This window comes from Perca fluviatilis, chromosome 18 (assembly GCF_010015445.1).
Source record: "Perca fluviatilis chromosome 18, GENO_Pfluv_1.0, whole genome shotgun sequence".
Lineage (NCBI taxonomy): Eukaryota > Metazoa > Chordata > Actinopteri > Perciformes > Percidae > Perca > Perca fluviatilis.
In genome coordinates, this window is record NC_053129.1 from 3,463,244 (window position 1) to 3,535,332 (window position 72,089).

Sequence of the window (72,089 nt, forward strand, 5' to 3'; positions counted from 1 at the left end):
CCTCTGACCCAACTCACCACCAGATGGTGATCGGTTGACAGCTCCGCCCCTCTCTTCACCCGAGTGTCCAAAACATACGGCCTCAGATCAGATGAAACGATTATAAAATCGATCATTGACCTTTGGCCTAGGGTGCTCTGGTACCAAGTACACTTATGAGCATCCCTATGTTTGAACATGGTGTTCATTATAGACAATCCATGACTAGCACAGAAGTCCAACAACAAACAACCACTCTGGTTTAGATCAGGGAGGCCGTTCCTCCAAATCACGCCTCTTCATGTATCTCCATCATTGCCCACGTGCGCGTTGAAGTCCCCCAGCAGAACTATGGAGTCCCCGACTAGAGCCCCATGCAGGACTCCACTCAAGGTCTCCAAGAAGGCCGAATACTCCGAACTCTTGTTTGGTGCATATGCACAAACAACAGTCAGAGTTTTCCCCCCCACAACCCGCAGGCGTAGGGAGGCGACCCTCTCGTCCACCGGGGTAAACTCCAACGTAGCGGCGCTCAGCCGGGGGCTTGTGAGTATCCCCACACCCGCCCGGCGCCTCACACCCTGGGCAACTCCGGAGAAGAAAAGAGTCCAACCCCTATCCAGGAGTATGGTTCCAGAACCGAGATTGTGCGTAGAGGTAAGCCCCACCAGATCTAACTGGTAGCGCTCCACCTCCCGCACCAGTTCCGGCTCCTTCCCCCACAGAGAGGTGACATTCCACATCCCCAGAGCCAGCGTCTGCCGCCCGGGTCTGTTCCGTCGAGGCCCCTGACCTTCACTGCCCCCCGTGTGGCAGCGCACCCGACCCCAGCGGTTCCTCCCACAGGTGGTGGGCCCATGGGCTGGAGAAATAGGTGCCACGTAGCTTTTTAGGGCTGTGCCCGGCCGGGCTCCGTGGCAAACAGGCCACCAGACGCTCGCTGACGAGCCCTCCATCTGGGCCTGGCTCCAGACGTGGGCCCCGGGCTTCCTCCGGGCAGGGTCTCTCTATCTCTACCTCATTGTGTCATAGGGTTTTTGAACCATTCTTCGTCTGGCCCCTCACCTGAGACCACTTTGCCTTGGAAGACCCTACCAGGAGCACAAAGCTCCAGATAACACAGCCCTCATGTTCATAGGGACACACAAACCTCTCCACCACGATAAGGTGATGGTTCCCGGAGAAGGCTTCATGAGGTAGTCACCTGAAATGGTTTTCACTTCACAGGTGTGCCTTGTCAGGGTTAATTAGTGGAATTGTTTCCCTTATTAATGGGGTTGGGACCATCAGTTGTGTTATGCAGAAGTCAGGTTGATACACAGCCGACAGCCCTATTGGACAACTGTTAGAATTCATATTATGGCAAGAACCAATCAGCTAAGTAAAGAGAAATGAGTGGCCATCATTACTTTAACAAATGAAGGTCAATCAAAATTGCGAAAACTTTGAATGTGTCCCCAAGTGCAGTCGCAAAAACCATCAAGCGCTACAACGAAACTGGCTCACATGAGGACCGCCCCAGGAAAGGAAGACCAAGAGTCACCTCTGCTGCTGAGGATAAGTTCATCCGAGTCACCAGCCTCAGAAATCGCAAGTTAACAACAGCTCAGATTAGAGACCAGATGAATGCCACACAGAGTTCTAGCAGCAGACACATCTCTAGAACAAGTGTTAAGAGGAGACTGCGTGAATCAGCCCTTCATGGTCAAGTAGCTGGAAAGGAGGAAACCACTGCTAAGGAGAGGCAACAAGCAGAAGAGATTTGTTTGGTCCAAGAAACACAAGGAATGGACATTAGACCAGTGGAAATCTGTGCTTTGGACTGATGAGTCCAAATTTGAGATCTTTGGTTCCAACCGCCGTGTCTTTGTGCGACGCAGAAAAGGTGAACGGATGGATTCTACATGCTTGGTTCCCACCATGAAGCATGGAGAAGGAGGTGTGATGGTGTGGGGGTGCTTTGCTGGTGACACTGTTGGGGATTTATTCAAAATTGAAGGCATACTGAACCAGCATGGCTACCACAGCATCCTGCAGCGACATGCCATCCCATCCGGTTTGCGTTTAGTTTAGGCCTACCCTGCTTGCTATCTTGTCTCGTGTTGTCTGCTGTTAACGTTTTAGAGACTCTCCCTGCAAGGCTCAGGCTCTACAAAACCAAAATTATGGAACTGATTAACTGGTCTCTCAGCGCAATTGACACTGTATTCTCGAGGAGGAGCACTGGTACGGGTGAGCCAGCATGTCCTCACGGAACATTTGCTGCGGGGTATACGATGGACGCCTGGGAGAAATGGCATGTCGTGTGTCTCTCTGCTCTCTCCGTGGAGGACGTTGAGGATATCTACCTATTCGGAACCATGATAACTGGACTGCTGCTGATTGGAGGATGCTTCGCACTGGTTTATCGAGAAATTAAAAAGACTCTGGTAGCTGTCCAAAGCCCAAGGAAGCTGCCTGGCCTGACTGAAGCTGTTGACAAAGCGATCAATTTGCAAACGGGGATTATCAGTGCGCAAACTGGGACTATTAATCGCGTGATGGAATACAACATGGTAATGATTCGCGGCTTGGATACCATCATGCAGAAGGTCACTGAATTGGAAAGAAAAATTGACCAGTTGAACGGATGAACAATAGAATGACTGTTAAATTAGAGCAGCCATTCGTGTAGACCAAACAAATTTAATCTTTCGGCCCCCTTATCTTGAACGGACTTGCCAAGGCCGTTTCTTGAAACAAACAGTCACCCTGTTGGGGCTCTGCAAGCGAGACGCTCTTGTTCCTCCCCCGTCTTCCCCAGTGCCTGCTGATTGTCATATCGGTTCTGGACTGTTCAGGGGTGTCACCACGGCAACATGCTGTGTTATCGCTATGACATTCTGCGGACTGAGACACTAGTGGGCTGCCGGGCTGTGCGTTTCTCAGCAGGCCAAACCCCCCCCATCCTTTTTTTTATTGCCAAGTAAACATACTTGGCAATAAAGCTTTTCTGATTCTGATTCTGAGTTGGACCATCATGGTGCTGGTGATGGTGCTGCGCCAGATGTCCTGGCCTCCACAGTCACCGGACCTGAACCCAATCAAGATGGTTTGGGGTGAGCTGGACCGCAGAGTGAAGGCAAAAGGACTAACAAGTGCTAAGCATCTCTGGGAACTCCTTCAAGACTGTTGGAAAATCATTTCAGGTGACTACCTCTTGAAGCTCATCAAGAGAATGCCAAGAGTGTGCAAAGCAGTAATCCGAGCAAAGGGTGGCTACTTTGAAGAAACTAGAATATAAGACATGTTTTCAGTTATTTCACACTTCTTTGTTAAGTACATAATTCCACATGTTTTGTCATTCATAGTTTTGATGCCTTCAGTGAGAATCTACAATGTAAATAGTCATGAAAATAAAGGAAACGTATTGAATGAGAAGGTGTGTCCAAACTTTTGGCCTGTACTGTATATATTATATGTTCATTATAATTTATTCAAATCTGTATCTACAAAGTGGTTAGGGCTGTGTGATTTCACCACCTGTATTCATTATATACAAATGAGTTCCAGAGCAGTAGGGTTGGGTATCATTTGGTTTTTTTCCGATACCGGTGCTAAATCGATACTTTTAAAATGGTGCCAGTGCTTAAACAGTGCCTGAACCGAAATATATATAATAGATTTATAATGTATATAATATACAATATACAAAAAGGAGCACAAAACATTAAAGAACGGCTTGTTTATTGCTAAGGCCATATGGTCAAAATTAAATGATTGATTAATAATGTAATAACAATAACTTACAATGACTTATTTCACCAGTAAATTGCTGGTAAACGACATAAACAAGCACCAGATGGGAAAAGGGTATTTTACAATAACTCTGAATGCACCACAAGGCTGGCGAGTTTCAAGTGAACACACCGTCTGAGTTGACAGTCAGACTGTTACGTCCCACTGTTGGAATCCTCTACAGGGAAATACAGTCACACGGCTTAACGTAAGCTGTCAGCATTTTAACCATTGGGTTTAATCCAGCTACTATCTAACGGTAACGTAGCGTGCCATGCAGCGATGCTTCTGAAAAAAATAAATGTCAGGCACCGAAACGAGGCACCGGAATTTTCGTTCTTATTCGGTCTTGTTACTACCGTTTACGTCGGAACCGGTGCCGGTCCCCTATTGGCATTCGGTACCCAACCCTACAGAGCAGTCATGTACTGTATGCAGGTTTGTCCAATGCCTCTGAAGGTGAGTTTCCTGCAGGGTGAAGAGAGGAGCGAGATCATGACCCAAGCTTGATGAAACAGTTAACTGGTGTGACCAGTCTTTCCTCCAAATAAATGTGGCGAAGACCAAAGAAATGTGAATTGATTCTCATTGTAGGCCCTGCACCGAGCCCCTGGCAGCAGTGCAGTAGGTATTTGGGCACTATTAGACCACTGGCTTACATTTGATGTAAATACAGATGCTATGTGATACGGAAAATAAATGTTGTTCTTTTGCGAAGTATTAATGATGACATGACTCTGAAATGTTTTATCTTATTGAGTCTGTCCTTTCTTTTTCTATGAGTTGCTGGTTTGGCAGTCTAAAGCCATATTCCCATGAACCAGTATAACCATCCCTCCAAAGGTAGCACTAACACACAAAGATTGGCCTTTCTTTAGTCTGCTATTGGTTTTTTAAAGAAAATATAACTCTGGATGTCATGTGTCTTTTTTTTTTCATTACTCATAATTGCCATGAAGGAGATATGGATCTTGTGCTGTGTTGTGTATCATCAAGGTTTCCCCAGAAAATTTTGGGCCAGTCCCAGACTGATGGCAGCATTAATGTATAGCCCAGTAGTTTCTGTGATAACAGAATCGTTGAAGTAATCATGAAATTGAGAACTTAAAAAAGCTTTAAGACAGATTCCATAGGGCCCTAGATTAGGTCAGTACTAAAAGCTAACTGGAGATTTGAAAAAAGTTTCCAACTGACTGTAACTGTAGCTTAAAAAACGTCTTATAAGTACATTAAAAAATAATTCACAGTGGTTTAGGCCTGATGGGCCACCAGGTTTGCAATACACCGGGGGAAACCCTGATCATGTATTGCATTGTGTTGGACTGCTGTCTGCAAAGCCAATTGCCCCTTAGGGATATCCAAGTTTTGAATCTTGAATATTAACTAACAACAAGTGTTGAACAGTAGTGGAGAACAGGGTACAAAATTGTGCTTAAAGGGGTGATAGAATGATTATATAGGGTATTTCACACTGTTACTTATGGTCTCCTAATGGGGTATGTAACATTGGTTGGGCTGAAAATGGCCTGGTTGATATTTTATTGGCCCTTATGCATCCCTATGTTTTGGCCCCATTTGTAACAAGAGCTTTTCTTCCAAATATGGTATGCTCATGAATATTTAGATGAGCTGCGCGCTGATTGGTTGAGCGAATCGCCATACACACACATTAGAGACGCGCGCTGATTGGTTGAGCGAATCGCCATACACACACATTAGAGACGCGCGCTGATTGGTTGAGCGAATCGCCATACACACACATTAGAGAAGCACGCTGATTGGTTGAGCGAATCGCCATACACACATTAGAGACACGACAGAATCTCATATTACAGACACTGCAATGTTGATGGCTAATTGCAAATTTGGTAAGACGTGTCAGACTTTAGGAGCTCCACACAGTCTGACGAGAAAGCGGCAGCCTGCTGGGCTCCATACCCAGGGCAAAGTCAACCTTTGTGGATACTGCACTACCGGGGCTCCGCGGCCGTCTGCCAGCATAACTATAATATATTTACAGTTTGAATTTCGTCACGCCATAACATCTACCCCAATGTCTTATAAAGCTAACCGTTGTGTCCGATTTGATTTTAAGGCATTTTTATGAACGCGAGGCGTCTTTGTAGGACGAGCAGCTAGCTAGCTATATGTCCCATTCAATACAATGGTAAACGATTGCAGCTAGCTAGCTACACTTTCGGCATAACTATAGTATATTTACAGTTTGAATTTCATCACGGCACTTATATCAGAGCTACCCCAAGACCTTACAAAGCTAACCGTTGTGTCCGATTTTAATTTAAGGTATTTTTATGAATTGAGGGGTCTTGTTGATCTAACATATTCTTTATAAAACCTCCCAGTTAGAGAGGAAATGATCTAACATATTCTTTATAAAACCTCCTAGTTAGAGAGGAAATGATCTAAACATATTCTTTATAAAAACCTCCCAGTTAGAGAGGAAATGATCTAAACATATTCTTTATAAAATGTCCCAGTTAGAGAGGAAATTACCTAAACATATTCTTTGTAAATCTTTACCATCATTCTCTGAAATAACCAATCAGGTCTGTCTTGTTGCACCGTCCAAATCCTCTTTAAAAGTCTTTAAGACATTTTCAGCGTGTAGCTCGCTAGCTACAAGTTAGTTGTTGTTTCACGAAACACAGAGTTTTGCAAGGCGAGAGACATCCGGCGGAACATCTGGCGCCGGCGGATTATCCAATCGTCGTTCCATACAACTGTATATATAACAAAAAGCTGGAACAACTGAATAAGAATACATACAGTACCTTCAACTATTATATATTAAATCTCTGGTGTTTTATACAGTGATTATTACATTTCAATCTGCATAGTATTTGTAATACTCTGATAAAATACCTCAGAATTGCACTTTAGTACAAGTCCCTGTCCACCACTGTTCATAACGTGTCCTGGATGAAACTTAGTCAAAGCCTGGACATGTCCCCATTTGCTTATAGTCTTTGCACAGCACTCATTTAGGCACAAAGCTGTGTACACATAACTTATTTTAAACTTGATTAAATAGATTGCTTTTCTAAGATCTGCGTGTCCCCTTTGAGCATCTCATCTAAAAAAGTTTTTTTTTTCAGTTGTTTGCTGGAAAATGGATGTAGGGAGAAACGTTGTCAGAGTCTGCCACTACCACCCAGGTTGGGTGAGTAGATTTCCACTAGAATAAAATGGGCAATCATCTGGTGTGTACCCATGATATTTTTCACAGAGATAGTGTTTTGATTGCCCGAGGGGAGGAAATGGTATTATTTACTCCAAAATTGCAGTGCTTGATCCGCATTGGGTGAACTAACAAGCTGAGACTAAATATGTCTCCTCTCTTCTGCGTCTCGTATCCTCGACACAAGCTCCCCTGTCTGCAGTGCTGAGGAGTATATACAGCTGAAGGAGTGGAAGTCCACCAGTTATAAAAGGGCTTAGTTGGAATACTCGAACACAGCAGGGCCAGAACAACATGTCTCCTCCAATCAGTTCTCCTTATCAGGATAAGCTGGATGTCAGTGCCTCCAATTAGAAAAAAAGAAGAAAAAGCCTGTCTACTTTGAAACTCTCCTCCACCTTTTGAGCATGATGTTCACATGCAAAAAAACTAGTGGACTTTCTGTTCTGCTGTTTTTCTCTTTTCTGTGGTCATCACTGGTACCAAGAAGCGGCTGCGCTCGTGTCTAGTGTGGGCAAAGTGTAAAAAATGAAGCAGTCGGATGGCAGGTGCGAGATGAATCACAGATGCTGTGAAGGCCTTGAGAGAAGATAAAATTATCGCATCACACATTTCCTGGAATAAATACTTGGGCATATGCAGAAGTCTGAAAAACCGAACAGAAAAGGCCTTGAGGGGCGCCTGAGTAGCTCACCTGGTAGAGCAGGCGCCCATATGTAGAGGTTTAGTCCTCGATGCAGCGCCCGCAGCCCTTTGCTGCATGTCATTCCCCCTCTCTCTCCCCTTTCATGTCATCAGCTGTCCTATAAAAATAAAGGACTTAAATGACCCAAAAAATTATCTTGAAAAACAATTAAAAAAAAGGCCTTTAGGCAAGTTCTTGCCATCGCAGCAACCAAAGCAAATACATTCCAAAAATGGATTTGACATGCTGTATTGTATTTGGATTTTAACAGAAGTTCACTTAAAATGTCATCCACATTGAGCTGGGAAACATCACTATAATCAAGCAGCAAAACACCCTATAAGAAGCAGTGGAGACAGAGGTTGAGCCTTCTCTATCAGCTCAATCACTGTGCTAATCAATGGCAATAAGCTTGGGGCATCATGGGAACATCCCTCCTCCTTAACACTCTACCCTTACATATCAAATGGCAATTAATTTGAAAATATGTGTTAGAAATTGTCTAATTACTGCATATGCCCAATACTCTCAGTCGCCATTTGGTTTAAACAGGGGGCGAGTGAGCTGTTAATGATGCTCAGTGCACTGTCACAGTCTGCCGCGACCCAGACACTGTTCCTAATTACAAGCCTGCACGCTGTACATGCCGCCATCATTATTGCTGCAAGAGGGAGGACTCATTGGCTCCCACTGCAGCCACCATCAGCACTCATTCACTCATTCATTTATCTATATATTTTTTTTTTATCGTTTATCCAGCTGGTCTGGAACCATACCCCCTTTCCCCTCCCCATACGCATGAGTGCCCTGGTCTATGAGTAGTAATGTTTACATGTTACGTTCTTTTATTGTTTGTTTTTTGTCTTATCTTTTTTCTTAATGTTGTTAAAGTGCCTTGTGATGTGATTTCTGCTGCAATCTAATTTCCCCACGGGGACAATAAACAACAAACAAACAAACTCTTCTGTCCACTAACCTACTACTACTACAAGTACTGCACTGTTTTTTTAATTACACTTTTTTGCCGATAGTCCATATGATTTGCATAATATGTCATATTGACACGAACAGGGCCAGATTATTGCTGAGGGAAAACATTATCATTGGGTACCACACTGTAATAAGTCACCCTTAATAAAAGGTTAGAAATGGCAATTAATCTCACGGATCACAAATCAGACTTAGGATTCAGAATTTCTATTCCATTTTATTTATAGTGTAAAAAACCTAACAGAAGTTATCTCAGCACACTTTATAAATAGAGTAGGTCTATCCACTGGTTAAGATTCTGCCGAATCCGAAACCGAATACCGAATCCTCCTCCCATCCACAGTCCATTAACACAGTAGGCCCACTGTTTGTTCGGTGTAGGGCTAGCAAAGCTGGTAATGGTCGTCTGGTTAACACCAGTTTTTAGCTGTGACTGTCCTTCCTTTGCCGTACCTGAAGTTGCTGCATTTTGGCTGCTGTCTGGAGATTCCTTCATGCACAACTCGTATTCTTTCGGAGGTTTGCGTTGCAAATTGAACATGTAGCTGGACTTGAATGGCCTTCTTTTGACTGAAAGTACTGACAAACAACACTTTTTCTGCTCACCAGTTCCATGTCCACGTTCTCACAACCTACTGCATTGAACGCTCCACTTACGTAAACACCTTCCCGTAATCAACGGCGCCGTCATTACGCGCGTAGTGTAAGCATAGGGTTTGGTTCGGTGGAAAAAAATTATAAGGTTCGGCAGAAACCCAACCCCATCAAAAACCCCAATATTCGGCCGAATCCGAAGCCGGATCCTGGATTCGGTGCATCCCTGCTCTAGAATCTGCCCAACATCTTCACAAAACATCCATCTTTAAAGAAGTCAATATCACTGACAACGGGAACTGGTAAGATATTATTCATGAGGATTTGCTTCCCTGTGATATCATTTTCACTGATCATTTAAGAGTTAAAAGAGACGCTCATTCTTGATTACCTTCTACAATTCAGCCAAAAGACCACCCTAAAACACAAGCTACAGGGGGCTTTCCTCAGAGCTGTCACTCACTGATGTTTTCATTAAAATGAAAATGGATTTTGAGCATGACATTGCATGCAGGTGGCATCATAGGGCCGTTTCAAGTGAACGCAAGGTCATGTTTGGGTTCCTTTCATGTGCTGATACCGGAGGAGTGGTGAGAACCCTCTGTCTCCATCTCTGCTGCTCTCCTTTCAGCTGTCTTTGTAGCTGCATAATGAAAAGTCTCTTCACACTGTGAAATTTGAATCGTTACAAACAAAGTCGCCCCGTCTCCTTTCTTGGTACACTTTCTGCCAGCTAAAGGCAAAACAAAGGATGGATTACCCTTTTTTACATCAATTTAAACAGCAATGTTCTCATAGCGATTCTTTTCATACAAACAGGAAGATGCTCTGATTTCATCTCGCCTCTTCTCGGCTCCTGCTTATGCATTTTTTCCTGTTCAAAAGCAGCTCAGGGTAGTACGTTTTTTTTTTATTGAATGTCAGAAGTGGTTAAAATCCTAATAACAGCATATGTCATTTTGTGGGCGCAGGTAACCAACTAAGAGAATGCTTACGTATTTAGAATGAGTGTACTCAATGATATCAGCAATGACAATCCCTTCCCTATGAGTCAGTCTGTGTTTGTTACACGCTCTGTGCATGTATCCATGTGGGACCACACAGTTAAATACATCTGAAGACATGGAAAATCACAAGGAGAGCGTGATTTAGCTTAACCTGCAAGTAATACATTCACAGTGTGAAGTGGCTAGATAAATTAAGTGAGTCTGAGGTTTAAAGTCTTGGCTCAGGTCTGCGGTATGCACAAGCACCAGTGGGAGATCTCTGCTGCCGCTTATCAGTGAAGGAATCACAATTCTTTTCCAGTGATATGGTGTTTATAATAGTCATACACTATGACTCGCTGTGGGTATGGCATGTTTTGCGTAGAGATAAGCGCTTGTTGGTCATACCTATCTGCGCTCATGATCATGTTATCAAGTCACTACACCCGCTGACACGACGTGCTCGCTTCCATTCTGGGCCTCGGCAACAGAAGGTCCACTGAGACGCTGTCATTTTAATAGGCAAATCCAAACGGCTCCATGCTTGGAGAAAACACAGGCAGTGAGGCAACTTCACGTCAGAGGATGTGGCATTCAGGAAATTGCCAAACACTGATTTATGTGCTCTATGCTCCTCGACACAAGCCCTAGAATAATTAGATGAAATCTTTTTCTCTCGGCTCTTTGAAAACACAAGCGGCCTGAGAGTGTGCTGCACTGTGCAAACGCAATTGCAGGAGGGAATAATTGGACCCAGCAAGCTGTGAATTGGGCTTGGGCAAACTATGTGCAAATGTGTTCAATTTTGAGTCTGAGACTGGTGATTGATAGATATATACAGTGTGCCTTGGGCCATTGGATATATTCTATTCAGTGTATCAGGCTCCAGTAGCTATGGTTCACAACTATGTATTTAGATGCCACAGTGGGAGATGGGGGGTGCTGGTATAGAGTCTGTAATCTGGCAGACAAAGGGAAATGATGTTGGGTTTCAACAGAAATCACCAAATGCTGGTTATCCCACTGACCAGAGCCTTTGTTTAAATATCAGTTTCTTCCATATATATTAAAGGAATACTTCAACATTTTGGAAATTGTTTTAATTTGCCAGATAAAAAGATCAATATCAATCTCTTGCCATGTGTTACGGAGGAGGAGCCTAGAAGTGGTTTGTCTAAGTTAGAATAAAGACTGGAAGATGTCAAATAGACATTTTGCGATTTTAAAGACTTACATGCAAGTGGCCTTTTTCTATATTATCAGCCCAGTATTTCGTAATCCTTCGCATCATTCTTTTCTTTTGTTCTTTTTTAAGAAAACCAACTTGGGAACAAAGGAACAAGTCCCGCACTCTGCTCTTGCTTTAGCATCAACGTTTATTTACAAAAAAATTATGTTTCGGTCCCTTTAGATCTTCATCAAGAGTATTTCAAACAATAAACATAACCGGGCTTAAATACATTTCACCCCTCCCATTGTGCAGCATTGGACACTCATACAGGCAATCAACATCCCAATTCAATTGCAATACTACATACAATAATGTCATATACATCAGGAATATACAGTAAATCAAAGAAAATGTTTTAACTTGTTGCAACTTAACTAAATATAAAAAATACTTGGAAATCATGTTTCCATGTGTGCAAATACATACAGTACATCCATGCCATTTTGCTCGCTAAAATACATATCCATTTCATTTCGACATACATTCATTTCAATTACAATACATATTCAGATTTAAATCCATTAGCCTACGTAAAAATCTTCAGATAAATATCCATTTCAATGACATATCTCAAATTTGTGTAAATTACTGTAATGTATGGCTACACCATTTACACTCAATACTATTAACACAAAATGTTAATAAAGTCTAATAAAGTTCCAATACTAAATACTAATCCTGTTTAGTCAGCCAGCTAACTTAAGCTAACGTTAGCTTTGTAGAGATCGTGGGATTTACCAAACTGAATAATTACTGCACATATAAACACAAAACTGCTTTGCTATCTTATATGTGTTGTAACTAATATCTGCTGGAAAATATGTTTCTATTGACAGAGCTTCTGTACGTCCGTGAACTTCACATGTAACGTTAGCAGCTATTTTTAACATAACGTGTTTAGTATTTTCAATGGGCAGACAAATTTAGCATGACACAACATGTGAAGGCAGGTTACTCCACTGATGGATGAGTTGAGGTCAGATCAGACCTTACATGTGTAAAGCAACATTGCTGAATAATCTGTTCAGTCAGTTTGAGCGAAGGTCAGTAACATAATCTTTGCATTGCAAAGCTGGCTTCTTTTTGTACAGCGCTCTGCAACTCCTGTTGTTGCAGACTAGACAAAATAATATTTTTTAATAATACAGTAAAACAAGCACTGTACTCAACTTATGAAAACAAGTAAGAATATCTTAGATATACTGCATGCAGTCGGCCATGTTCTCCAGATGACTTTAGAGTTGCACACAAGCTTCTGTTTTGTGATTGAATCGGATGAAATGAAAAATGTGATTAAAGCTGGGCAGAATTCAGGTAAAGTAAGTTTTCATTTCATTGTTTATACTATAGCGAGACATGCAGGAAATGAAAAAGGAGAATAAAAAAAATGCTGACTCGAACATTGGAGGGAAAATATCAAGGAAAACTCTAACTCAGTAATGTTCTGCCTGTGGAGTATAAAATATACATTGACTTGGGTTGAAGGAGTTCCATGTTTAATCAGTGTAATCATATGAGGCTGGCTGTGGCACCAAACTGAGATGTGGATAACAAACAGTTGAAACATAGATAGTTGTGTCCAATGAGCCGAGAGGGAGCCACTCTGAAGAACAAATGAAGCCTCTTTCAGCTCGTCAGGAGGGAAGGATGCGTTGGTGTTGGGGAATTTCAGATTCATTTATTGTGTGTGTGATTTTGTCTGTGTGTGTGTGTGTGTGTGTGTGTGTGTCCCACATGGGCAGTATAACAGTGGTGGACGGGGAGTTGCTACACCAACAGAGCCCAAGCATGTCTTCGCAGTGGACAACGGGTGTCGTGTCAAAAAGTGATCTTCCGCCAAAAACTGATTGCTGTCTACCCGACATGTAAATGATGAATCGCACGTTAGATGAACCGTGTGTTATGGGAGTAGCGTAGAGCGAGAATGGCGGTGCGTTGAGTGAGTGACGTCAGTGACTGTGTGCTCAAGCACACGGAGGTTGGGTTTAGGAAAAAACAACGGGGAAAAGACGCCTCACACGCCGGGACACGGCCGCGGGGGACGTGCGACAATAACAGGATGGTTAACGGAGAAACAAAACGCCACGCGCGGGACGCGATCCCCGGCCTCCTAGGTGAATTGTTTGACCCTTCCACCCCAACCAACCTCCTTACGCGGATTTTCGGCATTTCATACTACTCACTACCATAGTCGCGCTGTGACCACAACATATGCTTCCCATTTAAATACATTAGTTTACATTTTCGTGCTGGCCACCACGAAAAAAACGACAAAAACGTCCCTGTCAACACGAATCAATAGATTACATAACGTGACCATTTCACGAACTGCCATGATACTGGGTTGGGATATACTTGCTTTTTAACAATGCATATGAGTAGACAAGCGGCAGTGATGCAAACGGCGTTGTTCACATACTTGCCTGCGTACTTTGCGTGTAGCTGGAGGATTAAAAGTATATCCACTAGGGGCAGATCAGGGCCATATCATCCCTGGCCGACACAGGAAGATATTCCTGGCCTGGAGTGTGGAACAGCTGCTGACCTGCCTGTCAGATGATATACTGCCCACACGGTCATGTGCTGAATTGCATCTTGCGGACGCATAGCGCTAATTTCTGAAGACGTGCACAACCTACGCACCAAAGGAACGTAGGATACGCATGGCAGCCATCTGACGTACACCAAAGCATAGTTAAAAGCAAGTATAACAGCGATTTAAGGGAAAAGCAAGAGGGAAAAGAGATAGCAAAGACAATGTGAAGTGAGTTAACAGTAAACAATAAAACAACAAGCCAGACACGGTGGCTTCATCTGTTCTTAATACTACCGGTAACATGAAGGGTGTTACCCCTGAAAGAGCATCGGCCCTGGAGGGAACGTCTCCCCTGTACTTCCTGACCCGGTCTGGGAGCCTGAAACAGGAAAGGTTTAACACAGGCTTATAGTTAAGTTAAAGTTAAAGGGATCAGTCCATTCCGAACAGGCACGTGCGCCAAAGTACTGCACTAGCACTAGGGATGACCTAACCCAAATTAAGGAGTGAAAACAAACAACAAGCAGTGAATGCACATTTTGAAAAGCTAGTAAACACAGTAAAGGGTCAGGTTTCCTATGGCGATCTGTAAAGAAAAAACACATTTTAGCTGGCATAGCAGAGACATGTTTGATTGATGCCCTGTGCACTATCAGAGTGATGTTTCTATGTCTGGCTATAGTGTATCAGCTCTTTCACCAAATTCCAAAGTAGCAAGCCCTTACAAGCTCTGGTAAAAGCGCTGATCTATTGCTTTTACATAGGAATACGAGTCTGCTGCTGGCCATAGAGAAGACTACATCGGAGCTGTTGGAGCTGTAAAATAAGCAATTTTCTACTTGGCTTAGGGCCTCCTCCATAGGAAGCATGGTTATATATGTGACCTCTGCTTGACAGTTTTGCTGATGTGCCTGCTGAGGCCGGCATGTATAAATGAATCTCAATTTCCTTTATTAATTTCAAACGTCACTATAAATTTGCCTCTAAGTGGACTTGACCCAACGTTTCAGCTCACTACCACACAAGAAGAGGTGACTCCCATCACATCACACACACTACATTTTACAGATGACACTGAACGTTACCTTTGACTCCCCACAGTGGAAGAAAGGAACACGTGGTTCAACTGTACAGATTAGGCTGCGCAAATGGTCACAAGGGGAAAAAAACAGTGAGTTTTTAAAAAAGTGTGTTGGGTTCCCTGATCTCCTCCGGCAGGTCGTTTCACAGCTGAGGGCCTGGCCAAAAAAGACCCGAGCACCTTTGGTTTTGAGATTTTACCTAGCAGAGGATCTCAGGTTACCTTTAGGCTCATATGGGGTAAGATACTGTAGATGTAGGGGAAGACTTTAACTGAAGAATGTAACACAAGTAGAGACAGTTCTTGTTTTCCGTACATGTTTTGAGTCCCCTGAACGGTTATTTTTACGTACTTTGGGGAGCATTTTCTACCTCTTCTTGATATTGGGGGGGACTTTTCCCTTGCAACTACCCTGACATCTATGCACGCACACACACATACACACACAGAACATTCTGTGAATAAGACACAATGTTGATATTGAGAGGCAGCAGAAGAAAATAAAGGTTTTCAGTGGTTCTCTGCCACAGAAAATGATATATAGTTTTGGAATTTTTATGTAATCTTGTTTGTTGGGACATATTGAATCATTTTACCTGTGTTTGTATTTCAGTGTGTGTTGTGTGTACAGTGAACAGTAACAACAGTGTTAAAATGTAATTTCCCCTTGGCGGATTAATTAAGTATGTGAATGTGTATATGTATCTTCTTCTTAATTCTCAAAATATTACCAAATCCCTTGAGTAATTTGTTTGGATGGGTCAAACGAACACAGGACTTTTACTAAGGACTTTTACTTAAACACAAAAGTGAACTATGTTATAACTATGTTATGTTCTGCGTCATGTGCGTATTACGTCATATGGTTTTTGGAGCTTGAGCAAACAACTAGGGGCTAAAAGCCAGGACATCTCAGCCTCTGCTGCATCGATTTTGATCATTCTTTTTATTTTAATCTGTCTCTCATGTGTTCCCCAACTTTATGGAAGTGCAAAATAGCTGAAGTAGCCCTTTAAACCCTTTACATTGTAACCTCTGCAAGTCCTGCCACCTGCAGCAGTGACAGATCTGCACTTCAGAAGCTTGGTGTTTGAATCAGCCATTGCAAAACTTGGAACAGTTCTAGCTTACTAGGGTGTATGCTTACATTTCAATGCACGAAAATACAAAATTGGCATGAGAATGGAGAGAGTTTCCAACCACAGAAAAGTTGCTCATGTGTTAGTTTTATACAGATGGATGCATTAATGATTACTAATTGAAAACGTTAGTCATTCTAGCTTTAACATAGCTGAGTAACCTTCAACCCGTGGGAAATGTAGCTTTTCAATTAGGACTCCAAGTACACCTCTAGCCAAGACTGATTCCTATTGTTGTCTAAATCAACACAATGTGGCTTTGAGTAGCTGGCCAAAGCGAGACTGAAGGCCAGATTCTGCATTTTCTATGAAGCTATATGTGTAGAGGCACATTTTCACACATGTAGGTAGGGCCAAGATATTTGCTTCTCCCCCTCTGCCCAGACACAACGTGATCTCAGAATAACGCACCACGTGACAGCCACCGGCACACATTCAGCCTGCCAGAGCCAGTATCGCCCGGCAGAGTAAGGGAATAACTTTATCTGAAATATGATGGCATCTGTCTCTCAAGCAGCAGATTCCTCATTACAGGCAGTTTCTTTGACTGGTTGTTCAGACATCAGCTGTCACAGTTCATCAGCCATGCCAAGGTAGGGGCAAAATAAGCAGCTGCCACAAGTCTCCTCTGTTGCTGAGGGGCCACGTGGAGATAAATGCTGGGCCACAGAGCTCTGGAAACTCTCCAAAGCCCTCAGTCACTCTGATGTCAGTGCACTGGAACTCCGCACATCATTTGAATTCACGTCAGAGTGGTAACTGGAAGTTGAGAGAAGCGATGAACATAAAGTGTTTAGTGTTAATATTTCAATGGACTGCTCTTACACTATTTTGCCATGTAGCCTAATTACAGTGTATAAGAGGTGCACACAACAGAGATTTAAGCTTGGTGATTGGATGTTGTTCTTTAACAAAACGCACCTTGGGAAAGGTAGTTAACTTCTGTCCTTGCATTTTAATATAGCCTTGTCCCTTGGACCTTTTATCAACAAATCAGACACAGTTATGATTCTTACTCTCCTATTTTATGATTTCAATAATCAACACTGATGGCCACAACATAAACCCCAAAGTGTTGTTAAATGATTAACCATCACCTAATTGGTTTTAAAACATCTTGCCAAAAGACCACAGTTGAAGATTAGCCAACTGGCACAGTTACAGAAATGTTGATTCATGTTTTTCTTAAATACATAAATTAAATGTCTCCTAACATTGTCTGTGCAGAAAATGAATTTCTGTTCCTTGCACTGTAACAATTTCTTATGGGGCTTCTGAGTTGAGAAGGAGTGTCTCTAAAACGCTGTCCACTTTCCCTTGCTGTTTCTTATCACTTTCAAAAGCAGTCCTGCAGATACCAGGAGGAATAATCACAACAAGAACGCCCTTGATCCCTGTCTGCCCCCCCTCTGGAGACCGCCACACTCTGCTCCTCTGTGTTCTCGCCTCCATACTGACCGCCGGCTCAAGGGTACGGACATTACCTTATCCCACTCCTCCAGGCGTTCTGATGCAGACACTGATGTGCTGCTGCACTGGCAAAGGGCTCTGTCTTTATCACAGCTGCAGACTCTTGACTGGGTTAGCTGTCAGAGTACCAAAGGAGAAGAAGCCAGGAATAACTGATTGTATTAACTTGTCTCTGATGTGGAAAGCAACTGTATGTGTAAGGTCTGCAAACCACAAAAAAAGCTGAAAAACATCTTATCTTTCAACGAGCCCTTTTGGGTGCAGTGTCGAGGACATGGGGGTATTTATCAGAGACTCTGTAGGAGCAGTACTTGCTTCATTTTAAGACTTGGCTACCAGACACTCTTTGAGATGATGCCATGGGCTATATGAGCCCTGTGATAACCTCTTATGTTTCCAATAAAAACACCAAGCTTCGAAATGAGGTGCTTCAGCTTTGAACCACTGTACCAGTGATTTGTTTCCTCAATCATATGCTCCAGAGCCAAAACAAATCCGCAGACAGGCCTGTCAAGCTGGTGGCTCCGGATGAAATGTACTGTTTACTGAGATGGATCCCATGGGAGCTCTTTGGAGAACTAATCTACAACTCTTGATACTATCCAACAGTTTTGCAATTTGTTTAAATATGATTGATTCCTCTAGGAAATATGTACAGTACAGGCCAAAAGTTTGGACACACCTTCTCATTCAATGTGTTTCTTTATTTTCATGACTATTTACATTGTAGATTCTCACTGAAGGCATCAAAACTATGAATGAACACATATGGAATTATGTACTTAACAAAAAGTGTGCATTTTTTTTTTTTTTTTTTTTTTAAATTTTTTTTTTTTTGTTGGTGTTCTCTCAGTGAGCTTCATGAGGTAGTCACCTGAAATGGTTTTACCTTCACAGGTGTGCTTTGTCAGGGTTCATTAGTGGAAGTTTTTCCCATATTAATAAAAAAGCAAAAGGTGGCTACTTTGAAGAATCTAAAATATAAGACACGTTTTCAGTTATTTCACACTTTTTTGTTAAGTACATAATTCCATATGTGTTCATTCATAGTTTTGATGCCTTCAGTGATAATCTACAATGTAAATAGTCATGAAAATAAAAAGGAAACACATTGAATGAGAAGGCGTGTCCAAACTTTTGGCCTGTACTGTATACTGGTGCACTGAGCTAAATGCAAAAAAAAACAAAGGCTTTCAAGGATGAATTGGCTGATATGGTCAATGTTGTCACATTTCACCATCAGACACATATAAAGCTGAATGCTAGACATTCAAGAAACCCTCTGTTAGTTATAGGATGTTTGTTAGATGGTAGTGTGGGTGGAGAGAGCCTTGCATGAAAGGGGAATGACACAACTAAAATGTTGGGCGAGAAAGGCTAATATAATTATTGAGGGAAGTTAACTGTTTTTGGATGTTTAGCTACTAAATTGCAGATAGTTTGAAAATCTGGGAAGAATATTTAAAGATAAATGACAGATCTCCCAGAGTTAGGTTAAACCAATCCTATTGCCAGATAAAAACACAATTATGGGATGATTCCACAAATCCCCAGAATAAGTTCATTGACTACCAGCATTTGTTTAAAATTCTTACTAGAATATAACTCTAGTCTCCTGCAAAGTTGAACACACTAAACCATACAAAGATACACAGGCAACAGAGCACAGGCAGATTTTGTTTTTTTAAACAGTAGGACACACACACACACACACACACACACCTGCAAAGGCACATCCACTCACACAGGGTTGCAGAGACAGCAGCATAGTCCAATTTAGTGGGTTCTGTTTCAGTCTGTGTGTCACCACTGATGCCAGGTTTGATCTGAGTCACAGTTTGTAGTCATTCCTTAGGATTTGGCCCCATGCTTGTTTGCAGCGCTGTGATTGGATAGGCCTGAGCTCCAAGTGCTTACGTGTATGGTGGTTGCCTCTGCTCACAGAAGTATTTCATATTTACAGCAGCAGAGCCCCAGATATCCAACATGGATACTTATTCTTATTCTTTAAGGTTCTGTGGTGCCAGGAATTTAAATAAGCTACATTAGCATATAAAAAAACAATAAGTAAGCGATAGCCTAGAAATCTAGCAGCAGCAAATGTAATTTGCAGCCAGGGGGATCTAGCAACTCTCCGTTGGCTTGCGAGCTGGAAAAACCAAACTCTAGTCAGGCCAATCACATCGTGTATAGAGTCGGTGGGCGGGGCTTATGGCTGCTGCTGCTGCTGGGAACAGTGGTCTTCTGGAAGACTTGGAGTTCAGCTTTTCTTTGAGAAAAGAACAAAGAACGGCTCTGAAATCATTCTTAAAAAAGGAAGATGTGGTCAGAGTTTTGCCAACCGGATACGGCAAAAGTCTAATCTATCAACTAGCTTCGCTACCTTCTTCGTTGCTCTGCCTGGTTGTAGCACTATCCTATTGCGTGCAGAGGGAATTTGAAAGACAACCGTTTGTCCCGCCCCCTCGGATTGAGCCCTGTCAATGGTGAGTTCCCAGACCCAACATCTGGATGTGGGTCTGGCTTGTCAGGGTAAGTAAGCGACACAACACTTTTTAAAAGTTGAGTCCTTTAATGTGTTTGCTATTTGACCTAAAGTGATTTTATTCAAAATAAATCTGAATTAATTGAAATGGTTTGTTGATGTAGTATGATGTGCCTAGTCATCTGGAGTCATGCATATTCCTCTCTGGATGTCAATGTAAATAGGTCTTGGACATTATCATTGATCATTTGTAGGTGTGTGACATAATGTCTCCCCTCTTAAAATGTCAAAAAACTACAAAAGAATGTCTCCATAATCTCTTAGAAGGATATTTTCAGTCCAAAGCTGCATAAGCACAATATCTGTTTTAGACTAAATGGGAGCAATAATTTTATCTCATTGAATATTAGGTGAAAACATTCTAATATTATTACACAAGTTTCATGCTAATTCACCTGGCAGGTGTCTTGTCCAACACATTAACTAGTGTTGAAAATGAAAAGGTCAGCCACTCCCCTCAGATACACCTGAGTGGATAAATCATCCCACATGAGAAACAAGGGACGGTTCATGGCCCTGATGTTTGTGTGTGTGTGTGTGTGTGTGTGGGAGGGGGTGTTAGGATGGGAGGCAGCGTGCCACCCCTCCCCTCTCAAGTTGCTACCAGCTGTGATGGACTGGAGCTGCTTTGTCAACTGGTGAACGGGAGTGAAAGGAGGTTGGGGTGGCAATCTGATTCAAATTAGCTCTTCAAGGACAACAGAGAGGCAAATAATGCATCAATTGCTACCTGGGCTTTGAGCATGCCTTGGCTGTAATAGTCCCACCGCTACAGTCTTTGCAGAGCCTTCTATAGGATTTCTCTTTCAGGTGTAGCTCTTTGATTCACACTGTGACTCTATTTGGGCATTCAGCCGTGTGCACTCTGCAGAAACTCAGACTAATACTAATTAGCCTATGGGATTATTTTTCAGGTGATGTATTTCATCTGTCAAATAAATTCAGTGTAAGTGAACGGAGCATTTAGATGGCGTTAAAATGATTTTGCAAAATGACTTTGCCGTGGTCCCCAGTGTCTGCAGTGTTTATTTGGCGGTGGGGTGCAGCCGTTGCTCCACTTATAGAAAATGATTTGGGTGAATATTTGCAAACAGTGGTCTTTTTTCCCTCCACTCTAATTAAACAATGTAAGTCCTATCGGGGACAGGGATATCTATAACGCCAACCTGGAGCGTGTATGGCACTTAAAAGCCATAAACACAAGACAAATGTTCATCAGCTGCACCAGTGAACCGTAATCAATCATACGACTTAGCTGAGGAAACAGATTATTTCCTGTGTAGGAGAGTGCTGATGCTGACATAAGAATATAAATGAATGCATTCTAATTGTGGGAAATTCCAGTATATAGAGGTATGCAAACAGATCAAACATACTGGTGTTATATAAGTGGAGAAAAAGAGGGGACTGTGATTGATCACTATCAGACTCATCCGAAGGAGAGGCCAGCTGTTGGAAGTACAACAGCAACACCCTGTGGCCATGTAAACACATAACACACTGATTCATCCTGTGCATGAGACCTCAGGAAGGTTTCTAGAAAGTAGGAGGTTTATTTATATAGCATCTTTTTGGAGCAGAAATATTGATATACAATAAGATAAAGATAAAGCAAAGGCAAGGCTAAAATAGTAGACTTAGAGCTGCTTTTTAAAAGTGTCCACACATCTGAAGTCCAAAAGGAAAGAGCTCCAAAGTTAGCAGACCTGCTGGTGATTTAGGGCTGCAGCAGCTCAGTAGTAGGGCTGCACGATATGAGGCAAATGTGCCATATGCGATAACGTTGTTGAATATCGCAATAACGAAATGACTTGCGATAAATAAACATATATTTAAGTGTACTCAGTTCTGCCTTCTTTCAGTATTCTTCTAAAATACAACAAATTGCTTGTTGAATTTAAAACACATAAAAGGAAATCATTTCCAACATTCTTTTATTGAACAAAATTAACATTGAATTAAATATAAAAGCCAACGCTTAAAAAAGAATGACGGTTACATTTAAATTTGCAGCTTTCTACTGATATTTTCTTTCAACTAACACAAAAAAATCTCAGTTTCTATCGCGATATGTCACAGCCTTTCTCAATATGTATATTGTGCTAGTTGATATTGCAATGACGATAAAAAAAACCTGATATATTGTGCATCCCTATTCAGTAGTGCAGTTAGCCTAGTTCAACTTTCAGAGGAGGAGGTACAGTTATCAACAGTGACTAACTAGCTCCTGACAGAGAGGTATATCGATATCAGTATCGTCCTCAAATATCCAGTATCAGTCGGGCTATGGTACAAACTCCTTCAATCCTAATGGGTGCTTTAGTCTCTCACGTTACTCAGTGTCACAACGCCACAGTGAGACCCCACAGTACCGGAACATTCTGTCATAGAGAACAAGGACGGTGACCTGCAGAAACCAGACTGAAATGTATCAAGAATATTGTGAGGCAACTATAGGCTGCTTGGCAACCACTTTGAAGACTTTCACTTTAAAAAGGCATCTTGGAAATTGGCTTATAAATGTCATCCTTGTGCATTCAATGTCAGGATCTCCTGAATGCATTGTACAGCTCTGATCACAGCTGTATTTGGTCCTCTCAAAGATCACATTAAACTCCATCCGCAGCTGGTAAAAGTCACTTTGGTATTGCAGGATATTACTCACTAACCTCGTGTTGCTGCCTAATGATGCCGCACGGCTGCAAGGATGCCTCCTTTGCAAGCAGTGAAAGTCACCTGTCAAAGGTGAGCAGTCCATCAGGTCTGCTTCTTCAAAAATTTTAGGCAGCCGAGAGTAAACAAACATGCAACTTCCTGTTGATCTCAGGTCCCAAACCATATGCCGGTGTAGTCCCCGAAAAACTGCCAGGTAAGAGCATTTTAATCACCTTTGAAATGAGCGATTAGAATAATTATTTCAGGGGAGAGGGATGGCTCCTGCTATTAACAACCCTCTGTTCAATATCACAACAAATTAGTTCATGCTCATTAGTATGAGTTGTGCTTGCCTAGTGGTTTGGAAAGCCTCCATTGGGAACGTGCTTTATTACTCCCTGTGAGTGGAGCATGCAATTAACATTCATCAAGTGCTGTGTATGTAACATCCCTCCTCACAAATGCAATTTTGACATTACATAAGTTGCCTGATCAAGGATGGTCTTGCTTGCAAGGCTAAATTCTTACATCAAATGTCAGCAAAACTTCCTCTGGACTCACAGTCCGTAGAGAAAGACAGACGGAAATTCTCCAAACCAACAAGTTGTATTTCACACAAAGTGTAAAGCCAAAAGTTTATTGGCCTTTATCACATATTTACAGGCCCACTGAGACATGCAACAATTCTAGATGAGCCAGCCTGGGAGATTTACAATAAAAAATGAGCACATAAGGAAAACAAAAGATCTCTCCCCTGAGGGTACAGTGGCAATTACGAAAAATGGAAAGATACACTCACTCAAACACTTTAACATTGCACTGCTGTGCACAAGTTTTTTTCTTTTTACTATAACATTGGACATACTGAGAGGAACAGTAGATTGACAAAAAAAATTCTAACTCCATCCACTAAGGAAGCCTGCTAGGAGGTGAACTTTGAGCTCCTTTGATTCTGATTGGATGAAAAAGATTGTGTTTATAATTGTTGTTGGATTACAGTGGTTGAATATAACCAAATCCATTTACTCAAATACTGTAGCCTATTTAAGCACAACCACATTAGTGTGAGCTTTCCTTTTATTAAGATTGGAACGAGTTCTCTTGTTCGATGTGCAGGGGACACATTTGCAGAGCGCACACACTTCCTGATGGAGCTGCTCCTGCGAAGAAGGAAAATACACTCCTAGCGAACCAGCTAGACGAGTTGTGAAAAAGTTATGTCTGGCTGTCAAGTGCAGAGAGAAGAAGTGTTTTTAAAAGGACGTTATTCCTCGGTTTTCCGTACAATAATAGCAGAAAGTCTCCCCATGTCCAGAGAGCCGGCGGCTGCACCGGGGACAAGTCAACTGCGAAGGGTTGTTGAAGCTAATAAGTCCCAGTAGCTAGCATTAGCAGGCAGGCAGGCCAGATAATACACTGTAGGCCTGGACAAGCTTGTTTTTACTTAATATTGTGGTGTACTTATGTAAAATTATGGTCAGCACTGGTCTATGGTTATGCTATAAGCCTGCATTACGTATGTCGAGAGCTAATGTCGGTGACAGCTACAGTTCGTTTTGCTAGTTATGCTCCGCGGTTAGCCAGCTGGTTGACTGCCTCACACTAACTTAGCTGACAGCACACTATAGTGTATATCGCTAGCTAACGTTATTTATTTGTTGCTAAGGCATGTCCCTGGCTAATGAAAGGTTTATCATACAACTGTGCCATTGTGATAGATGTCTTTAAGCAAGTATACGCATCCTTGTGCTCTATTTAACTGAATAACGTCAGGCGTTAACATTGGTGTTGTTTTCCTCTGCAATATGCTCCCTTTTAGTAAGTGACTAGTTGACGTTAGCAAGTAATGTCTCTTACGTTACCATCCGCCGATATACTTGAAACACCTCCGGGATATCCGTTTGAAGAAATCAACTATGAGGATATTGAAGTTGAGGAGGTAAGTCCCTGACACTGACAACACGGACTGTACATGGTGCAGACCATAGACTGTGCATGGTGCAGACTGTATACGGTGCAGACCATGGACTGTATACGGTGCAGACCATAGACTGTATATGGTGCAGACGTGTGTTTACTGAAAATTAACTTTCTTGTTAACTGTCCATTTTCAGGTGGTGGGGAGAGGAGCTTTTGGGGTTGTTTGCAAAGCCAAATGGAAAGGCAAAGATGTTGCAATCAAGACCATTGAGAGTGAATCAGAGAGGAAAGCCTTTAGTGTTGAGGTATTGTTGTGATTGGCCTTAATGGAGTTTGTTTCTCTACTGCAACATGTTTAGTTAACACACACACTGTCAAGATCTAGCTAATATTACAGTTTAATTTGTTTCGCTTCATATCAGTGCCATCATTAGTACTGGGTGATACATATGTGTGTACTTCGAAAGTATTGTATAGCATGTATGTAGATGAAATTGTGTGTAACGTTCTCTCTTTGTCTCTAGCTCCGACAGCTTTCACGTGTGAATCACCCCAACATTGTGAAGTTGTATGGCTCTTGCAATAATCCAGTAAGTTAACTGGAATGCTATAATATGTGTTGCTCTCTAAACTACAGTAATGGTGTGTTTTGATACAGCCCTGAATGTTTGGATTGTCAGTCTGGTGGGATTTCTGATTATTTTCTTTCCCACTCAGGTCTGCCTTGTGATGGAATACGCTGAAGGCGGGTCATTGTACAATGGTGAGTCTCCATGTGGGCATTCGTTCGCCTTGCTAGTAATGAAATGAACACAGCCTTGCACGGACATGAGAAGCAGCCCAGTTCAGTTGACCTTTCCACTGTTTGCATGTTCAGTCATTTGTCCACTTCCTTAATTATCTAGTCTTTGCACAGTGACATGCAGTAAATATCCAAATGGATTTGGGAAATGGTGAGGTGTAACAAACAATCTGCAGTAATACTATATGTCTAATTAAAGATACATAATTAAAGATATGTGCCAGTGTTTCAGCAAAATTCTGCATCATAGAACTACTGTAAATATACATTTTAAGACTGTTACTTTAGGTTTAATACATAGGGCATACACTGGTGAAAGAAAAGTCTGACTTAGTGGATATGGACCACTAAAGGTGACCACATTTGGCACAAACAATCCAATTTATTACACAGTTCATTGAACATAGTCGGCCCTTTGTTGTTTCCAGTTAAAGGATAATTATTTTTTTTGCAATTTGGATCTTGTTTTCATAGTTTTGACCATCATTACTTTCAATAATAATCAGATTGCATTTTTAAAGTCAATTGTTGTGATCTGTGAATGTGGCAACATCGGTTAAAAGAAGTCCAGTGGGGTCAAGAAATATGAGCAGTCAGACAATCAGCAGGTTACAAAACAAGCCCCAGGTTAGTTCAACCTTCTTTTTTTTAAATGAAATGAAATTAATATCCAAATTGTTTGTAGGAAACATCTAGCACAGCCAACAGACAGACACCCAGCATGAACTTTGACCTACTGTACTTACAGTAGTTGCAGGCACAGACAGCCGTTTCCGGTACAGTTAGGGATCAAGGAAATAAAGTGATTTTTATACAGCCTGGATAAACTGTTGGTCTATTTACAAGCTCCCTGATCATCCGACTTCTCGTGCGTCTTGCCACATTGGACTTTAATGTAGCGATGTTGCTGTGTTTCCAGATCTCAGCAAGTACTTTGGTGAGCACAATGTGATTGAATTGATGGACAAAACTACAAAAATAGGGACGAAGTGTTAATTAACTGGACATAATCATTTAAATTGTATTGTTTATACATGCAGTTAGAGGCTTTTCGGCTCTAAAAGAATCATTGCAGGTAATTAATGTAAGCGCAAGAGTTTCATACTGTGCATAGGCCTTTTTACCTGCTTTCCCAAGATATCCGTGCTTTCAACAGCTTTCATTCCCAAGAGGTTACGATTGGCCAGTTTCTGTTTTTCCAGGATGTGAATCCTACAGTATGGAACTCTCTGCTGTGCTTTCTGCATTATTTACTGAATCACTATCAACGTTACTCCTGGGAGCTACACTATGGCACCATAACTTTGATGTCATTCAGTTGAGTTGTGAATACTGTTTTTGAAATATGTATTCTCAGATTTCCCTTTTTGAAATAAACTTGTTGGAAGATGCTAAGGAAAAGGTAGTCAGCCCTGTGTGTTAGGCCTGTGTGTGTGTGTGTGTGTGTGTGTGTGTGTGTGTGTGTGTGTGTGTGTGTGTGTGTGTGTGTGTGTGTGTGTGTGTGTGTGTGTGTGTGTGTGTGTGTGTGTGTGTGTGTGTGTGTGTGTGTGTGTGTGTGTGTGTGTGTGTGTGTGTGTATAAGAGTGTCTTGAAACACACTTTTTGTTGAGTTCCTCTGTAGGTTTATTGTCTGTGGTGGTGGTTGTGACTGTGCTCTCTTGTCCACAGTGCTGCATGGTGCTGAACCCCTCCCCTATTACACTGCTTCCCATGCCATGAGCTGGTGTTTTCAGTGTTCCCAGGGCGTGGCCTATCTCCATGGCATGAAACCAAAGGCTCTCATTCACAGGGACCTGAAGCCACCCAAGTATGCTCCTCCTCACCTCACTCTCTTCTTGTCTCCTGTTTCACTGTGCCAACAAACTGTCTGTTGGTTTCCTTTGAATATTTTTTGATTTACTTCATGTTGTTCAACAAATATTATAGTTTGAAATAGGTCAGATTGTCTTTTTCTACGGCATTGCAAGCCACACAAAAAAAGTGTTATGCAAGATCTTTATATCTTTACATGCAAGGTTATTGTGTCCTAACAGGTGTGTGCACAGGTGCCAAAGTAGGCGGGGTTTGAACTTCTCTCTCAAGATCTTTTTTTAAAGAGTGTTTCCATGTTTATTTTAAACTGGAGCAACCACTCTTTCCTTGTATTAGTACCAGACCAGTTTAGTAAGACCACTTCCTTTCACTTTTGTTGTATGTATGCAAATTCATAGCACTGCATTACATGGACTCCCCTCTGTTACATGTAATGGATCTTTCTATATTCAGATTGTTATTTGAAAATTATTCCTTTCACAATTTAAAACATAACTACTATTAACTTGTTCCAACAACATGTAAAACCATGAAGGATGGGAAAAGGGGGTCTAGTAGATCAGGCATGGTGATACTCAATGTCTAACACTTTAAACACCAAGACACCAAACTTGATCCTATTCAGATGCAAAAACTGTTTGTAGACAAGAAAACATGCCTGAGAAACCACAAGGTTTTGGCTTAGTGGCTTTTGATAACAAAGCAGTCCTTTTAAGCAAAGCTTCCGTTACTCCCTTTTCCATTTCCCTATGTTTCATATTGACAAATACATTTTTAAGCTGGTTCAGACTGACATTGGCACTGTCCAAAGAAACTCAGGCCCCTCATTCATTTCAGTGAGATCACTGCGGTGCATAGTGGGGGTTCAGACACAGAGAGGTTGTGCAAAAACAAACAAAGTTGAAGCTAAAAATGCACTGCTACGACGAGTAAGCATAGTTGTTCCAGCTTTTGTAGTGAAATCCTTCCTCATAGTGTTCTAAATGCTGTACAGCGTTCTGGCATCTGATGGATGGATCTGGTACTCAAACTGGATTCGGTAGATCGTATCCCATTTTGTCAAAAGTACCTGAAGCAACATGCGACCACCAACGCAGCTCTTTCTTTTTCTGTAATGCCTGGCTGTGTTATCTGTTTCAACACCCAGTGGTGTGGTGTTACTGAAGGTGTAGATCCCAGAGGTGTTTCTACTCTGGGAGATTGAAGTCTCCTTGAAGGACTCTTTGCGAGTTTCCAGCTGGTCTGCTTCCTAGAGAACTGTTGTGGAGCTTCTAGGAATAACAAGGTCATGCATTCTGACAAGTTATCAACTTTGGGTTGTTTGCCAGGAATTTCTTTCTGTGCTCTTTTTAATGTTCAGGCCCAGAGTTACTTACTAGCCTTAACTTGACATTGTGTCGAACGCTGATGTACATAGATGGCACTAAAGACACTATTAAGCTACCATCTGATGTAGATGTAGAATATATATATTATCTCAGTGCTTCCTAACTTGGTGACAAACCCCCCTCCAAGAGGTGACAAGTTAAATCTGTGTGTTCACAAGACACTTAAAGGAATAAGAACAAAAAACATAGATTTCTGTTAAAAAAAAGAATTGTTTTTCTGGGATAAAAAAAAAGGGAGTCTTGAGTCAAAAAAAGTGCAAACTACTGTACGTTGTATCTGTAGCCAAGGGTGTAGGTTCATTTAAATATGGGGGACACACATGAAATGGAGGTCTGGGGGTCCTTCCCAAGAAAACACTTAATTTCCTTCATTCTAGTGAATTTCTATGCACCAATTTATCTTGGAAAGGTTTTATTAATGTAAAGGAAAACACATGATTCAGGTGACAAAATAGCTTAACTTGAATTCCTTCCTCCCGCAGCAAGCGAAGCCTCCATATCACTTCTTCTTCTTTCTGTTTTATGGCACATTGCAACCATTGCTTTTGAAGTTGCATACTGCCCCCTTCTTTACCAGAGGCATTGTTTTTTTATTCTTGCTTTCTGTGTTTTAGTCTGCTTCTAGTGGCAGGTGGCACTGTGCTGAAGATATGTGACTTTGGAACAGCATGCGACATTCAGACCCACATGACCAACAACAAAGGAAGTGCTGCATGGATGGCCCCAGAGGTATTTGAAGGCAAGTACGAGTGGCATTCCAAGTAGCTGAGGAGCTTTGGAACCCTACCCTGTCAGTTGTTTTTAAACTAAAAAGTATCCAAATGAATGCAGTTACTGTTTGACTTTACAGAATCACCACAATCCAATGAACCACCTCATCCATCTGGATGTACTCTTTCTGGCCCCCACCTTTGTTCTGTCACCTTTCACCTTAGTTGCAGCTTAGCGCTCCCATCATGGAGGCATTCATTCTTGATTCATCATCAGCAGCCTTACTCTACTGCTTTATTGATGGTAGTCTCCCAAGCATAGTGAGAAGATGAATGGAGTGATGCTTGTGGCTTTATTTCCCTCAGGAGGCGACGGTGTAGAATTTGTGTTCTCATTCAGCGAGGAGCCTAATGTATTTCTACATTATGAGACGTTTTCTTGGCGAGGGGGTCAGGAGGAAAGATTAATTAAGCCCTAGACGTTATCTTGTTTTTGGAGGCAAGTTACACGACTCCAGTGCAATTAAACACCTCACTTTGCCCTCTCTGTGAACTCTTTACAACTCATTAGCATCAGTGTGAGCAGCGCAGCAACTTTAGAATAGGTGTGTGATGTGCACTTTAATTTTATAATAATAGGCCCAGTAATTAAGCAACTCAGGAGCTGTTCCTTGGTAAAAAAAAAAAAAAAAAAAGTGCTCCCTTATTTTCATCCTCCTCCTCCCTGAAAGCAGAGCTGTGCTCTCCCAGGCACATCCTCACTCTCATCTCAAATGTGCCACAGAGAATTACCTTATCAGTCAGTTGGCGATGTCAAACGGAGCCTATTTTCCCCGTTTGAAAAGGACCTAAGTGTTGCTGTGTGTTCTTCTGTACTTGCAGGCAGCAATTACAGCGAAAAGTGTGATGTGTTTAGCTGGGGGATCATTCTCTGGGAGGTGATCACTCGCAGGAAGCCCTTTGATGAAATTGGAGGACCAGCTTTTCGCATTATGTGGGCTGTGCACAACGGTGAGTGTGTGTGTGTGTGTGTGTGTGTGTGTGTGTGTGTGTGTGTGTGTGTGTGTGTGTGTGTGTGTGTGTGTGTGTGTGTGTGTGTGTGTGTGTGTGTGTGTGTGTGTGTGTGTGTGTGTGTGTGTGTGTGTGGCATGTTCACCTGTGCAGAGCTGGATGGATGGAGGGGAATACTAATGGGACAGTAATAATACCTGGGGACAAGTTTAATATTTTTCACCACTGAATCTGCCTGCCTGAGTCATTATGGTTCAAGCAGCAGGAGACGGGGGATTTAGCATACATTTGCAATATTTCTCTGCTTGTCTGATGTGATGCCACATTTTATTTGTCTGTTTGACTGTATGTGAATTACTTTATTACTCTTTTTTTACACATTCAGGCACAAGGCCTCCTTTAATCAAAAATTTGCCGAAGCCCATAGAGAGTCTGATGACTCGCTGCTGGTCTAAAGACCCCTCTCAGCGGCCCTCTATGGAAGAGATAGTGAAGATCATGACTCATCTAATGAAGGTAATCTGTCCTTGCACACGGCTTACCTTTGCTTCAAAGCTTTCATTAAACTGGAGTGAAGGAATCAATAAACCTGACCATATAGTTCAATCCCAGAGAGCAGATTGTAACACCATTAGGTAATGGTTTAAAAAAACAACCTCAAACCTCAAAATCCCAATGACACCTCTTTCCTCTGCAAATCTCACAATTTGAAATTGCCTCTGAAAACGGGCGAATCTCAACAAAGCTAAAAGTTGACGTCAACTTCTCAACTCCTCCTCATTTGGCTCTAGTCTCTAGTCTTTGTCACGCCCCAACATTTACATAAGCTACACAACTGACCTGAGGTCAGCTAGTCTTCTGAATCTAGGTCACGCAGATCTCTGCTATTCCATTACAAAATTCACTTCTGAAACTTTTTAATGCGAGAAATCAACTATGTAAAGCTCAAATATGGGCTGTTTTACGAAAATGTATGGCTAATTGAAAATTTTGTCCGACTGTGTGTCGGAGTTCAGTGGCCGGTGCTGCCTGGGTTGCTACATCGCCGCCCTGCCTGTCCTCCTTCACAGACCTAGGGGCTCAATACCCGCGCAAACTCACCCTTTCTGGGTGACTGGACTACCGCTGCCCGACAGAGCTCCAGGGCCTGCAGCTCACTGTTCTCCCTCCCCTCTTCCTGCTAAATGGCCGGTGTGTGACTGAGAGCGCGGTCAGTGAGCTTGTTACGCCCGCAATCTCTTAACGCAGGTTCCAGTTAATCTTATAATGGATGTGTGTTGAGTTATTTAAACAAACGATCGGGGAAATAAACGCCTCTTGTCCGCGAGTCTCATTGATAGACCCCGCAGTGAGCTGGATTCCATCAATGAGAGCTATCTAGCCTCCTCCTAACAAGACCTCTGAAATTCACAAAAATGCATTACATTGAAATCGGACAAGTGTTAGCTAAGCTTTGTAAGACCTTGGGGAACCTGTAATATAAGTGCCGTGACGAAATTCAAACTGTAAATATACTATAGTTATGCCGAAAGTGTAGCTAGCTAGCCGCGATCTTTTCCCATTATATTGAATGGGACATATAGCTAGCTAGTTAGCTAGCTGCTGAGAGCGGCACTACCGCGGAGCCCCGGTAGTGCAGTAATCCACAAAGGGTGACTTTGCCCTGGGTATGGAGCCCAGTAGACTGCCACTTTCTCGTCAGACTGTGTGGAGCTCCTAAAGTCTGACACGTCTTACCAAATTTGCAATTAGCCATACATTTTTGTAAAACAGCCCATATTTGTATAGTTGATTTCTCGCATAAAAAAGTCTCTGAAGTGAATTTGGTAACGAAACATTATCATGGAATATGAGATTCTGTTGCATCTCTAATGTGTGTGTATGGGGATTTGCTCAACTAATCAGTGCGCAGCTCATCTAAATATTCATGAGCATACCATATTTGGAAGAAAAGCTCTTGTTACAAATGGGGCCAAAACACAGGGATGCATAAGGGCCAATACAATATCAACCAGGCCATTTTCAGCCCAACCAATGTTACCCATACCCCATTAGGAGACCTTAAGGAACAGTGTGAAATACCCTATATAATCATTCTATCACCCCTTTAATGCTACATACAGTATACACTATAATGCCTTACACAGAGAGGTGTTTGTTGTTCAGCCTGCCCTCATTGATAGAAATGGGGTGGACAAAGTGATGGAAACACCTGCTATTATAAGGCAACACTATTCAACAGCACCACAAACTACAGTACAGGCCAAAAGTTTGGACACACCTTCTCATTCAATGCATTTCCTTTATTTTCATGACTATTTACATTGTAGATTCTCACTGAAGGCATCAAAACTATGAATGAACACATATGGAATTATGTACTTAACAAAAAAGTGTGAAATAACTGAAAACATGTCTTATATGTTAGATTCCTCAAAGTAGCCACCCTTTGCTTTTTTGATAGCGCTGCAAACCTTTGGTGTTCTCTCAATGAGCTTCATGAGGTAGTCACCTGAAATGGTTTTCACTTCACAGGTGTGCCTTGTCAGGGTTAATTAGTGGAATTGTTTCCCTTATTAATGGGGTTGGGACCATCAGTTGTGTTGTGCAGAAGTCAGGTTGATACACAGCCGACAGCCCTATTGGACAGCTGTTAGAATTCATATTATGGCAAGAACCAATCAGCTAAGTAAAGAGAAACTAGTGGCCATCATTACTTTAACAAATGAAGGTCATTCAGTCCGGAAAATTGCGAAAACTTTGAATGTGTCCCCAAGTGCAGTCGCAAAAACCATCAAGCGCTACAACGAAACTGGCTCACATGAGGACCGCCCCAGGAAAGGAAGACCAAGAGTCACCTCTGCTGCTGAGGATAAGTTCATCCGAGTCACTAGCCTCAGAAATCGCAAGTTAACAGCAGCTCAGATTAGAGACCAGATGAATGCCACAGAGTTCTAGCAGCAGACACATCTCTAGAACAACTGTTAAGAGGAGACTGCGCAAATCAGGCTTTCATGGTCAAGTAGCTGGAAAGTAGGAAACCACTGCTAAGGAGAGGCAACAAGCAGAAGAGATTTGTTTGGCCCAAGAAACACAAGGAATGGACATTAGACCAGTGGAAATCTGTGCTTTGGTCTGATGAGTCCAAATTTGAGATCTTTGGTTCCAACCGCCGTGTCTTTGTGCAACGCAGAAAAGGTGAACGGATGGATTCTACATGCCTGGTTCCCACCATGAAGCATGGAGGAGGAGGTGTGATGGTGTGGGGGTGCTTTGCTGGTGACACTGTTGGGGATTTCTTCAAAATTGAAGGCATACTGAACCAGCATGGCTGCCACAGCATCCTGCAGCGACATGCTATCCCATCCGTTTTGCGTTTAGTTGGACCATCATTTATTTTTCAACAGGACAATGACCCCAAACACACCTCCAGGCTGTGTAAGGGCTATTTGACCAAGAAGGAGAGTGATGGAGTGCTGCACCAGATGACCTGGCCTCCACAGTCATCGGACCTGAACCCAATCAAGATGATTTGGGGTGAGCTGGACCGCAGAGTGAAGGCAAAAGGGCCAACAAGTGCTAAGCATCTCTGGGAACTCCTTCAAGACTGTTGGAAAACCATTTCAGGTGACTACCTCTTGAAGCTCATCAAGAGAATGCCAAGAGTGTGCAAAGCAGTAATTTGTTAAGTACATAATTCCACATGTGTTCATTCATAGTTTTGATGAATCTACAATGTAAATAGCCATGAAAATAAAGGAAACTCGAATGAATCGAAAATTGAATGAGGTGTGTCCAAACTTTTGGCCTGTAGTGTACATTCTTCAAAATTACCATACATGTGAATGAACATATCTTAGTTTTAACAAAAACTGAATGTTACACCCTTCATGAAGGGAGGAATAGATTGCAGGACTGTTGTATTAGATTGCATTTGTTTTAGCTAGGTGTACATACTAAACTGACAACTGAGTGTAAAGTCTTATCAGAACAGTTAACTAAAAGTTTGGAGATGATAAACATTTGAACTTTGATTCAGCATAACATTACCTACATTTCTAACTCATACAGTCGCTTGAGCAGCTCGGTAGGAATGTTTGCTAAACCTGAGTTGTATCATTGTGGAAATGCAGCCCGGCTCCACATAGCTTTTTGTTGTTTCATCACTGTTTCATCCTTTTTCAACATGAAATAAAAAAAGAGAATAGCAGTGCGTGTGCGTGCGTGCGTGCGTCGCAAGGCGCGTGTGTGTGCGTGCGTGTGTGTGTGGAGTGTGTGTGGAGTGTGTGTGTGGAGTGTGTGTGTGGAGTGTGTGTGTGGAGTGTGTGTGTGGAGTGTGTGTGGAGTGTGTGTGGGGAGTGTGTGGGAGAATGACGGTGATTATCTTCACAGTAAGTAGCGACTCTAGAGTCATAGTGAGAGAACCAAAGTGTCTCCCCTGTTCTTTCTGACCACGGTGGGAAATCTGGAGCAGGAAAAATTAACCCTCTCCTTGATTTCATGTTGTTTATGGAGAAGGAGAACCAGGAAATGAGTCAGGGGAAATGCAACGCTGCCAAGCCATGGCCGAGCGATGTGCGTCGCCGCGCAGTTAAATTTTTCGAGAGGTGCACGTCAGGCTACGGCGTAGGGTCTGTGTCTTCACGTACCTACGTATGTAGCCATAGCGTAGATTTAACGCAGAAGCATAAATCACGCTTTCGATGACCATTGGCGATGTTTTTTAGCTGCTGCTTTTTTCAGATTAATCAATGCTTACGGGCGCTGCCATCTTCCTCTATTCCGATCCACTGACGCACGTTATGCAAATCAACGTATTTTTGTAATCTGTGAAATTGATTAATCGCCCCAGCCCTAATTTGGTCCACACCAGAGTTTAATTGACAACTTTCAAACCAGCCTAAACCAACCGAACCAAAACGTGTGTGTGTGTGTAAAGTCTGCGTAATTCATTTGCAGCCTGCCTGCCTGAAGTTATTAGTTTTAACATTGTAATAAGCCTCACTTTTTCATACACACTGAGCTTGGGTAGAAATATGTGGTCACTTTAAGGCAATCAAGGAGTGCATATTTAAAAAATTAAAGTCTTCCTTCTTTTTTTTTTTGGCAGTACTTCCCAGAATCTGATGAACCCCTGCAATATCCATACCAGTATTCAGATGAGGGACAGAGCAACTCTGCAACTAGTACAGGTTTGAGCCATCCTCAAACCTTTGGGACGCACCAGTACAGGAAGTTCATGTTAAAGCAGTATACATCATTTAATGCATGGATGTCCAAGATCCAATATAAAATTGTAGTCAATAGTTATCAACACAGAAGAATGCATAATGTTTCACTCATTTATGTTTAGTTTCCTTTACTGGTGCTAACCCTCTGTCTGGATAGCAAGTAAGTATTACGTGAAAAATCTCTGGATGCATATTTATTGCTCCTCAGCATCCAAGAATGTTATCATGTCTGAACCAACCATTTAGGTCCTTAGTTAGCTTTAATCTCATAATTTACAACTGTTAACAAGGAGTTCACAATGATATGGAAGCACTTATAGACAGTGTTGCCTTTTTGCAATATTGTGGGTGACATATTTTCACAGATGTGTCTGTCAATTATGACTCATTACATGATTTTACGCCCCAAGGGGCGGGAAACACACACTACAGACTTTTTTTTTTTTTTTATTTAGTCTAAAGTTTTTAAATTATTTTGAGTTTTTTCAAATGTTTTCAGTGTTCCGAGCCATCAAATACAAGCAGAAAATGCAATGTCAAACCTTGGATGAAAGGCACCGCAGTTGAGAAAGTATGAAATCTATAAAAACCTCTCTCCTGGCCTGTGTCCTGGGGAATAACAGGTTCATATGTGGACAACACTGGCACCAGCACAAGCAACAAAAGCGACACAAACATGGAGCACAGTGATTCTCAAGGGAGCAACGACACTATCAAGATTACGCCTCAGTTTGCTCCTTACTTCAAGCCAAAGGTAAACCAACTCTTCATTCGACTTCTTCATTTTGAACAGAGCCATTGGCATTTTATCTGTAATAGAGAAAACAAATATTGTCAAAACAAGCTTCTGTAGTGAAAGTTTTCTGTTCTCTCAGGCAGACCCATTGAGGACTCTGCCTCTGTCCAGGGGGGGCAGTGTTGAGAGCCTGCCTGCACGAACACAGTGCCTGGCATCATCTGACAGCAAACGAATGAGTACTGACCTGTCGGAGCTGGAGCCAAAGATGCAATTTACACCTGCAGGTAATGCCAGACATTACACAGCACATAACAACACATACGAGCAGGATGAGGAGCGTATCAAGACAAATTAGCATGCTCTTACGAGATTTAGAATGTTGTATTAAATAAGAAAAGTTGCACAAGAAAGGCATGCAGTGTTATTGTCAAGGCATGATGCCTCTCCAAGTCCACAAGAAAATCCTCCCCTGACACTCATGTCAGGTTGTTTTTCATGTGCCTTCATCAGTTTGAGGTGAAGATTGATTCCTTATATTAGCACATCCATATATGACCTGTCAGACCCAGCTGTCAGACATCTGCCTCCATTAAAGGCTCTGACCGAAAGCAGCAGACTCACCTCAGGAGCTGCGTGCAGAGAGATTTAATTTGAGCACATAGAGTCAGGGTCTTTGTTGTTGCACTTTTTGTTTTCGGACTTCAATTTACATTTAATGAATCGAGTTCCTGTGATTCCAGCATCAACAGCCTCTGTCCTTACATTTCCTTGTTGAAGTTTTAATCCAAACAGCAATAGAGCTGAATGCCTGCTATTTGTGGCTGCCGGCAGTCTACGCAATACTGCTCCACAGCGTCTGGAATGGAGGGATTGCATGCTGCCCTTGCACGTACAGTGTATGCTCTGCATGTATGTGGCCCACATTCAGTCCAGCTGTGGGCCCCCAGTCTGTCTTAGTCTGCATGCTTGTTGTGTTCGCAGCTGTATGTGTGTATGTGTGTGTTTTCGCAGCACGTCCCCCGTATAAACGAGGCCACCGTAAAACAGCATCATACGGCACCATTCTGGATGTCCCCAAGATCGTCGTTACAGGTATCACTGGACCACTGGGCTTCCTGGTGACCGGGTGGAGCTGGTTTGGCTCGGCTTAGCTGGTGTGGGTTGCTGTGCTCTGACATGTCTCTCTCTTGTGTGTACCTCCCACACAATGTTTATTCATATCAAATTTGTTGCATATCTTAAAGCAACGCCAAAGCACTTTTCCTCTTCGGTCCCCCTACAGGTTGGAAGCGGAATTGTCCATTACCGCTGTCGTAATGTCTCATCATGTCTCATTTGAACTACAGATCCGCTACCCGATCTGGCAAACTTGCATAGTGCGGTCATAGCCGATAGAGGGCCGCAAAGTGAATGCAGAAGTGTCGTTCACCCTGTTACGAGTTGATGAACCACTGAAACCATTTTGGAAACATTATTTTAAGTTCGAAAAGAATCTTTGGTGTTGCTTTAAAGCAGTCTCTATTTAAAAAAAAAAAAAAAGGATATAATTGACCTCTCGCCGGCCCCTCCCCCAAAACGGCCATTGTCCAATCACACATCATAGCAACCGTTACTATGTGAGCAGGTCCGACAAACATTGACTCCAAGCAAGATGGTGAAGCGGTGCGCCCACGGCGTTTGTAAATCGGACACTAGATACCCCGAGAGATTGTCTGGAGGAGTTGTGTTCTTTCCATTCCCAAAGCCCGAAAACACAACATGAGCGGTGCCTACAATGGATAAAACAGTGTGGACGGCCCCACTCCTGGTTAAATGTGTCGAACATTACGAAGCATAAATACGTCTGCTCAAAGGTAGCTAAGGTTAACAGCTAACTAGTTACCGTGTTGTCTAGATCTACTAACTAGAGGCAAGAACACAAATTGGACCAAAGTTATGATTACCATGGATATCATTGCCAGAATGTTAACCTCCTCTCTAAGCTAAGTTTAACAAGCCCTTTAGCTTTAGCCAACATTAGTTAACATGTTAGCGAACGCTAGCTACATTAGCTGCTGTTGTGTTGGGTCTTTGAGCTCCCCAACTTTATTTTTCGTCAGTTTACAACAAAGTCGAACATAGCGCCCCAACAAGCAACTTCAAATAATTTTGTTTATCTTTCATGTAGCATTTGAGGTACAGGTCATGGGGTTTCTCCGATTTTTCTTGAGACCGGTAAGCATTAGCCTCGATAGTAGTCGTGTCTCCGTCATTGTGTCATTCATATATTTTGAATATATCCCTCCACTGCATACTGTAACCGCTTTGGCCTCGATCTGGAGGATATCGCTGAGGTATTGCTCCAAAAAAGGTCACTGACACGCACAGGTATACCTCTTCCCGTCATGGCAATCTGTTGCGCTGGTCGTGTTTGACCATTTGTTTGTCGGACGTAGCAACAGTAACTAAGGGGGGCGGGGCTCGGCGAAAGGCTAATTGAGCTGGTCCTGGAGAAACACACATCAGAGCTGCTTTATGTCTCTGTCTTCTGTGATTTTAGATGGCGGAAGCAGAACATGAGTTAATATTCTCATTTGGTCTCACCTTTTTACGCCGCCTACACATGATAAGCGGCAAAAACACGAGGTAGGGCTCAAAGCGCAGTGCAGGAACGTTCTGGAATTTGTTGAGCCTTGAAAGGTCAGCGGAAATGAGGTCAAAGTTCAAATCATTTGAACTTTGAGAGCAGCTCACGGCAGCAATTCCGCTCTCCCCATAGGAAAACAATGGAATGGCCTGCGTTGAGCGGTCTTACCACTTATCATGTGTAGGCGGCTTTACAGCCAAAATCGAGTTCTAATTAAAAGTTTCATAATGAGTCTTTCTATCACCTGTGTCAAAATCAACACTTTTCTAGCTGACTTCAGGGAATCCAATCAGTGCATTGCATCAGATGAGGTGACATGGATGAGATGAGCCTTGTAACTCATGACCCTGTCCTCTCTGCCAGCGTGCTGGTTTGGCTGCAGCAGTTCAGGCGGAGGACGGGTAAAGCTGTGCTCTGCATTTGAGCTTGCCCTTGCTTTTCATGCATAGAGGACTTAGAGAAAGCCTGGCTAATGTTTTTCACCCCCTCTTGCTCTCTTTACATCCATTAACTTTGAAAAAGTAATTTAGATTAATTTCTTTCACATTGAGGGTCAGAGCTATTATTACAAGCAGAGATACGGACAAAAGGAATGGGGACAGCTCTGGATGTCAGAAAAGGCTTCTATTTTGGAGCTATGTGAGACACATTGCATGTGGCTGATTTAATGCAGTGACTAAGGGAGTCACCTGATGTATGTTGTTAAAGGTAGAGCACTTATCAGTGCATGTGTACACCTGGACATCAGGTCTTTTCCCCTTCACATAAATCCTTGGTGGCCTTTGAGTAGGGGTGTAACTTCACAGTTCAGTGTGTACCCCAGGTATGGGGGTCATGGTACAAAATACTTTCAATAGCAGGAAAAAAAAAAAGTATCATTTATTTTAAATAATAAAATCATTAAATGGCAGCTCATTGGCTATACTTTTCTGTAAAAATGAGCACTCAAATGTTGGCATATATGGAAAGAAAATACAAACGTTAATATGTCAGTAATGCACCATCAATATTTACATATAAAATAAAATACAAAGTGCAACATGTCTATACAGTAATTAACATTAATTGGCCATCGGAGCCAGCAGTAAGGTACAGTTACAGTGAATCGGAAGTTAGAGCATCATAAGCTTCAGTAACTTGAAATATTTCATATTGAAACAGAACATGTAGACTGGGTTTAGTTACAAGAGTGATAGAAATCAAATAGCACGAAAGTAGGTATGGCTGTCTGAGCAAATCCAGAATATAGAGCTATGCACTGAACTGAAGAAAGTCGCATACCAAACAAAACATGATGGATGAATACATGTAGCGTTACACCAATTAAATGTATATACATATATAATTATATGCATTACAAAATACACCATCAAACTCAAAAGTGCATAGTCATGAAGTTGAAAAATGCCTCATTAACTCCTGACATGTTGACATTTTGGACATAAATATTGAATTACTAATGCTGTATGTTTTAGTTGAGTTGTAGTGTAGTCAACAATGCTACTAATGAGCTCCATGTTCATTGTTGGACTGAATCCCTTAAATTAAACTAACCATGTATTTTGGTGTAGGTATGTGAGACAGATAATTCACTACAGACATCCTGACATGAAGTGGCTGTAAAGTTCTGTTAAAGCAGATGGAACAGGTAATATCTTCTGACTGCATGTACTCCACAGGTGAGACCTCAGGGATGTAAGTGTTAATCTGGCCAGCAGATGAATGAGTGATGACTAAAGAGTGCCATACCTAGCAGTTCCCCTGGGCCTCCAACCAGCCAGTCACTGCAAACCTGTCACATAAGTAGCCTCAGCTGTTCTTGTGGATAGGTTTGTTATATAGTGATGTGTGTGTTTGCTGTGCACTGTCAGTGGGGCTGGGTGCTTTTAGCGCTGGTCACATTCTAGCCATGCCACAGCCCATAGTGACAGGCCAGAACATGGAGGATTGAATCAGTGCAGCTGTCCCTGTTTCGCTCTGTGGCCCTGGATATCCCTCAATCAAGCACAGGCACCAATCTTCCACTGCCACTGTCTGCAACTCTACTGGCTCTAATTCTTTCTCCTCTGTCCATCCCGTCCACAGCCACATGCGAGTCTCAGAGACGTCGATCTGTGCAGGATCTGCCAGGCATCGGCACAGAGTCCAGCCAGGTAAGACACAGACTGACACTGGAATGGCAGGGGTCTGTGGAGTTCCATTCATTGATGATTAGAGTCACGTCTACAGCTACTGCTGCGAGAACTGAAGTGTATGGTTGTTTCTGTACACACCTTAGTGTTTTTGTCGTTTTCAAAATGTTCTTTTGCGCACATGTTTTATGGTTAAGATTAATCCTCTAGCTGGTTGGCTTGGTTCCAGGCTTATAAACTAATCTGCTGCAGCACATTGAGCAGCTCACAAACCGTCAACATATCAACATCGGTCAATTTAGATCAGTGATTCTCAACAAACCCGTGTGGGTGGGTCGTGGACAGCTAGTCAAAAATAAATAACATTTAATATGTATCTGATTTTGGACTTGTCGCTAGTCATTTTTGTCCATGCAGTTGTCATGTTCCTTCTCAGTTTCTTATTAATGTGCTCTGAAATGCACTTTGCACATGTAAATATGTGTATTTATGTTAAAAAATATATATATATATATTTATTTATTTATTTATTTATTTATTTATTTATTTAGCTTGGTTTGATTTATATAAAGGTGGTTAAGATTTAATGACCATGGAAAATATGGGTCACAGGGTGAGACCAGTTGAGAACCCCTGGTTTAGATGCTAAATGTTGTGGTCTTTATTCTTCGTCACCACTGCTAAGCGGATGTTCTCTGTCCTTAGCTTGTAAACTACAGTTAACAGCAGTTTGTTCACGATGTCTCTCAGTGATCCTGCCAGTTCAGCTGTCAATCAAACCCATATGCAGCCTGCACACTCAGCAGCTTACGGGGCATTCAGATCAAAACAAAACAATCCAGCGATTTTCCACAGGGTGGTGCAGCAGGAGTGTCAATAAAACAGCTAATTTTTGTGACGTTCTGTTATGTTTCTTGACCCCCCCAACAAAGCACAAGTAGACTTTATATTTCACAATTACTGTTTTCCGTCAGATCGTTTATCTCAACGTTTATGACTGCACTTGAAGTCAGCTTTATTTCACAGGAGAGAGAGAGAAAGAAAAGAGACTAGCGAGTGCTTTGTTGCAGGAAACATTCAGTTATTACACAAACTCCTGGGCAGTTCAGTTCAAGTCTGATCTCTGTTATATGATTGGCCACAGCAGCGTGACCTGGGGTTGCATTTCTTGAAAAGTTGAGTCAGTCTCAACTTTTTTTACACTTTTTTGAGTGTCTCACCCCTGCTTCAACCCCCACCGCAGCCTAAACGCACTACCCCCATTCAACAAGAATGGAAAGACCTGAGTTTTTGCCGGACCTTCGGACAGCCGACACAGGCTGTCAGAACACGGCCTTAGAGAGTAAAGGAGCATTTCTGAATTTTTTCTTTTTTTTCTTTCAAAAACAATCAATTTGACTGAAAAGGGAAGACGGGGGATTTCAGTTGGACCCGAATATTCTTAGCATGGAAGCTATTGAACACCCACTATTTAAAGCTGTCTATGTTTTCTGTTTAGATGTAAGATTAATGATGCACAGATGGTCAGTTGCAGACAGTGCTTTATCTTTACGTAATAAAATTAAAAGTTGAACTCTACGAGAACCCAACCGTGGGTTTATTTCTCCTGCTTTCCCAAACATTTGTCTCCATTTGTTTGGTAGTAAACCCACAGCTCTATGCAGTCAAAAGTTCATTAGGAGTTCACTATAAAGAGTTTGTACAGAAATACTGTTGCTAAAAAAGATACATTGTGCTGTGCTGCCTGTGGGATTCCCAGTGTTGTGACAGTGCCATTGATCATGGAGTTGTTTGTGTGAATTTGCTTTTTTGATCCCATGTTGGGATCTAGAGACGCTCTGAAACCGTAACATGCTGGAAACATTGGATTAACCTCAGATTGGATGCGACGTGTTGTTCTAGCACTGCATACAAAATAATCCTGTTGCATTTTGTTTAATGTTCACAGTTTGGACTCATTATTTGAACACAATATTTTTCCTGATATATATTATTTTTTTGATATATATATTTTTCTTTTCATTTGTATTTGAATGGCATTAATTTGGCAAAATGTAATTCATTGTAAAGAATGTAAAGGACAATAACCAACCAGGTGTACATTCCATGGTTGTTCAAACCTGAAAGCTACATCTTAACATGTAATGTCCAAAGTCATCCCTCTCCTCCTGCCACTGATTTGGATGTCCATATTCACCCAAATATAATTTGTGTGGTTCTCTGCAAACCAACACCAGTATCAGAGGTGTTATGGTTATTCCTCTGATTACTACAAATTAACCCACACAGGCTAGCCAATCCGAATCAAAACTTCTTAGAGACCATGGTTAGATTTGTCCAATAAACGGCATACTGAAGGCAGTAACTGAGGAAATAAATGTTAAAGAAACAAGAAATGTAGATCAATGTAATCACTTGCAGTACAGGGCCGTTTCAACAGCCAGCTATGTAATGACAAGAGGCACTTTAACCTCAGAAGGCTATTAGAAATGAGATATTGTATATTTCAGTGAAATGGCTCAGCCCAACAACGTTACTTTGCCGGCTGCATGTATGTCGGGTATTTTGCACTAACTCTTCAGTGATAATTGCAAGCGGACAAAATCACACCCGTACATTTAGAATGTTCTTCAATAAGCTTCAAATGATGCATGATAAGCAGATTGTTTTTTTTGTTTATTTGATGATCCAGATCACATTTTGCCACTCAAATGTTAGTGATGTGTGACTGGCTTCCCAGATGATTGATGGTGTGTGTGTCCTGTTGCAGGGGAGCAGGAACAGCAGCCGCTCCTCCAGTCCCAGTGTGAGGATGATGCCCCCTGATAAGACCAGCAGAGCTTACTTCTCCCCCGATGAAGCCACAGGTACTCACGCCAACTCTTTCACTAAAGCTACTTTACACAACACCATGCATGATAAAATATTACAATTGCACCTAAACGCCACATGAATGCAGCACAAACATCCTATCTGGCAATGTTAACGAAAGAGAAAAATAATTTGTGTATCCGCCCCGTGACTCCCCGCTCTAAAATGTTACTGGTTCGTCCTCGGTCCTACAGCCTTCCACCAATTTTCATGAAGATTGGGCCAGAAGTGTTTCTGTAATCCTGCTAACTGACACATACACACGCACACACACACACACAAACACACAAACAAACAAACAAACAAACAAACAAACCAGAGTTTCCCCCAGTGTACTGCAAGCCTGGTGGCCCACCGGCCCGAAGTTTCCCCCCACCAGGCCTAAGCCACATTATTTTGTAATGTATTTTTTACAGTAGAAGTTTTTTACAGTTACAGTGGGGTGGCTCGGTAGGAAACTTTGACATAGTCATGTTTTCAAATCTCCAGTTAGCTTTTAGCACTGACTTAAAGGAATACGCCACCGTTTGTTGAAATAGGGCTTATCACGGTCTACCCTGGCTGTAGATAGGTGGGCCAACACATTTTTTTTCTCAGTGCAAGGAATTAGGTTGTTTTTTTGTCTTTTGTTGGCTCACTTTTACTCACAACATGCTAACCGGCAACATAGGATTCCATTCACTACGCTAAGCTAACTAGCGGCGACGCTGCCGGTGTTGCACCGGACTAAAACGATGCATGCACAAAGAATGCGTTGGCCCACCTATCTACAGCTAGGAGAGACCGTGATGAGCCCTATTTCAACAAACGGTGGCGTATCCCTTTAATGTAGAGCTCTGTCTTATAGCTTTTTTAAATGAGCAGTTTTGCGATTCTGTTATCACAGAAATTATCGGGCTTTACATTAACGCTGCCATCAGTCTGGGACTGGCCCCAGCTGGGACACTTGCCACAGGGCTAAAAAACTTTTCTGGGGGAAACCCTTCAAATGGAACTGAAAACATGACCTCCTTGCCAAAGGTGAAGATTTCTATAGATATGTGTTTCCCCTCTGTCTTCTCAGACACCAACGGCTCAGACAACTCCATCCCCATGGCTTATCTGACCCTGGATCACCAGCTGCAGGTACACCAGCAAACTGCACTACCTCGTGATGTTGTTTTGTTTAGTCCGATAGAAGCTGTATTAAATCAGCTTTGATTATGTTTTGGCACAGCCTTTCAAAGATGAATTGAAGGACAGTGTAAATGACTTCATCATGAAGGGATTATTCCTGAAAAACATGATGCGATCTAAAAAGTGGAATGTGAATAGAAATACACATACTCATCAGTGAGATGTTTTTACAGTTGATATAAATACATTCTGCAGTAATGCATTTTAAAGACAATTCAAAGCAACGTTCTTGTTTATTTCTAGCCTCTCGCTCCCTGTCCCAACTCCAAAGAGTCCATGGCCGTGTTTGAGCAGCACTGCAAGATGGCCCAAGAATACCTGAAGGTGCAAACAGAGATCGCCCTTCTGATCCAGAGAAAGTATGTCTAGCTGCACAAAGCATCCACTTTTCATCTGCTCAAATCATTTAGTTCTTAGAAAGGAATTGGTTTGGTGTTGAGGTTATTGATTGGGTTTATTCTTAATAGGTTGTGTTTGACTAAAAACATCCTGACCTCTCATTGTTATAGAGCATGGAGAATGTAAATGCGTTTTTGAAGCACTGTTTCTTTACCCACATGCAGGTAGAAAATGTAAATGTAAAGTTGACCCTTGTTGTCTCTGATCCTTCACTTGTTTTCAGAGAGAGAGAGAGAGAGAGAGAGAGAGAGAGAGAGAGAAAAACTTTGTTGATCATGAAGCCGATTGTTACTGTACAGTCTGAACTACGCTGCAGACTGGATTCTCTACTCACAGAGTGACGGCTCCAGCGCGGGTTGAATGCGATTCGGCGGGTCAGCAGCGTTACAAACGTCTTTTGTATGAAACGGAAGTTCTCTTTCCCAGGGAAAACAAAGGACTTTCACTCCGGAAATACGTGTTCCTTGGGATTGTTTTAATCCAAACCACCATCTTTTTCCGAAACGTAACTAGTCATTTTGGTGCTTAAACTTAACTGTTGTCCTAAACTTAAGGTTAATGTCCGTGGAAACGACTGGCAGCTCCCTATTCTCGGGTAACACGTCTACCAACTGCTGCTGATACGACGGAGCTGTGTAGCCGGCGTCACAGCTTTTCAACTTCTCGGGCTCCTCCAGTAGCCATCAGCTGATTTTAACATGCTCCGTTCTAGGGATCGACCAGGCTAATACCAATTATTAGTAGTTAATAAAGGGGGGGGGGTGGTGGACATTAAGTCAGACTCAGTGATGAGTAAACCAAAGCAGAGGGACAGACACAGAGCTGGAGCCGAGCCAAAGTACAACACTGTTTAATTCCCTGCTCTGTTCACGTCAACATACAGCTGATTTAAACATGTCCCGTTCACGTGAACAGAATCTTGTCATGGCAACCTCCCTAGAGATTTATCAGCCCACTTTAAGTACCGTAAACATGTATTTCACATTATTATTATGGTTAAACTTTGCAATGAATCCATGGTTCACATGCATTCCCAATCGTGAGTGTTGATCCGTGCGGCCCACTGATCAACTCTGGTCTGTTACACCACTATTCTACACCGCCTATGGCAATATTACCATTAAAGAGAGGTAAAGATAGTGAGGCAGTGGAGGGACCTCCTCTGATGCCTACTATTCACTACAACATCCTCTCCAGAAGCTCAGGAAGAGGCTGGATAAGATTTATATGCAACAATATCCAGCATATTGGCATTGTTTCAAATGATTTCCATGTTGACTTCTTGAAAAAGGTGACCGCCGACATGCCCCAAAGCACAAACAAAGCCTTCGCTCCAAGAGTTGTATAAGATTATAGTCTCACTTCGCCAGACCTTCCTCCACAGCGCTGCGGAGGAGAACTAGTCCATACAGCGTTCCGGGATGGGAGAAAAACATGCTCTGGTTTATTGCCATTTCTTTCTAAACCAATCAGAATCTTCATGGGCTCCGGACGGAGCCACGGTGCCTCTGCTAAATAAGCCTCTTAACGACCAAGTAGTTACAGGAACGTAGTTATAGGAACTGTCCACTTCTAAACAGATCTACTAACTACTCTCCCCCAAAACCGGTTTTGCCATTTGAATTCACACTGGCCAAGTGGCCATAGGGACTGACCTTTTGTTATTTTAATCACAGCCATCTAACCACCATTGTGCGGAAAAGGGAAAAGACCCTGCCCTGAAGTAGGAGCTGAAAGAGTTACAGGAACTGCGGCCAGAGGAACTTAAAAATCCCCAAATTGGTCCAATCGGAACAGGAGAAAAAAAGGGTTCTAGGAACGTTATGTTCTAGGAACTGCAAAAATCCCTCCGGTCGGAAAGCGGCTATTGTCTCAGGAAAGAACTGGTTTTGGTGGAACATACGTACGTACGTTCCAAAGTAGTTTTAGTCGTGCAACAGAAAACTCTGATTGGACAGATAGTCTAGCTAGCTGTCTGGATTTACCCTGCAGAGATCTGAGGAGCAGTTAACCATAGTCCTCACAAATCCACCGGAGGTTAGAATAACAACACAAGGAAAGGGGAAGGGGACAGATATCCGGACGAAAAGAAAGACATCCGGCGGAATTTCCAGCAGCACCAGAGTAGTCCCAGAAATGGAATGTCGTGGATAGAGACTAATTAGATTATAATATTGCTTAATATGTGTTTGCAGGAAGGAGCTGATCGCTGAACTGGACCAAGATGAGAAGGACCAGCAGAACACGTCCCGTCTGGTGCAGGAGCACAAGAAGCTGCTGGAGGAGAACAAGAGTCTGTCCACATACTACCAGAAGTGCAAAAAACAGCTGGAGCTGATCCGGGTCCAGCAACAGAAGAGACAGGGCACGTCGTGATGAGACAGAGACATGTGAACTTCGCCACCCCCACCCACCCCCCTTCCTCAGCCCAGCACTAGAACACTACACCCTCTGATGCTACACACACACACACACACACACACACACACGCGCTGTTCCCAGTCCAGCTTTGTAAAGAGACCTGCATTCTACTGTGTCCTGCATGTTGCATTGTAGACCCGTACTTGTGTCCAGCAGGAAGACGTCGTACTCTGTACGGACATTTGCACATTGTCACGGTGGATTCTGTGACAGCCGACCAAACCAAGTCACTGCACCCGGTCCAGATCACACCTGAGCCTGCTGCTGTGCTCCGGGGTGGAGGCCCAGGACTGTGGCTCGGGGGTGTCTATACGTTTGCTGCCTGCTCGGTGTGTCCACTCCTCGGCAACTGTGCAAACCAAGAGAAAAAGTGTGAATCATATGCAGATTTTGGAGATCAAGGAGGATATTTGAAACCTGTTATGCAAACCACACACCCTTAAATCAACTTCTTTCTCTCTAACCTCTCCCTTTTCTAATTGTGAGCATGAGCCCTTCCACAGACCACATTCTTCTTCGAGATGTTTGACGTCTTCAGTTCAGAGAGACAGGAACAGCGTGGGCTGTGTGTGAACCTGGATGCAAACACACACCTAGCTTCCAGAGCCCTTTTTATTTTGACTTCAGTATTGTTTTTGCGTGTAGTTGTTTTTGTCTTTTCTATTTAGTAGTTCACTTTGTATGATAGCTTTTGTGTCATTTTTGCATTAGGACAGATTTTATCTGGTCTGGGAATGCCCTTGCGGACAAAATAGAGGAGCCTGTAGCTCCCTTTACAGTATCTAGTTTGTTTTTAGTTCACATGTTGCCTTAGGAGTTGCCTGCATTTTAAGATCTTGTTTTATGTGACATTTAGCTGGGATAAAAGCTAAGAAAAAGAAGATATTTTTAATGTAATGGACATTGAATGAAATTCTAGAGAAGGATCTGTGTCAGTAAGCTGATAAGGTAAATGTTTCCCACCAGCTTTACATACCAAACATGACATGTACTCTAAAAGAATGTGATTTCTTTCTCGGTCTCGTATCCCTAAAGTACATTTGCACAATCACTTTTGTTTTCTTTCGTCATGTACAAGCTTTATTTCTCATTTAAGCAATTCTGATTTTAAAAGTGCGAGACTTGATGAGTCTATCTTTTAAATGTGTTACTGTACAGGAGTGAATCTTCACCTTCCTCGAGAGTTTTCTGTTGACAAAGAATTCTTTTACCACTCACACACCGCTGTTTATCAAGTGTTTCCTAAGTTCTTGGGAACTTACATGACAGTGAGCAAGGCATTATGAAATAAAGTGAATGGTGAACAGATTCTACATTCTCTGCCTAAATGTTTGTGTTTTCAGTAAGAACTGCATGTGATGATCACACAGCTGCTGATGAAGACCATGGGGATACAGTTAAAAGCCCTGGAGAAAGGCTAATAAGTGGACTTTGAGTTGAGTTAGTTATTACAGTTTGGGGTTTGACCAAAACAAATCTTTACTCCGTCCTGGAGCTTTCAACTGCATCTTTAGGTTTTCCTCAGTGGGTGGAGTTTGCTCAGTTGTCATGGAGATCTCTCAGCTGGTCGGTTCAGTCTGCTGTGAAACACATCCACACAAAAAGGCCAACAAATCTAGTTTTGAGACTAAATGGAACATTATGGATTCATTTAGACTTGTGTGTTCCCTACAGAGACGACTGTATGCATCATGTGTCTCGGTGCTTTGTGGAAACATGAAGGCCAAACTCACTTTATTGACTATAAGGTGGGCAGTGTTGTAGAATGTGTATTGCCCCCTTACTGTAGTACCAGGGTTTCTGCGGGGTCTTTAAAAGGTCTAAAAAAAGAGGCCTTAAAAGTCTTAAATTTTGTAGTATTGTAATCTAGGTCTTAAATAATTGTAAACAGGTATTACATTTTCCTACGTTCATGTAAGGCTACCTCTAATTAACAAACTTTTTTGTTAGTTAATTAGAGGTAGCCTTGTTGTAGTGTTGTAGTTCTTTATTTTGTTGTAGTTCTTTATTTTGCTCGTCCAACTATAATTTGCTGGATGCGTATATGTTATTATTACTCCATGTCGCTTTTATTCAATTTTAATCTTTTTTTTTTTACTTTGCAAGTTCTTTGGTGACTGCATTTTGTTGCACTTTTATGTCGTGATATAGGTCTTAAATTTCATTCCTAAAGGTGTTAAAAAGTCTTAAATTTGACTTGTTGAAACCCGCAGAGACCCTGAGTACGTACAGGTTCTCCAAACACGTTGGTGCTTCAAACTGATGGATCAGTCGTGTAGTGATGTACTGCCTCTCACACATGACCTTTAGCTGCATGGATCTGGCTGATAGTTTTAGGACAACAAAAACGAGACATTTTGTAGACTAAATGTTCTGATGTCCACATACTTTTGACTAATTAGCGCATTTCTCCAAAACAGTATGTACCCAACTAGTTATGTGTCCCATTTGCTTTTGCAGTTGTTTTCTGTGTTACCCATATGCTCTGTGCATGTGGAGGACAGTACATGTAAAGTGCCAGCAGGTGGTGCTAAACATCCGGTCTCTGTCACCATCAGGAGCTGTGGAGCTGTTTTTCACAGACAAAGAAGTGCACATGTTCAGTGTATCAATGACCAGGATCAAAGTGAATCCTTCTCATGTCAGCCCGACCTACTTTATTGATTGTGTGAACAGCCACTCTTGAATTGAGCTGATTTATCTCCTATAGAGAAATAGATTGAGTTACATAAGCCGTGTCTGGCCTTTGATAGCGAGGAGCCTGAATACGAGCTGTTTTTCTGTTAGCAGGCTCTGGTTTACATTTCAGGTTGAAATTATCTGAACATTCTGCTGACAAAGGCTTCTGTTTGGTTGCTGTCTGTGTTTGAAGTCGATAGCTAAATAGGGAACAGTGAGTCATTTCATTGTGGAGGAATGATGTCATCTTCCTTCTCCAGCCAGGTATTGTGTATGTGCTCCCGCTCGTCCTCACTGAACTGCTGGAAATAAGGAAGACAGCGTATTGTTGCCAGCTTTGTTCTGGGCTCTTTTGTTCTCAGAAGGACGCAGTGTTTGGCCCACTGTGGACTGCTAGGAAATCCAGGGCGATGTTCTGTTTGTGTGTGTGAGACCAAAGAAGGAAGGCTACTGTCCATTTGTGGCGGTTTGACTGTGCGTGTAAGATTTTATTTTCACAGGACAGATGAAACCCCAGTGTCACATTTCTAAGACTGCTTAGGACTTGCGTCTTTAAATCCCTGTGTGTAGAGTAGTTTGAATTGTCTAATACTTAAACAATACCTGAGTTTCAAATCTTGAATGTTCCCCTAACACACAACAAGCCATCCCAAAAAATGGTCTAAATGAAATGCATTCTAAAAATGGAAAAACATTCAATTAAATCTGGAACTGTATGACCAAAGAATTGATCCAGGTCAGGTTTGGATTCTCTGGACTAGAGAGACATTTTGGTCAGTACTGAAAAAGTATTGAGATTCAAAACCCTACGTGAGTGCAGCAGCACCAAAACCTGGTCTAGTGTTAACTCAAAGGTACTTCAGTAGCACTGTAGCCTTAAACCTGCAACCAATAACCAGGCATCCCAGCAAAAGATGCTTTCCTCCCCTTTTAAATCTTTGAATTAGCCTTTGTTCAAGTGCAGTAATGACTGTAAGGTGGTGATGTCATCCCTCTTCCCTCTTTGCAGGGTAAAGTTGATGTTGCACTTGAAAACCTGTGTGTGCTTTAGATTTTATCTATGGCATGGTAGCCATGGAAACTGGGTGACATAAATAGGCTAGCCGTGGCAGAGAGAGATGTTGCCGCTTTTAATAATGGACAGAATTTGGGTCATAATATTTTGCATGTTGGTCTATAAATTGCGCTGTGTGCCAGTTAGAATTCCATTAATCTGCATGATTCCCTGGTTGGTCTTCAAAGTGGCTGCAGGCGATTATTTAAGAACTGGAAACAGAGTCAAATATGTCAGAGGAGCATGCTCTAGCATCGGATTCTTTGTTTACTCCACTTCATGCATTATGTAATTACACACTGCATTTTAGCTACAGTAACAGTGTAAGTGTGCTAATTGGGATCAGGACGTGCAGGGCTGCCTATAGGAGGAAGTCAGGCGACGTAGTATAAAGAGCGCCAAAGTCTGCGTAGGGAGGAGGTCGGGGTGGATGGATCGGTCAAACAAACAAAAGTCAAATGTAACACCATGTATGTAAATTACATAACTATCATACTTATTTTAACTCAAACCAGGATCTCTTCCTAAAACTAACCAAGTTGTTTTGTTGAGTGAACAGGTTCTGCACGTTTGTAGGATAACTCACGAAAAATATTGCATAACTTTTTTAGAAGATATTATATGAATCGTATGAGGATACATTGCACTTTCCACTCCCCACACTGTGTGGAGGGTGACAAGGCACAGACTTGAAATGGCTGGAGAAAAACTCCCTTAATAAAAACTGAAACTGCTTTAATATCTGACAAGGTGGAATCTGTGTTCTTGTATTGAAGCACCCAGAGAAGTTGAAACAGAGACACTGACATAACTGGAGGGGCAGGAAAGCAGTGCTTCACTCCCCTCGCTTATTGGAGGATCCAGTGTGTAACCACGGAGGTGTCATGGAGTACACTACCACGTCACTGCAGCCAACCACTGGAAGGCAGCAGGAACCAGACCGTTAGCTCGCACTCCAGGAAGTTCAAGAGTCAGTTCAAGTTAGCTGAAGTGAACGTTCTGAAATGTATTTATCTTTGTTCTGTCCTGTGCCTGGAGTCATGTGAAGTCATGCCACGTATTGGACTTTTCATATGAAGTGTGTTGCACACAGGAAGCAGGAAACAGGAAGTAGGAAATAGGTCGTTTTTAAAAAGCCTCCCATCCTCGTGCTTCTGTGTTTGCCAGAAATGCACCAGCACCAGAAGCAATCACGTTCCATCCTCGGCTGTAATGCTTAGGAAAGCAAAGGCTTTGAACTCCTTTTCAATGAGATCAATGTGATGCCAACATGGAAGACATTAGAGAGCTCCGATGCTAACTTCCTGACTCATGTCATTATTGGATGGAGTTTGGCTGGCTGTCAATCTACGTACCATTATCCATTAACACGGAGTCTGGTTAGCTGTCACCAGGACAAATCTAGGGAAACATGAATGACTACAACAACATGCACATGCACATGTCATATATACATAAATACAGTGCATACAACAGATAACTGAAGAATAAAACAAGGCACAGTACTAGTTTACAATACACTCAGTATACACATTGCAATGAAAAGGTTGAAGTACATGTACACTGACCAGCACAAGACATACCCTTTATAAACACGAAAAATGAACACCTCAGTGGAAATGTGTAACTTCAAAATGTGCGCCTCATGTATTTGTACTAAAGGATGAATGACATGTATGGCTTAAAGCATGCTCAGGTATACTGTAGGTGAAGTGCAAAGTTCAACAGGCGTGATGCTTGTTTCAACATTCTGCTCATTGACTTCCATTAAACAATCGTTCCACAATCCTATGGAAGCTGAAGCTTATCAACTTTCTCTAAGTCTAAGTTGTTCATTGCAAAATAGCATCCATAAAAACAAGAGGAATAAAGAAATGAATGAGAGTTTTTGAGACAACAGGTGAGTTGAAATTGCTGTAAGCGCTGCCTGTGGTGTGTAGAATGCTGCAGACAGCGTGCTGCTGAGGCATCGGTGTGTCACGGTGAGATGAACATCTTGTCCCAGATGCCCTCGGGTTCACCATAGAATGAGTGGGAAGTGATGAGAGCAGCTAGAAAAGAAAGTAGAAGGCCTATTGTACACTGCGTCAGCAAGTTCCTCACACCTTGTGAAGCCACATGTTTCTGTTAGATGTTTTTTTTATATATGTGCAAGAGTGTGTGTGTGTCAACTCGATGTTTCTTCAGGGTGGGGAAGCCTCTGAGCTTGTATTGATGCTATGATATTACTAACCCTCTCCACATGACATGACTGGGGGGCTTTAGAGCAGCAGGTGGAACTGACTGTGGGAGGCAACACGAGGCCTGCATCAACCCGCACACTTTCCACCAGCAAAGGTCAAACGTCAGAGGGCTGCTTGGCTGAGCTGTGCTGGTCTGGAGGCGTAATTTGTGCATTTTGTTATATAGTAATATAATAATTTGTTTGTTGTTTTTATATCTACAGTATCAATTTAAAGTAAAAATCACTGTCTGAAAGCTGCACGCATTTATGTATGTATTCTTCTTTTTGGCCTATTCTTCAGTACAACAAGCTATAAACCACGGCCTGTATCTAAAGATGGCTGCCGCATCTCCACTTCCTCCCGCTGTACAAAGTGGAGCCGGATACGGGAGCCGCCATCTTGTAATTTTGGAGCCAGAGTCTGTGCAGTAGTGATTGGGCCACGACAAAATGTAGCAACATGTTTTTTTTACTGAAACGGGAGTGTGTTGAACACCCTGTTGTGTGCGCAAGTGCTCTGCCTTTTTATTACCACGAGTTTAGACTTGCATGTCCAGACCTTCCTCCACAGCGCTGCGGAGGAAGGTCTGGCTAGTCCACACAGTATTCCTGGATGGGAGAAAAATGTGCTCTGGTTTATTGGCATTTCTTTAAGCCAATCACAATCATCTTGGGTGGTTCTAGGCACCGGAGAAAAGCCACAGTGCCTCTGCTAAATAGTCTCAGGAAGGAACTTGTTTTGGTGGAACATGTGGACGTTCAAAAGTAGTTTTAGTCGTGCAACAGAAAACTCCGATTGGACGCCAACACAAAGACAGAGGAAGGGGAAGGACATCCGGCCAAAAAAGAGGGACATCCAGCGGAATTTCCGGCGGCACCGGAGCAATCCCAGAAGTGGAATGTCGTGGATGTAGCCTACCATCACGTCTCTGCTGGTTGGCTATCATCTATGACACAGCCAATAAACCAGAGACACGCCCACCAAAAGAGAGAAAACATAACTCAAAGCTGTTGCACACCCTTCCGTTCAACACGGAAACCATAGCAACACGATGCACACACCGTTTTGAGATTAAACGTGCCCCAGGCGGTGGAGCCGCAGTATCCATGTCCCCCCATACACCCGCCTGACCAATCACAAGCAAATCCCAGCTGTCAATCATGAGGTTTCCACCCCATTTTAATAGCATCAAATAAGTAATAAAACCCAAAGTGATCAGGAGAATGAACACTTGAACAAACATCAGCGTGATCAGAACTACCTCAAGTTTATTTGAGGTGTGACGCAGCCACTAGGGGGCGATCTACATGGTTTTGCTTCACTTTTGTGGAGCTATCCATCTTTAAATACAGTCTGCTATAAACACACATGACATATCACCTCATGAATGTGTTAGCTATTTCCACATGCAGCAGACGCTGAACACCGTAATCATTCATTTGGAGACATATTTGTGTCCACATGATGAATGTCCAACAGTGTCTCTACTTTTAGCTGCATGGCTCCAGTCTCTGTGTCGGACTCTGTTTGGTGCTGGGCTCGTAGTGTACAGTGGTTCATCAGAGCTTTGGCACCCAAAACTGCTGCTTGGAACCAGGTTGATTACAAAGCAATCATGATCTGTGTGGTAGAAAAGGTACATATTTTAAATATTTTATTAGATATTGTTTTGTTAAGTTTAAGTCTTCATATAATCAATTATAATCAAGAAATCAGACAAATGTAACCTCCCTATGTAATTATACTTTGGGATCTAGATATTTTACAGGTCCCACACATATACTAACTTTTCTTTCTAACTAACTAAGTTTCTAAGTTTAGCAAGATTCCCTATCAATCATGTATCAATATGGGTGAAAAAAATAAGAGGCCATAACGCTGCAGAGCTAGAGATAATAACATTACACATAGTCATTTGATCTTTGTTCATCCAATAATAATTATTGCAGCTTTAAATTGATGAACATTTTAAAAGAAATAATAATAGGTTATGATTTCATTTATACAAAAAGAAGAAAGAAAAAAAATAGCTCTTGATTGTCAGCCTGAAATCTGTCAACCTAATATCACCGTCTGTCTGTGTGTGTGTGTGTGTGTGTGTGTGTGTGTGTGTGTGTGTGTGTGTGTGTGTGTGTGTGTGTGTGTGTGTGTGTGTGTGTGTGTGTGACAGTAGCCTGTTATTACGGCCCATGTGACTGACAGCGTGTGGGCGAGGAGGTAATTGCTGGAGTATGCCTGCGGTGACGATGCCTTCAGGGGAGCGGATGTTCAGCAGACTGAGGCGCGCACAGCGCACAACTTGATGACTCATCTCTCACACCCTACTCCCTCCTGTTTGTTTACTCCAGCCTGAGCCACAGGGCCGGCAGACAGAGAACTGTCACCCAATGATTGGGTCATCTTAAAGGATTGCACCTGTTTAGACTTCAGAAAAAGCAGCTTAGTTAGATCTAGGTCCATCTACTTGCCATGTAAACAGCCTCCTGAGCTGGCAAACTGTAAGCTTCTGTTTACTGGACTGAGTCGAGCCAGACAGCTCTAAATTTACTAACTGCACTCCAGACCATGGATGGGATTAGACTGCTAGACATAATACCTTTATTTATTACATTCATTCATTCATTTGTTTTATATAGATTCAAAGTTGAGGAAATGTGTATAAAATGATGCAGTTAAAGTATTTCTTTTTGCTGGAATGGTGCAGCTGTAAAAAAAAAATAATAATAAAAAAATAATGCTGAATATTCCTCTGTAAACATCGTACAGATTAGATGAAAAGATGGGACTTGCTAATAATAATAAATGGCACGTGTCATACAATGTTGAAAAAAATATAGGAAGAAAGGAACGTTTAAAGGCTTAAAGGGTCAGTTCACCCAAATGAAATCTGTGGTGGCATGGAATCAGGGTTTGATTGGTGCAGGTTTAGAGATATCTGTCTGAGATTTCAGCCTACACCCCCGATACAATGAAGGCAAATAGAATTTGGTTTGTGCTGCTCACAGCTTTGGAAACTGTGTGTCTAAAAATATCAACAGCAGCATATCATCCAGAAACAGTGTCCCTGTGTGAGGACAAGCCACAGATAGCACTATAGAACACAGTTCAGTGATGGAGATGAATGGAGTTCATTTTGTGCTGTCACTATTTGTTGGTTATGATACAAATCTTGCAGGATGTGCATGCATGAGCCGGATTCAACAGGCGTGGTGAGACGCCAGTTTCAGTGTGAAAAACATCAGATCAGCATCTGTTTGAATGTCGTGACCTAATCACCACCTTTCCTTTATACATTTGTGTGTGTTTAGATCCGTTCAGATTCCCTCCCGAGGTTCAAACTCTAGCTCAGATTAGCAGAGCCCAGTTGCACTTCTGGTTTGTAAACCAAACTATGATTGTTGTGTTTATGTGCCAAGAAACTGGCTTTCCACCCATGATGTGAACTCTGCAACTCACCGCCCACACCCATGCATGCCACGCACACTTGTACACACATGACAAACACACAAAGACGACCTGTCATCGGAGGAGGTTCAGACTTTTACCTTTTAGTCTCTGAGGTATGGAGAGTCTGTCAGATGGATGGTGCAGTAAGCCGGAGGCAGGGATTGACTCTACACTTCCTTCCACTCAGCCAGCCAAACAGTAGTTCCTTAGAGAACACACAGTGGGAGCTGCTAACCTCTCTGACCCCGTCAAAGCCAGCACTGGCTATTTGAGCATTTCAGCTTCAAGGCGATATTTACATATATATATATATATATATATATATATATATATATATATATATATATATATATATATATATATATATATATATAACAAGCTCTTTATTGGCTGTCCTCTCTGATTGCCACTCAAAGAACAAATACTGAGGGTTAATAAATCCTCTTTAACCTCATTGGCCCACCGAAGATCAACGGCATTACACACTCAGGCTGTCCAACTTTGACCTTCAACCAGAACTTGTTTTTAAATCATTGTGGAGTACCAAGAGTTTCCAAAGATACCATATATGTCAGATAAATGGATGGATTGATGAATGGATGAATTCTGGGGAAATGTCCATTTAATGCAATGATGCAGCCGTAAAACATGGAGTCTTTTGTTTCAGTTTCAGTTAGAACAACTGTATTGAAGATTTAGAATGCCTAAATGAATAAAAAAATCATACCAAGACATAAAGCGTAATAAAATATGCACTCTTATGTATGCATTTACTGTATTGTTATTAAATGAATAAAATATGAAAATCACAAACCTGTACAATGTGCACTTCTGTTTGCATCTTGCATTTAAATATTTAACATCATACAGTAGCCTGTACAGTAAGCTGCAATTTTAGTGACATGTAAATGTGTTAAACACTATCGAAAACATGAATCAGAGTTCAGTGTGTGTGTGTGTGTGTGTGTGTGGGTATGTGGGGGTGTGCATGCGTGCATTTGTTGACAGTAATAACACATGCGTGTGCATTGCTTTTGTGTTTTCTGTGTGTGTATTTGTATGTTTTTCTGTCCTGAAGCATACCTGAGCCTGATAGGTCGGTCTGTGCCAGCCGCTGTTCTGAATGGCGGTTGGATGGCTCCCTGAGGCCCCGTCAGGCTCGCAGTAATTGATGTCATCAATGGCATTTGTCTTTGGGTCACATGGCGGCTCGCTGGCTGACAACAGCGCTGCATTTACATCTTTGTGCATCTGCCTGGACTTGCCTCTCTCCTTAGCCAGCGAATTCGTGGAAGTTCTTTTTGGCTGGCGGGTCTATCTGTGTGACCGCAAACCCTGATGAATCACTTGGAAATGAGTCATCCTTGCTCTCGAAGTGATGACTCTTTGACCGACATGTCTCTCGTTTTTCATGCTTTTAGATTCGCTTTGAACGCTTTTCCTATGAGTCACTGCTTTGAGAAGATGCAGGACTATACTTGTGCCTGTTTTGCTCACAGTGCAAATTTACTGAACTTCTGTGGATATAAAGTGTACTGCTGTTATTGAATGAACAGCCTTGTGTAATCCCCAAACTGTTGAATAAATAAAAAAAGAGTTATTAAAACCTGTCACACATTGTAGTTCCACAATATGTTGCCAATGGCTCTCATGGGTGCTGTGACAATGAATGTCGTCTGTGCAGACAGGAAGCTGGATACAGCTGCCGCTACTGTGTGCAAATCTGTGTTTGTATGCAAATAGTACAACAACAGATATTGTAACTAATAGCTTCATAATGAAGCCATTGGAAACAGAATATTTTGAAACCAACTACCTCAGTCTGCTGTCCAGCTGTTGGACACCATGTTGGTCATAGTCTATAGCCACGATGTTCTACCATCGGGATTGCTCCGGTGCCGCCGGTAATCCCGCCAGATGTCATTTCCGTCCGGATGTCCGTCCCCTTCCTCTGTCTCTGTGTTGGCGTTCTAACCTCCGGTGGATTTGTGAGGACTATGGTTAACTGCTCCTCAGATCTCTGCAGGGTAAATCCAGACAGCTAGCTAGACTATCTGTCCAATCGGAGTTTTCTGTTGCACGACTAAAACTACTTTTGATCGTCCACATGTTCCACCAAAACAAGTTCCTTCCCGAGGCTATTTTGCAGAGGCACCGTGGCTCCGTTCGGCGCTTAGCGCCGCCCAAGACAATTGTGATTGGTTTAAAGAAATGCCAATAAACCAGAGAACATTTTTCTCCCAACCAGGAATGTTGCATGGATTAGCCAGACCTTCCTCCGCAGCGCTGTGGAGGAAGGTTTGCCAATGCAAGACTATGTTGGACATAATGTGTCTGAGAGTGGGACTAACCTAGCCTGGATGCCAGCCGAACTTAGCCCCGCCCACAAAATTCGAGGTCGGGAACACAATTTTTAACTTCCAACCACCAGTAATGTAAATGCACAGATTGAATTTGTGGTTCTAATATTGGGTAGTAACTTTTATCAAAGTGAAGAACAATTTTAACAATTAACTGACCAGAATCTGAGTATGACCACGTCAGGCTAGGACTAACCCAAAGTTGACGTGGATATGCTACATATATCATCGGTTGCTTCTCAGTTATGCATGCATGACAGGGCTCATTCTCTTCTGACAACTATCAAACAATAACATTCCACACATGTTGCCCAATCACCAGCTTTGCCTTGTCCTCAAGCTGCTGAGGGTTCCAGAGTTTCCACAGAGCCCGGGCCTCCCTCTGTCATGGAGCGATGGCAGACGCTTCACATGCTGCTTTTATTAAGTCTAATTAGACTTCCTGACTTAAGAACACAGTGTTTGTCACCGTATGGGCGCTGGCTGGGAAGGCTAGGCCAATACCATCGCTCTGTCGACTCTTTCACCCCCCCACCACCTCCATTACCCCATTCATACCCCACACCTTCCCCCCTTTTCCGCCACCCAACTTAAGTCTGCGGCTCTCTGGAAAGGCCTGGAGGAGAGAGAGGTCAGCGAGTGCAGGAATGCCACTGTGCATGTGTGTGTGGTCAGGGAGTCTATACTCTGTAATTAAATTCCCCTCATGAATTTAGTGCATTGGGAGCCTGAGCAAGATGTTGACTGTGAATGCACTGCACTGAGACAAAGAGGTGGAGGCTGGTCTCGCAGCCCCTTTAGACACGGGGCCGCTGCTGCCTGCTGAAGGCCCCCGTCCCAGCGTTGCAGCTCCACTTTAGCTTTTGGAATTAAAACCCCTCAGATGTCTCCGAGGTTTCTGTATGGATGGATATGAATATGAATTCCTTCACTAATCTAGGAGATTAGCTGCTGGATTGTCAAACTGTTTCTCTGGACCCCAAAAACCAGCCTCTGACAGATTGTAATTCTCCTTTGGTGACGTACTTTTTATTTAACATTTAGCTTCTTATTCCAGGGCACCTCTGAGTTTTTTCTCTCACATTTCACTTTTAAATTATTAGTAATGCATACTAATTCCAAATGACAGTATGTGCAGCCTGAAATGAAATATGTGTCTGTCATCTGAGTTCTAGGAGCAAAACTGACTTTGCACGTAAAGAAGGATTTCGCAAATGGCCCCTGTGGTTGTTGTAAAAACATGTCTCCAGAGGTGGTCGAGAAGCAGCACGTCTAAAGTCTAACTGAAATGTGAATTCTCTTCACTTTTTGTTTAAGGAAATATAAACTATAATGATACTATTTTGCAGATTTTTCAAAAGACCATAAAACTGTTTCTGGACACATTGGCGGAAAGCTGATTCCCATTCCCATTCCCCATTTGTTGGTCCACATACAGTTAGCTATCAACAGTTAGCAAAGCTGTGGTACAGTGACAAGTGAACGGCCATTGTGCAGATGTATGTACTGTCTGTTATTACAGTGAGACATTAAATGAGGCCACAAAGAGTTCATGTTCAGTGTTATACAGTACCTATAAGGAGGTGACTGAGACAGCAGTGTTACTGTAGTACTAAACTAGTGCTGAAACTAGAGACCATCAGACAGACAGACAGAGAGAGAGACAGAGAGACAGACAGAGAGAGAGACAGACAGACAGACAGACAGACAGACAGTATGAAGTATGGAGTCGAGGATAATTGTATTATTTAAGGGTTGTAGTCCTTGGTGCATATTAAATAAAGTATTTCTGGATGTTAAAGATAGGAATTCAATTATGATGACATTTTTCAGACTTATTTTTCATCTTTGACATTGCATTTAATAAGATGCCCTACTCATCATCATCATTATCGTCATCATCATCATCATCATCATCGCCTTGTTTGCATACAGTATGCATAGGTCTAATTCCTGAACCTCCCTCACTTTGATGCTTTGTGCACGCCAGTAACCAGCGCCGGGGGGGTGGAGTATGGTGTGGAAAGTGACGGCTGCTGTGAAGAGGGGCCTGTCTGCTGTACTCTGATAATTCATAATTACATGCAAACTCCCCGGGGGTAGTTTTTACATTAGAAATTAAAACATCTCCAGTGAGTGTTTGCTTGTCCAAATAGGATGTGAGCTCCTTCCAGAACAAACAGCCTGCCCCCTCACACGGCTGCTGTTTGAGCCGAGCAGCGCTGGGCATCATGCAGCTGCATTTCTTTGTTTGCTTTGGTCTGTTTTCACTTCTGGAAACTTAAGCCCCTATGTAACTGGTTTTCTTATTAAATACAATAGTCATCTGACAATATTCTAACATATTACCAACAAAACATTTCTATAGAGCCCTGCATTGTATCTGTGGAACTTAATACATAGTTCATAGTGACTTTAGCATTCACATCATCAAGGGCGTAACTTTGGGTTCAACATTGGGGGGGTTGATATTTCCGCTTTTAAGCAAAATTGAAATTTTGAACGTGCCTTTTGTGCATCAAAAGTCTTTATTTATGTAAAGACAATTATTATAAGTTTTTGGGGGAGGGTTGCACTGGCCAGTTTTGATTATTGGGACGGGGGGGTTATGTAAATTATGCCTATGCACATCATTAGAAGTACCACAAAAACATGTCCTTGTGACGTACAATTCACCACTGCTATCCAATCTTTTTGGCTTGTAACCTTTTATAGGCAAGACAAAAACGTGAGCCCCCGACCCTATAGGGCCCCAACCACTTTACCCAGGTTTACTGTATGTCAGATGGGTTTGGTCATATTTGTACCATTAAAGCATAACATCAACTAAAGAGTTAACAAATCTGTTTCAAAATCTTGATTTTTGGTGTAATTGTACTCACATGGTGCATATTCCTCTACAGTTTGATTTAATCAAGTCCCCACCATGTTAACACATCTACAGACACAAACACTCAGCACAGCTGCACTTCTCTGTGTGTGTTTGAATACTTTGATGACACTGGTCATTTTATGTGTGTTTTATTATTAATATTATTATTATTATTATTATTATTATATTATTATGTTGTTGTTTTTTGACAGAAATGAAACATCCCCATCTAAGAGTTTTAAGGTGCTGGCTCAAAAACACCTTTAACAGCTTTATTTGCATATTTTCACAAATATGTGACAAACAATTGTAGAACAATTCGGCATCGTACTTGAATATAGGCTATATAAATAAGGCAGTCATTTCCATTCAGTGAGCATTACAACCATACATCATGATGTAAACTTGAGAAGAAGAAGAAAGGGACTTAAATACTCAGTAAGAAAAGAAGGGGGATTTTAAAGGTATGCAATAACATTTCCTTAAACAACTCTTGAAGGATGTCAGCTGGATATATTTTCTAGGACTCAGTTGTCTCTGTTGTGAAAAATGCCTTGCGTCATCTTTGGCCGTCATATTCCCGCTGTGTGCACCGAGAGGAGGGGGGGGGGGGTGTAGCGAGCACGAGGGCAGGGCTTTGAGCTAACGGCCCATAGTGCGATTCTCCAAGCTCCGCTGCGCACGTTACAGGGAGTACTCGCGCGCTTCCCGCAGGCACCAACGCAAAGCCGCCTCGCGCTACGATGTTGTGAATGAGGGGATGGAGTGACGTCAGCGGCCGAATGTCAACAATGTAGCGCGAGAGAGGAGGCGTTCCAGTCGAGTGGAACAAACAGCGGAGACGGAGCGGCACGCCGCGTGGATCGCCACGCACACATTCTCACACACACACACACACACATACGCGCGCGCGCAGTCGTCGGCTACACACAGCGGCAACAACAGACCGGCGAGTAACACACACACACGGTGTTTGTGTGCAGCAGCGGGACAAGCAGCGAGCTATGTGCAGCCGGAGGCTCGCAGGCACCATGTGAAGAGCTGCTGGGACGGACAAAAGGCTGCGAGACGAGCACCGGAGACGGGACAAGGTGAGCTGCACGGTCCTTCCTCCCTCTCTGGTAGACCTAGAACCAGATCTCCCTCTCTGGTAGATAGAGAACCAGGTCTCGCTGTGTTCAGTCCGCGGATTCACCGCGTGTCAGCCTCATCTATTGTTGGTGCGCTCACAACCGAGTTGCAAACTTGCATAAGTGTCGCAGGGAGAGCTGCAGCAGCAGATCTGTCTGTCTGTCTGTCTGTCTGTCTGTCTCTGGGAAAAGTCACTGCTGGGAAAACAAAACACAAGAAGAAGAAAAAGCGCATGCATGACTGTTGGTCGCTTGGCGGGGCTGCGGATATTAAAGGGTGTGAAGTATGAAGTGTTGAGGAGTGAAACACAACTTTGACTTTGAACCGCATCCTGTTGTGCTCTGAGTCACCGGTGCACCGTGTGCCCCCTCGGTATACGGTATAAGCTGGCACAGGCACGCGCCGCTTCTGCGAGGAAAAGACTCCAGAAAAGAAGACGCTGTCACACAGCGCATCATTCACTGCATTCATCAAATAAATTAGCAGCTGAATAGAATATAACTCATTATCATATTATTATGATTATTATTATTATTAGGCTATACAGTGCATCTCTGCATTTTTCTGCTCTTTCCCAATCTGAAATTATCGGAAATTACACCTATAGGCTACTCATAATCAACAACAAAAAAAGATTTGATGTGTAAGGACGAGCCAGCCAATGGAATCATGTGGATGGCTCGGCGGTGTCTTTTAACAGCCCACATCGGTATCCCCATCAACCCCTTATAAGCTATGTTAGAAAGATCCAATTAACCTGCCCCAAACCAAAGAAGGTGACTCCAGAAATCCAGCGGTGACTGTATCAAACAGCTGCATTGTCATGTGGGCGGCTGCTGCATCAGTCCGTCCTGTCAGTGGTTGTCTGCGAGTCAGCGCGGAGTGGTGATGATGCTGGGATGATATACGCTCCGTCTGGAAATAGAAGGTGGTGTTTTGTGGTTAATTAACAAAGCAGTTGGATGACACGTGCTGTAGCCTCTGCATATCAATTATTAAAGATCCATGTTAGCCTATATAGGGGGTCGGGCTAAGCCTGTTCAATGTGTGTTTGACAAAATGAGAATACATCCCGTTAGTGTGTGCTGGACTGAGAAGTGTCCGCGGTGTCAGGCAGCCTGCCGTGTCCTGGCTGGCTCAATAACAAGTCAGAGTCAGTGTGTTTATTTCGGGATATGCTACTATTGTTTGATCGCCACGTGTTTGCCTGAAATCATAAATCCCATGAATGCGGTGAAACAGCACTTTGAGCGGCAGCGGCAGCGGCAGCGGCAGCGGCAGCGGCAGCGGCAGCGGCAGCGGCAGCGGCAGCTCTTTGTCTGTTTGTGCTGATGCAACGCGCAGATGCCGCTGAGCAGCAGCAGCCTCCAGCACCCATTTCTCCCCCCTGCATGTGTCCTGCTGCTCTGTCTCTGGCATGGTGACAGTGTGTGAGTCCGTGCTGCAGGTGAAACTGAGTGCACGCGGAGAGTGCACGCTGACGGTGTCTTAGTGAGATCTGAACTGAAAACACGTTGTTGTTCACTGACATCGCTCTGCTTGCACAGCACGTGCACCGCGGCAGCAGCACTCATGCCCACTTTTACGCAGGGAGCCTTTGTTCAGTACAGTAGCCATCCCATGCACGGCAATCCGCTGCTTATTGGGGTGAGGGTGACTCAGTCAGGCTTAAATGTCACTTCATCACAGTGGCAGTGCTTTATTTATCCTGCTGTTACCTCATCTGATCTGATATTTATTCCTCTGTTCTCTTTGTCCATCAATCAAGAGAGGGATTAAATGATAGTTTCACATTGGTAGCAAATTCTGTATATTATAATGATGAATATAATAATAGGCTACACATCCTGTTATCTTTTATTAGTCTATAATAATAGCTCAGTGATTGAGACATATTTCTCAACAAACAGTCAAATTTCCCGTTGACTTCTGTTCACTGAGCTTTAGTTGGTGAACCCAATGTATCCAGCCAACACTATGGGTCACACCTGATGGTGACAACACACACACACACACACACACACACACCAATATACAGCGCTGATTCATACAAGGACATCACCAACGGCTATCTCTGAAAGGATCGAAACATTTTCCAACTAGTGCAGTGTTTCATATTTGATTTATTAATTTCTCTGTTTCATATCATATTTTCTGTATAGCTGATGATGTGAAGATCCAATGCTGTTGAAGCCTTATTCTCACTACTAAGAGCATAACTGTAGTGTGGAAATTATTTTATTATATTTTTTATTACATTGGCTTAAAATCAGCCAAATGTAAGTAGCGTGTACAGAATCACTGGACTCCACCTGTGACACACTCACAGTTTTTTAAGGTTTAAACACTTTGGGCCCTATCTTGCACTCAGCGCAATTGCCTTTGTACACCGACGCATGTATCATTCCTATTTTGCACCCGACGCCCAGCAGACTTTTCCCTCCACAGACGCACGTCGGTAAATTAGGGAATGTACTTGCGCTCCTGGGGGCGGTTCAGCGAAAAGAGGAGGCGTGTTCCAGCGCAAACGTTACTTTGTGCTATTCTGCAGTTTCAGAAAACAATTCCACCACTGACCAGGAAAAACCTGGTCTAAAGTCAGTGGCGCGTTATTCAGATGCTATTTTAGGGGCGCATGCTTGGCCATAATGTAGCGTGTGCACAACGCGCATACACTTCTCTCATCTAAATGGATGCAGCAGTTCCCATTTTTGCAAACCATACATAATTACAAAGGAAAATATTACTGAAAATGTGCTTCAGGTGTTTGGAAAGGTCAGGAGGCACTTTACAGTACAGTCCTCAAAAAGGCGCAGCATTCTTTGTGGCTTGTTGTGTTTTACACATTTCCATGAATCATGGATGTGTTGATGACATAAATGAGGAAATATTAGAGGACTTAAGGAGACGTGATGTTGAACTCCGGCGGAATCTGGTCCGGGAGCAATGCGCGATGCGCTCCTGGTGGAGCGGGTGGACGGAGATGGAGTGGGGGGAGGAGGAAGGGGCACAACAGGAGCAGGTGGTGCGTTTGGAGGCCCACGCTCCATGGCTGCAGCAATCCTCTCCACGGCCTAGTCCGAGAGGAGCAGCAACATCGCCACCCGGTCAAGACGGCATTTATTACTTTGCCGCATCCCGCATCGGCAGCTCCCGCTGGCGTACGCCAGGCAAATCCGCCGTCATAATAGCAATCCGCCATGGAACAAGCGCCTGCTCTTAAAGGGAATGAGAGATGACGCTCTGATTGGTTTATTGCACGTTACGCCCAAACCACACCTAGCTACTTCAGACCAACCCATTTTAGATTTGCGTCGGGCGCAAGACTCATTTATCCCGCCGGTAAAATAGCAACAGCGCCCGAGATCCGCCTACAAAGCTACTTGCGTTTTGCGTTTCATACTTGCGTTTCAGATCGTTAAAATAGGGCCCTTCAAGTTAAAACCCCAAATTCCCGGAAAACACGTGACCTCAGTGTCCCAAAATAGGAGCTGCAGCTCTATTAGGGGTGTTCACCTCTCTTTGGTTAAAGCATCCACAGTTTATAACAATGAACAATCTGCACAAAACATTTTGAATCTTCCTCTACTTTGTGACCCCAGCAGGGGTGATTTTAGCCTTGCTCTAAACTTCATCTCAACACCCCTAAAAAAGAATTGCTAAAAGAAAAAGAGAAAAGTCTGTGTTAATCTATTGTGAGCTAAGGAGTTGTGCTCTAGGAATATCACAGCATCGTGTAACTCAGCCCAGAATCTAGATACCAGATCATTCAGAAACTAATTCTGTCAGCCATTTTCAGAATAGTGCTTGTCAGCCATTAGTCAAAATCACATACATCTCTATTTTTCCAAAGTTATGGATGCATTTGTAAAACCACCTGACCGTTGTAGTAATAGCCCTGTGGCTCAGCATTTAAGGAAGTTTTCTCAGAATTGTTGGTGTCTTTCTACTTACATATAATTCCGTGTTTCCTCTACCATGATGGTCCAACAATGATGTTAAAATGCACAGTTAGCCCAGTAGAATAACACTAAACTATGTTGAAATGGTTCCAGGCACCGCTAAAGCTCTGATCCTAGAATCGCCCCTGGACCCCACTATTACAACACAACTGCAAAACAAATGTAGCAAGACCCCACTGAAGTCCTTAAAAAAAGCAAAGTCATAGTGAAGTTATTAAACATAACACGGCCAGCATCTCTGAGGGTGAGCCTGGCTTGGGAACATGTCTCAGTCTGAGCCAGGCTGTTTTTGGGGTTCTGGACATAATGAGTCCCTCAGGGAACCGCAGCGTCCAGGGCTAGCTCCTCCAGCCTTCTGCTGAGCCTGTAGTAATCATGTTCTCTTACTGAAGTTCCTATCCAGCTAATTAAAATGCTGATGACAAAAGAAGCTGCCTGTGTTCAAAAGTAACCGAGCACTTATGGGTTAATGATTCATGAAATTGCAGTTGGAGTATAGTGATAGAGGAATCTCTTTGTGTGATCATAGAAAGCAATCCCAGCAGCCCCTTGAGGTGCTAAAGCAGCATCATTTTGGATTCTTATGAATCATAGCAGAAGAGCAGATCCTCCTCCGTCTCTCACATAGATGTTTTTCTCTCTGCATCATTAAAGGATCGTTTGCATCACTCAGGATATTTGAGTAACCCCCACCAGCTAAGCTTAACATCCCAAGTCAGCGCCTCGGCCAGAAAAGAAAAAAGAAAAAACATGTTCCCATAGCTCTCCCACGTCAGCACAAAGGCATGTTTGACTGGGCTGCTGCCAGTTTGAGGCGTCGATGGAACAGCAGAAATCTAAGATCCTGCACTTTACACCCAGGGCTATTGTCCCCCCCTCCCTCTCTCTCTCTTTCTTGTGATCCCTTCTTCTCTCCGTCATATCATGGCTGCTCATTCTTCTCCTCCCAGCGTTGGTTTACGGCAGCGATGTGCACTGCCACTATGGCTCACCATGTGAAATCAAATTGCATTATGGTGCCACTGCTGCTCAGCGGAGACTTGCCAAGAAGTTATCAAATCTAAAACAGCCCCGGCAGATTTCTGATTGTTCTGGTTTGTTTTGGGTCCTTTTTTTGTCTTGTGTTGCTTGTAAGAAAGAATCAAGAGATGTAAATCAGCCTGATGCTTGCGCCCAAACTATTTGCTGATCTCACAGACGGCCTCCAGCCGAGAGCTTCACCTTCTGAACTCTGAGTTAATCCTCTTTAGGAACCCATCCTGTGGTCATCCATACGTTTACAACTGTGCAAAACATATTGAGCTGATAAAATGATGCACATCTGGTCCTAATAGCTTCGGAAAATAAAACATTGGAAGGGTGGAAGAGAGGGGGCAGGAGGTTTAGTAGTTATTGAAGCAGTTTAGAAGAATGAGCAGTGTGTAAAGTGGAATTCAGTGAATGAAGAGTGTAATGACCTGTTAGTGTTGGACTAGTGCTACTACTACTGCCGAGGGACTAGAGAGCATTGCCTCTGCTCTGTTTACACATGCACCCTTTTTTGCTGCTTTTTTCGACATTTTTGTTGCTTCTTTAAAAACGTTTTTGTCACTCATTTCAACGCTTTTTTTTATTTATGCTCAATTAACCTAATTTATATGACTTATCAAATTTTTTTATTTAAAAAAATCAGAAATCATGAATTCATTTTTTTTTTTTAAATGCTAATAAATTGAATAAAACACCACAAATTCAATGGAAGTAATCATGAATTTGACCTGCAGCGATGTCCATGCATGCATCCAAGTTATTTTGGTTGTAAGGAACCCATATTTCTGAAATAAAAAACTTTGAAAAACACAAGGGTTAGTACTACGGTGGCCCTGGGAGCTCAAAGCACTGCTAATAACAGAAAGAAAACCCATGGAAACAGACCCAACACACCAGGGGCCTGTTTCACAAAAGCAGAATATCTATATCCAGGATAACTGATAACGTGAGGAGAGACTAGGCCGAGTCAGGCTGAGGAGGAGCGACTAGGCCGAGTCAGGCTGAGGAGGAGAGACTAGGCCGAGTCAGGCTGAGGAGGAGAGACTAGGCCGAGTCAGGCTGAGGAGGAGCGACTAGGCCGAGTCAGGCTGAGGAGGAGAGACTAGGCCGAGTCAGGCTGAGGAGGAGAGACTAGGCCGAGTCAGGCTGAGGAGGAGAGACGGCACGAGTCAGGCTGAGGAGGAGAGACTAGGGCCGAATAGGGCTGAGGAGGAGAGACTAGGGCGGAGTCAGGCTGAGGAGGAGCGACTAGGCCGGAGTCAGGCTGAGGAGGAGAGACTAGGCCGAGTCAGGCTGAGGAGGAGAGACTAGGCCGAGTCAGGCTGAGGAGGAGAGACTAGGCCGAGTCAGGCTGAGGAGGAGAGACTAGGCCGAGTCAGGCTGAGGAGGAGAGACTAGGCCGAGCCAGGCTGAGGAGGAGAGACGAGGCCGAGTCAGGCTGAGGAGGAGAGACTAGGCCGAGTCAGGCTGAGGAGGAGAGACTAGGCCGAGTCAGGCTGAGGAGGAGAGACTAGGCCGAGTCAGGCTGAGGAGGAGAGACTAGGCCGAGCCAGGCTGAGGAGGAGAGACGAGGCCGAGTCAGGCTGAGGAGGAGAGACTAGGCCGAGCCAGGCTGAGGAGGAGAGACTAGGCCGAGTCAGGCTGAGGAGGAGAGACTAGGCCGAGCCTAGGCCGAGCCAGGCTGAGGAGGAGAGACTAGGCCGAGTCAGGCTGAGGAGGAGAGACTAGGCCGAGTCAGGCTGAGGAGGAGAGACTAGGCCGAGCCAGGCTGAGGAGGAGAGACTAGGCCGAGCCAGGCTGAGGAGGAGAGACTAGGCCGAGCCAGGCTGAGGAGGAGAGACTAGGCCGAGTCAGGCTGAGGAGGAGAGACTAGGCCGAGCCAGGCTGAGGAGGAGCGACTAGGCCGAGTCAGGCTGAGGAGGAGAGACTAGGCCGAGCCAGGCTGAGGAGGAGAGACTAGGCCGAGTCAGGCTGAGGAGGAGAGACTAGGCCGAGTCAGGCTGAGGAGGAGAGACTAGGCCGAGCCAGGCTGAGGAGGAGAGACTAGGCCGAGTCAGGCTGAGGAGGAGAGACTAGGGCCGAGTCAGGCTGAGGAGGAGAGACTAGGCCGAGTCAGGCTGAGGAGGAGAGACTAGGTCGAGCCAGGCTGAGGAGGAGAGACTAGGCCGAGCCAGGCTGAGGAGGAGAGACTAGGCGCGAGCCGGGCTGAGGAGGAGAGACTAGGCCGGCCGGGCTGGGGAGGAGAGACGGGGGCGAGTCAGGCTGAGGAGGAGCGACTAGGCCGAGTCAGGCTGAGGAGGAGCGACTAGGCCGAGCCAGGCTGAGGAGGAGCGACTAGGCCGAGCCAGGCTGAGGAGGAGAGACTAGGTCGAGTCCGGCTGAGGAGGAGAGACTAGGTCGAGTCAGGCTGAGGAGGAGAGACTAGGTCGAGTCAGGCTGAGGAGGAGAGACTAGGTCGAGTCAGGCTGAGGAGGAGAGACTAGGCCGAGTCAGGCTGAGGAGGAGAGACTAGGCCGAGTCAGGCTGAGGAGGAGAGACTAGGCCGAGCCAGGCTGAGGAGGAGAGACTAGGCCGAGTCAGGCTGAGGAGGAGAGACTAGGTCGAGTCCGGCTGAGGAGGAGAGACTAGGTGAAGCCAGCCTGAAGTCATTCAGATAGATGCGCGTCCACGGCTTTCCTCAGAAGACCGCGAGGTCGATCACAGATTTACTGATGCCACAATGGAGAATACAATGATTATACAGAGTGAGCAGCAGTTTCTTGTGGAAGTATGATGACGTGAAACACATTATTTGTATAAAAAGAAAAGAAACACGCCCGCTGTAATGAAACAGCGAGAAAGCGTAGCAGACGATCACGGACCGACTGAATGCATAAGCAGCCTAAATATAAACATTAACTGACCACGGCTCTGAACAGAAACCGTCATAATCATTCCATTCAAGGATTAGGCTACTAATCATTTTCACAAATTAACAGTTGTACTCTTTGCCTTAAAAGTGAGCAGAAGATAATGTTACTCAGGAAATTTACCATGAAGATCCATTTTCTATAATGCTAGAATATGATGCGTAAATATCTCTTTCACTCTGTTCCTCCCTCTCTCTCTCTCTTTTTCTCTCTCTCTCTCTCTGTCTCTGTCTCTCCCTCTGTCTGTCTCTCTCTCTCTCTCTCTCTGTCTCTTTCTCTCCCTCTGTCTCTCTCTCTCTCTCTCTCTCTCTCATGG

General features: G+C 43.1%; 2 protein-coding genes across 4 annotated transcripts in view; both read left to right on the forward strand.

Annotated features, from left to right (window-relative positions):
- The first annotated feature begins 23,987 nt into the window (after window positions 1–23,987).
- map3k7 (mitogen-activated protein kinase kinase kinase 7) lies at window positions 23,988–49,418 on the forward strand. Of its 3 annotated transcripts, XM_039781296.1 has the most exons (18): window positions 23,988–24,222; window positions 24,687–24,806; window positions 24,982–25,092; window positions 25,312–25,377; window positions 25,505–25,550; window positions 27,258–27,396; window positions 29,404–29,528; window positions 30,382–30,510; window positions 30,896–31,026; window positions 35,621–35,702; window positions 36,365–36,495; window positions 36,617–36,764; window positions 37,492–37,572; window positions 41,192–41,259; window positions 44,009–44,105; window positions 45,173–45,234; window positions 45,529–45,644; window positions 47,880–48,060. In XM_039781296.1, exons 2-18 carry the CDS (start codon window positions 24,714–24,716, stop codon window positions 48,058–48,060), a joined length of 1,806 nt encoding a protein of 601 aa, XP_039637230.1. In that variant the 5' UTR covers window positions 23,988–24,222; window positions 24,687–24,713. The 3 variants fall into 3 exon arrangements, with proteins under 3 accessions (XP_039637230.1, XP_039637231.1, XP_039637232.1); XM_039781297.1 differs by having other exon boundaries at window positions 23,988–24,806; window positions 47,880–49,418; XM_039781298.1 differs by lacking the exon at window positions 37,492–37,572 and having other exon boundaries at window positions 23,988–24,806.
- Window positions 49,419–63,448: 14,030 nt separating this feature from the next.
- bach2b (BTB and CNC homology 1, basic leucine zipper transcription factor 2b) overlaps window positions 63,449–72,089 on the forward strand; it is a 102,110-nt gene continuing 93,469 nt past the window's right edge. Inside the window, exon 1 of the mRNA XM_039781809.1 lies at window positions 63,449–63,833. The gene's annotated coding sequence lies outside the window, so the exon portion shown is untranslated. The remainder of the gene's footprint in view (window positions 63,834–72,089) is intronic.

What these genes read in the sequence shown, in the direction of transcription:
- map3k7 (XM_039781297.1), top strand. Translation starts at nt 24,714, where the DNA reads ATGTCTCTTACGTTACCATCCGCCGATATACTTGAAACACCTCCGGGA. An exon ending in GGAAAGCCTTTAGTGTTGAG is followed by an intron (nt 25,093 to 25,311) that starts GTATTGTTGTGA and finishes CTTTGTCTCTAG; the next exon opens with CTCCGACAGCTTTCACGTGT. An exon ending in AGGCGGGTCATTGTACAATG is followed by an intron (nt 25,551 to 27,257) that starts GTGAGTCTCCAT and finishes TCTTGTCCACAG; the next exon opens with TGCTGCATGGTGCTGAACCC.